At 42.7% G+C, this 62,507-nt stretch overlaps 1 protein-coding gene across 1 annotated transcript; it reads right to left on the minus strand.

Annotated features, from left to right (window-relative positions):
• Positions 1 to 13,253: 13,253 nt before the first annotated feature.
• fasn (fatty acid synthase) lies at positions 13,254 to 60,689 on the minus strand. Its single transcript, XM_080049068.1, has 42 exons — positions 60,352 to 60,689; positions 53,337 to 53,472; positions 47,677 to 47,829; positions 46,795 to 46,968; positions 45,850 to 46,050; positions 45,261 to 45,383; positions 43,965 to 44,080; positions 43,318 to 43,452; positions 42,414 to 42,882; positions 41,726 to 41,913; positions 41,015 to 41,204; positions 40,419 to 40,513; positions 39,583 to 39,717; positions 38,253 to 38,456; positions 37,386 to 37,501; positions 36,446 to 36,621; positions 35,662 to 35,853; positions 35,365 to 35,445; positions 34,618 to 34,809; positions 33,363 to 33,542; positions 31,489 to 31,689; positions 30,669 to 30,985; positions 29,959 to 30,357; positions 29,370 to 29,534; positions 28,778 to 28,893; positions 27,993 to 28,147; positions 26,964 to 27,167; positions 25,353 to 25,503; positions 24,483 to 24,661; positions 23,685 to 23,804; positions 23,164 to 23,286; positions 22,590 to 22,813; positions 21,687 to 21,888; positions 20,409 to 20,560; positions 20,077 to 20,168; positions 19,269 to 19,663; positions 17,910 to 18,101; positions 17,378 to 17,593; positions 16,815 to 17,026; positions 16,104 to 16,202; positions 15,583 to 15,834; positions 13,254 to 15,117 (listed from the first exon to the last, which is right to left on the minus strand). Exons 2-42 carry the CDS (start codon positions 53,461 to 53,463, stop codon positions 14,980 to 14,982), a joined length of 7,551 nt encoding a protein of 2,516 aa, XP_079905194.1. The 5' UTR covers positions 53,464 to 53,472; positions 60,352 to 60,689; the 3' UTR covers positions 13,254 to 14,979.
• Positions 60,690 to 62,507: the final 1,818 nt, after the last annotated feature.

Here is a 62,507-nt window from a genome sequence, read left to right on the forward strand (position 1 = left end):
TATCGGAGGAGTGGGAGCAGGCGGAGGTGCCGCTTGCAGTAGAGGCACTGTGGTGAGGGGAACCAGTAAGTCCAATTGCTGCCCCATTTGAGTAACACGGGTAGCGAGATTCTCAAAAGCCTCCATAGCGTCCCGGAGGGCTTGGCTGTGCTCAGCCACCTGAGTGCCTTGGGCGGCGAGAGCTCCACGGATCTTGCCAAATTCCGCTGGGTCCATTTTGGCCAGTTCGTTCTGTTACGGTTAAGTTCTGGACCCAAGAGCAGACAGAGGCAGTTGTGGATATAATAAAAAAAGGTTTATTTCAACGAGGTGGGGAAGCAGGTGGTGAGTGGGGAAGCCGGGGCGGAGAAGCAGGTAGGTAAGCTGGAGGTTGTGGTCCGGGTAACTGCAGGCAGAGGAAAAAACAACGTTAGGGTGGTGATCACAAAAACACGAGGACACGAGATTAGGACGAGGTAGAATACTTGTAGCCAGGCGTGTATAGTTACCACTGTAGTGCATGGTACGAACTGGCAACGACAGCAGGGAAGCCAGAGGTGATATAGTCGCGATGATTGTTGATGCAGACCAGGTGTGCCACAGAACAGAGGGAGTGGGAGTGGCAAAAGGAGGAGGAGCGCACAGCAGCCAGCTGTGATCACCACAGGTTTTTCTTTACTTTTTTGCCAAAATCATCAATATTAAAACAATAAAAGGCTTGAACTACTTCAGTTGTGTGTAATGAATCTAAAATATATGAAAGTCTAATGTTTATCAGTACATTACAGAAAATATGGAACTTTATCACAATATGCTAATTATATGAGAAGGACCTGTATAGGGCCGGTTTCACAGACAGGGCCTAGATTAAGCCAGGAGTAGGCCTTAATGTGGACTAGATAAACTGGGACGTTTAAGTCACGTTCATGGATATGGCTTAAATTTGTCTTAGTTAGTCTGAGACTATGAAGTCCTGGAGTAAGGTAAGTAAGCCTGATTGTAAACACCTGCCCATGAGCACATGCTGCTGTTCCAACGGTGATCATAAAACCTGGAGTGGAGCTGAAACACCATTGCTTGTGAGAAAAAACAATGGCAGAGGCTAAAACAATCCCGTCAATAAACTTTAATGAATTTGAAAAAAATCTCTTCAAAAAATAGTTTGAAACCATCCGGTTATTGAATCTAAAAGCCATACTGCTGGGACTGAGCAAATAATAGTTGGGCCGCAATTTGCAACAAATTCAATTAATGAAAATGTTACTAAGAGAACAATACACCAACTTCAGGTTATCTTCATTATTATCGGTATTTCACATCTTTCTCATTTATAATTTTGACATTATATTTAATGATATCTGCACTGATAGACTCTGTGGAAAAACCCGAATCTCGCCTTAAAGAAGAGCTTGCCACAACCTTTCAACAAAGGACAAAAAAGATGACGTTGCATGAAAGTTAGCCCGAGAATTCCATGAACAGAAAATGCAATATCTGAAGGAAGTATGACATGAAAATGAAAATAAAATTCTATAGGTGGAATTGGACATTATTTAAAGCTCCCATATTATACACTTTTAGGTTCTATTATACACCATATTATATGGTCTTAGTGGTCCGTAATACGTTTTTCTTTAATTGTTTGCTGAAAAAAACTTTCAGATAATTTATTATACTATGCTGATGTTTAGCTAATCTCACAATGGCCTATTTTTTAAAAAGAGCTGCAGCTCCCCTCGTAAATATACAATCTTTGAGCTGCCCCCGCCCCCTGTCCGGAAGCGAAGCCAGATACGCCTCGCCCTCTGTCTGTCAGGGCCGTGGACCAATAAGAAATAGGGGTGTGGGCTGCACAGTGGAAGCTTCTGGCTTTCCAGTTTGTGAGGTCAGAAAAGGGGAAAATTCTGACTGGAGTATATTGGGGGGAGGGGTGGGGGTTTCAGAAAGGGGGAGAGTGAGAACAGGAGAGATTGTTATTTTTTAAAATATTTTGGCAGTCTCTAGGCACACCGTGGACCCATGGATATGTTAGAACACATTTAAAAAGTGCATTTAGCATAATATGTGACCTTTAACCTTTATTTTAACAGGCACAATTGCTTGAGGTCAAATGACCTCTTTTCCGAGCAAGGCCTGGCAGAAAATGGCAGCAGTTAGAATGAATGAAATATAAGACAAACATCAGAAGAAAGCACAGACATGAGAAAACAGAGACAAATACATTCCAGAAGGCGAAGAAGAAGAACAATTCTGAGGCAATGAGAAATGTTTTACAATCATATGAAAAAGTTTGGGAACCCCTCTCAGCCAGCATTATAATTGACTCTGCTTTCACAAAAAAAATATAAAAGTGGTATGTCTTTAATTTACCAGGAACAACTAAGTACTGGGATGTTTTCCAAACAAAGATTTTTTGAAAAGCAGTATTTGGTTGTATGAAATAAAATAAAATGTGAAAAACTGGCTGTGCAAAAATATGGGTACCCTTGTGGTTTTGTTGATTTTAATGCCTGTAACAGCATGTAAAACTGATGCCTTTAAACACAAAGTTGGTTGGATTATGTTGTTAAGCCTTGAACCTCATATAAAGGTCTGTTTAATCATGAGAAAATTTATTTTAGGTGCCTAAATGCAAGTTGCACTTCTCTTTGACTCTCTGCTGAAGTGAGACAGAATGGGATCATCAAAACAGCTCCCAAAAGATCTTAAAAACAAAGATTATTCATTGTCATGGTTTAGGGGAAGGCTACAAGAAGCTTTCCCAAAGGTTTCAATTGTCAATTTCTACTGTAAGGAACGTTGTCAGGGAATGGAAGGACACAGGCACAGTTGCAGTTAAACCCAGGTCTAGCAGACCAAGAAAAGTACAAGAGCGGCATATGCGGCAGATTGTGAGAATGGTTGCACACAACCCAAAGATCACCTCCAAAGACCTGCAAGAACATCTGGCTGCAGATTGTGCATCTGTACATGGTTCTACAATTCAGTGCAATTTGCACCAAAACATCTGTATGGCCGGGTGATGAGAAGGAAGCCCTTTCTGCGCCCACGCCACAGATACAGTTGCATGGAGTATGCAAAAGCTCATTTAGACAAGCCAGCTTCATATTGGAAGAAAATGCTTTGGACTGATGAGACAAAAATTAAGTTATTTGGTCTTTATAAAAAGCAGATGTTTTGGTGCAAATTGCGCTGAATTGTTGAACGATGTACAGATACACAATCTGCAGCCAGATGTTCTTGCAGGTCTTTGGAGGTGATCTGTGGGTTGTGTGCAACCATTCTCACAATCATCCACCTATGCCGCTCCTGTTTTTTTCTTGGTCTGCCATGCCTGGGTTTAACTGCCACTATGCCTGTGTCCTTCCATTTCCTGACAACGTTCCCTACAGTCGAAATTGACAATTGAAACCTTTGGGAAAGCTTCTTGTAGCCTTCCCCTAAACCATGACAATGAACAATCTTTGATTTTCAGATCTTTTGGGAGCTGTTTTGATGATCCCATTCTGTCTCACTTCAGCAGAGAGTCAAAGAGAAGTGCAACTTGCATTTAGGCACCTAAAATACATTTTCTCATGATTAAACAGACAATTATTTGAGGTTCAAGGCTTAACAACATACTCCAACCAACTTTGTGTTTAAAGTCATCAGTTTTACATGCTGTTACATGCATTAAAATCAACAAAACCACAAGGGTACCCATATTTTTGCACAGCCAGTTTTTCACATTTTATTTTATTTCATACAACCAAATACTGCTTTTCAAAAAAAAATTGTTTGGAAAACATCCCAGTACTTAACTGTTCCTGGTAAATTAAAGACATACCACTTTTATATTTTTTTTATGAAAGCAGAGTCAATTATAATGCCGGCTGAGAGGGGTTCCCAAACTTTTTCATATGACTGTAAAATCATTCATAGTGATGAGTTCCTGCAATTTGAGTGTTTTTTTAATAGTGTTCCAGGCGGTGGGAGCAGAATACATGAAAGCCCTCTTCCCAAACTAGGGGTGTGAACGTTTACAAAAATGCCTAACCGTGTACACGACAAAAAATTTTTCGTGTACACGGTTAACCGTTACGTCATTGTCCTCGTGCCCCCGCCGTCTTGTAGGCGCGCGCGCGCGCACACACACACACACACACATACGCGTTCGTTAGCTTGTAAACACGCAATTGACATGAACTACGCTCGTTTACACACCTCTTATAATAGGTCCATGGTACACACACACACACACACACACACACACACACACACACACGTTCGCCGTCATAATCGCGCTTCATTCATTTCCTGATTAATAGCCTATCGCTTTCTACATGTCCACGTTAAATGCATGTTGAACAGGTGTTATAAAATTCGGGCTACTTACGAGCGTAGTTCACGTCAACCGGGTAACTTTAATCTTTAGGTTATCTTTCATCACTCTTCCATGGCTGTGAGTCGAGTCCCAGCACGGCGACTCCCCATGTGTGTGTGTGCTCCGATACACACACTCACTCACACACACTCGCCGAGGGACAGACAGATTCTCGGCAGACTAGCTTTTATCCTCCCCAATTAGTTTATTAGTGATGTAAAATCAATAAACGATTGATGATTTTTCCTAAACGGTTATGATTTACTAAACGGTTACACGTGTACACGTGTACACGTGCACACCCCTATCCCAAACTCAGTACGGGTTCAGGGGACAGAGGTGGAAAGAAAGTCCAGAGAGCATGAACTGTATGACATAAAGTTGGAAGAGAGAGCTATGATTCAAACAAGACACAGTACTACTAAGACAATTGTGATTACTAATCACAGTGAAGATATAAGTAGAAAATAAAAGGTGTTCATGTTGTGTTTTGTCATTTTGTTATTCATGTGTGTCAGTATTTTAAATCACAACAACCACATTTGAAAACCGAATTGTTTTAGACACTCATTGTATTGTGAGTATCTTCAATTTAAATGCATCCATCTAATAAGCTCAAGCAAAGTTGTTATTTTCAGTGCATTTTCCATATTGAAAGCGGTCTTGAAATGTAAGTTCATCAAATACATTTTTTGGATAAGACCTATCCACAAGTACTCTTCTGGCTGGCCTCTGCAGTGGGAGTTGGTCTTCATTTAGATATTCCAAATAGTCCATGCTCCCTCACAAACACCACTAAACTGAAGGACCTAGAGTAGCTCTAGTCCACAGTCTTGCAAGTGGCTTTGTTTAATCCAGAATAGCTTTAATCTAGGACTATTTTAAACTGAGTCTGTGCAAGTGGCTTTGAATTAATCCAGCTCAACAGGCATTTTAGCCTCGGACTAGGTTTAAGCCTTGTCTGTGAAACCGGCCCATAGTTTCATTAAGTTAACACTACTATAACATATATTCAAGCATTTTAATGTATTTAGACCTATTTTTCATTTAATTACGGTAGTTTTAAGATAAGCAACTCCACCCCGGACAGTCACGCCAGTGGACAAATGTCATGTTTAAAACCAAATATTTACATATTTGAATAATAATGCTCAATACTTGCAGATGTATTAGTTCTGGAAGATTAAACTGTATGTAAAAAACAGATATTTTAATTAAATATTTTAAATTTGTATTTATAATTGACACCATGAACACAAAAATGGAGCGTCACGTCAACCACCTGTGTGTATGTGTGTGTGTAACAGATCTAGTGTCAGAGCTAGGCTATTTGCAGCAAGATGTTGCAAAGTGTCCCTATCTTCTGCTGTGTTCGCAACACCTGTTGTTGTTGCTGTTTGTGTAAGGTCATTATGACCTGTGTGGCTTTTCTGCTTGACTCAAAACTCTGTACTCACTCACAAAATTATAACATATATACGTATATTGGAAATTCCTACAATCTTTTGGGAGAAGCCTGTGTCATTTCCTGGAAAACATGAACCAGCTCAAAAGCTCTTCAAATGGAAACACAGCCTGTCAGGACACCAAAGTAAAAACATAAGTCCAAATAAATGTAACTAAACAATATGCAAATATAATACATAATCATAAATTATAGTTGACCAAAAAAGTGGATCACATTACCCCAGTTCTGAGGTCTTTACACTGGCTTCCTGTCACTCAAAGAATTGATTTCAAAATACTGATGTTGGTTTATAAAGCACTAAATGGTTTAGGGCCAAAATACATTACTGATATGCTGATACGTTATGAACCGTCCAGAGCCCTTAGGTCGTCTGGGACAGGTCTACTTACAGTCCCTAGAGTTAGGACTAAACAAGGAGAAGCAGCTTTTAGTTATTATGCACCAAAAATCTGGAACAAACTTCCAGAAAACTTGAGGTCTGCTGCAACTCTCAGCTCTTTTAAATCGAGTCTGAAGACTTTTTTGTTTCCATTTTAACCTGCAATTTTTATTTTATTTGCTTCTTTTATTCGCTTTTAAATGTTTTATAATGTGTTTTATGTATTCTAATCTTGCCCCTGTAAAGCACTTTGAGTGGCCTTGTGTCTGAATTGTGCTATATAAATAAACTTGCCTTGCCTTGACAACAAAAATAAAGTCATGGTCAAAGTCAAACATTTTAAATGTGTTTTTTTTTTTTGCTGGAGTTATTATTAGTTATTGTTGCAAAGAAAATTAAACTACATGAACTATAGTACAAAAACAGACCTCTGCCTAAGTGCATTCTAGTTGCCAGTGTGTGCAGTTGTGGCCTTTATATCATGGATTTGACCTATGGTGGATGATGCGTTAAACAGTTAGGCTTGACAGAGGTACAGTATATTAGTTGGCTAATGCTCCACCATGTTTGAAGAAATGTGTGATCTTGCTGACAGATAGACAAAGGTGAAAGTGTTTCCTTTCACTCCTGCATAGATGGCAGAAGTAAAAATGTTGATAATGCAAGTCTTCTCTCTCACTATATAAGCTATTATTACGTATGAGCTGTTATTACATTATGAGTGGTATCAATAAGGCTCTTCATGTAATAAGTTATTACATTACTACATTATGCGCAAATCGCTTATTACGTTATGCGTCCATGATTTTATTACATTATGAGATGATTATTATACTATGAACTTTTATTACATTGAAATTATTACATTATGAGCCGTTATTATATTATAAACCATTATTACATTACATTACATTAGTTGCTACACTTCTCCCACTGTTATCGAAACCCTTGAATGTTAAGACAAACTGCAAACTAAACCAAATTTGGAGAAGTCCTGTGCATTGTGCAATAGCAAAATAAACATTTGGTTGCAACAGCTTTAGGCCACAAAGACCTTTGAAAAAGGTTTTTGTGACCTAAATGTTGGACTTGTCAATACAAACTTGAATGTCAAACTACCATCCAACCCTGTGACCTGATTTGAGAAGACACATCTATTTCACCCCAACAACTTATTTTGCAAAAAAGGTCATCAAATCATCCATCCAAATAATATAAAAACATTACACAATACACCCATGTAGTTTTTAAGTGGCTATCGAAAAGATGGGAGTCTGTGATTGGTGGTTATTTAGCCACGGAGGAGGTTTTTTTAAAACATCATGCCTAGTCCCATATAAATGTGGCAGCAGTTAGGGACTGTCTAGCTGGAACTGCAGTTCAACCATGGCAAATCGCTGGGTTGACACCCCTTTAGTGGCTCTAGCACTGCTATGGTGCTTAGTTGGGCAAGTGGCAACACAGAAGGGAGCTCCTCAATATCCTCAGGAGCCACAGGTGTATAATCCTCCACCACCAAAGACTCCTCAATATCATCAGACCCCACAGGTCCAGCCTCCTCCACCACCAATGACTCCTCAATATCGTCAGGAGCCACAGGTGTATCATCCTCCACCACAAAAGGTTCCTACATATCGTCAAGTGCCACAGGTTCAGCCTCCTCCACCACCAAAGACTCCTCAATATCACCAGACCCCACAGGTCCAGCCTCCTCCACCACCCAAGACTCCTCAATATCATCAGGAGCCACAGGTCCAGCCTCCTCCACCACCAAAGACTCCTCAATATCGTCAGACCCCACAGGTCCAGCCTCCTCCACCACCAAAGACTCCTCAATATCGTCAGGAGCCACAGGTGTATAATCCTCCACCACCAAAGACTCCTCAATATCATCAGGAGCCACAGGTCCAGCCTCCTCCACCACCCAAGACTCCTCAATATCGTCAGACGCCCCAGGTGTATCATCCTCCACCACAAAAGGTTCCTCAACATGACCAGACCCCACAGGTCCAGCCTCCTCCACCACCCAAGACTCCTCAATATCGTCAGGAGCCACAGGTGTATCATCCTCCACCACCAAAGGTTCCTCAATATCGTCAAGTGCCACAGGTTCAGCCTCCTCCACCACCCAAGACTCCTCAATATCGTCAGGAGCCACAGGTCCAGCCTCCTCCACCACGAAAGACTCCTCAATATCGTCAGGAGCCACAGGTGTATCATCCTCCACCACCCAAGGTTCCTCAATATCGTCAGACCCCACAGGTCCAGCCTCCTCCACCACCCAAGACTCCTCAATATCATCAGGAGCCACAGGTCCAGCCTCCTCCACCACCAAAGACTCCTCAATATCGTCAGGAGCCACAGGTCCAGCCTCCTCCACCACCCAAGGTTCCTCAATATCGTCAGACCCCACAGGTCCAGCCTCCTCCACCACCCAAGGTTCCTCAATATCGTCAGGAGCCACAGGTCCAGCCTCCTCCACCACCCAAGACTCCTCAATATCATCAGGAGCCACAGGTCCAGCCTCCTCCACCACCAAAGACTCCTCAATATCGTCAGACGCCCCAGGTGTATCATCCTCCACCACAAAAGGTTCCTCAACATGACCAGACCCCACAGGTCCAGCCTCCTCCACCACCCAAGACTCCTCAATATCGTCAGGAGCCACAGGTGTATCATCCTCCACCACCAAAGGTTCCTCAATATCGTCAAGTGCCACAGGTTCAGCCTCCTCCACCACCCAAGACTCCTCAATATCGTCAGGAGCCACAGGTGTATCATCCTCCACCACCAAAGACTCCTCAATATCGTCAGGAGCCACAGGTCCAGCCTCCTCCACCACCCAAGACTCCTCAATATCGTCAGGAGCCACAGGTGTATCATCCTCCACCACAAAAGGTTCCTCAATATCGTCAAGTGCCACAGGTCCAGCCTCCTCCACAACCCAAGGTTCCTCAATATCGTCAGACCCCACAGGTCCAGCCTCCTCCACCACCCAAGACTCCTCAATATCGTCAGGAGCCACAGGTGTATAATCCTCCACCACAAAAGGTTCCTCAATATCGTCAGGAGCCACAGGTCCAGCCTCCTCCACCACCAAAGACTCGTCTATATGGTGGGTAGCCACAGGTGTATCATCCTCCACCACAAAAGGTTCCTACATATCGTCAGACCCCACAGGTCCAGCCTCCTCCACCACCAAAGGCTCCTCAGAGGGTTCCTTGTTATCCTCAAGAAAAAAAGTTTTCTGGACAAGATCAAGTCTTTCAAGATCCCCAAGAGCAACCGCATCAACCATATAAACCTACACCGTGACAGGAACAATCCACTGCTCAACATCGTCAGACGCCCCAGGTGTTTTTTTTGAATTGATAAACAAACATCTGTTATTTCATATAAAAAATACTGGTATTGATAAAAATGAATTAATAATGGTTAAAATAACTAAAATTCCAAAAGGCTCAAGGGGTTCACAAACTTTCACACAGCACTGTATGTACCATACAGCAATTTACCACCAGCTCCAGGATGTGGAAAGAATTTAATTGGAAGAATATCATACGATTATTCGTTACTAAAATTAATTACACACATATTGATGTTACATGCTGGAGAATGTGTGGGAAAATAATGCAGGACATAAGTTTTTTGGGAATGTATCAAAATGGAGACCTACTGAAATGATGTATGGCGAGAGAGTTGAAGCTGATTTTAGGTAATGAAATACCAAAGATGTTTGATGTGCCTTATTTGGGCCAACTTTGCAAGGAAGAATGTTCAACATGAGGAGGACCAATATCTGGATAAAACTCTACATTTTCACAATTTATTTTCAAATTCTGATTTGAAAATAAATTGTGAAAATGGACTGTTTAAATAAGCATCCTGTCTGACAGTATCAATGTTCCTTGTATCTCTATGACACTACTTATATTGTTCTATTGAAAATAATTAAACCTAAAAGTTCTCAATAACACCTTACTCTCATGTGTGTGCAGGTAGGCATTTTGTTGTGCAGTGATGAAAAGATGGAGTGCAAATGCCAGTTGAATTAGATTGTGGACCTTCACTCAGTCTGTCAAAGGTCTGTTTATGAGTGTCACCTGCCTGGGGATCATGCTCCCATGGAGGTTCTGCAGCAACAAGCTAAACAAAACGTATTACAATACACACACATAAAGATGTTTTATTTTGTCACAAAGTAGCTCAAATATTAGTCAAAATATGGGTACTTAGAGAGTTTGCAGTGAAACTATAATATTGATAAGACAACATTGTGCTCAAACATGTCACTTTTGAGTGTGTTGTTCAATCACACAGTCAACTGTTGTGTTTATAAAATGAATTTTAAAGCATTTTAAAGATCTATTTACAGCGTTCCAAAATACTGAAAGATTGTCATTCAGAAATCTCCTGAGACATGATTTCAGTCTTATGAAGTTCTTCCACAAAACAAGTTACCTGCTTAAATTTTTTGGAAAATTATATTGACTTAATTTATACTCAGATTTAAAGTGGTCACTGTTTCAGTGGATGGAGACTTTAAACATTTCAAGGAGAGACAATGAGACATTTGAGAAATCTCAGGATGCCCCACAAGTCGAGGCTTTGTCTTGAGAGCAATGTCCATGCGACAACACAAGCACTGAATTGAAGCTGGTCTGTGTCAGTTGTGTCAAAAGTGACATAGCTTATTTGGTAAAAAGACATCGGCAGCAGAGACCTCATACATAGCACCCACAATAGCTTTGGCATTACCTATCAAGTCTTTTGACAACATTAATTCAAGAACTTTTATGTGCATGTGGATACTAAGGACTTAAACAATGCACAGTAAAACAAACTTCCCCTTAGGGACAAAGGGCATTTCTATCTCTCTATCCATCCGTGTTTGAACTGAATACAGTCTGTTAAAGGCAGACAACAGCTGGATTTGTTCTGCAGGGAAATCAGAGGCATGATGACTGCAATTAAGTAAAGAGCAAAGACACCTTCGGTCATTCATTCATTTCTCGGGGGTTTCTCTCACATGATACAGGCTTGATCAATAAATAAATTACTGGCAAACCACCGCCGAGCACAATAATCAAAACTTCCCCATTTAAAGCCGTGCCTCCACCCACTTTAGGTAGAATGCTGTTTTGTTTCCTCTTTCTTTTTTTATATTTGCTTCCTGAAACTTTAAAGAAACGCTTAGTTTTAGTGGTCGTTATAGTGTCCTGACAGAGGGGTTTGGCTTCGTTCTAATACTTCAATACTATTAATATGTCAGAAAAATATTTTGATGTCCCATAGGCTACAAATGCAGTATTAAAAAATACCCGGATGTCCCAATAAATCCAATTACATTTTGTAGTATACCCGTAAACTAGGCTATAGGCTATAGTATGGCTATATTATGGCAAAACTCATAGATTTCTGTTTTGGACCGGTTGCATTAAAACAAACAATCTGAAGATGTAATAGGGGAATCTGGAAAACTGTGATGTGCCATATTTCACTATTTCTGACATGTTGAATGTGTACCGCAATAAAAAAGAAGAAGAAATATCCTACAATCAACAGATTCATCGACTATAACCTATTGTAGCCTAGTCTGTCTGAGTCTCATAGCATACAACAAATTAAAATAAAATAGAGCAAAAGAGAGACAAATGGATTTCCACAGAATTGTTAACATTGACATAGTCTATTGTAGTGGGCTGAGACGGTAGTAGCCTACACACGCACGAACGTACGCACGCACAATGGGGCGACCACTTCGAAATCAATACGACGTGACTGTCACTACTACTACGCAGCCCCGTCTTTTCGCTACCGAGCTGACCGTCTTGACTTTTTTTCCCTTCACATAGCGTTGAGTAGGCTAACAGCTTAACGGTGCCCCGACAGATTTAAAATGGAGAATGTGGTGTTAAGGACACAGTGGCTTGTTACGAATAAAGTTATCTAATTCTATCATCACAACAGGCAACATTTTAGCTCAAGGCGTTCACCTTGCATTTGTTCAGTCGGCCTCCTCCTCCGATTGGTCGTGTCGGTGTTGTGTGAAGCTGAAAGAGACTTGTCCTTGTTGACTGTCCCTCAATAGCCCTATATTTACTAAGCTATAGCCTATATGTGGAGGGGAAAAAATGTTCTTCAATGCTGATTCTACAACGACTTCTCCCCCAAACTCTTGAAAATGACAATGCTGATCAACATCTCCACACAAACTAGTCTAGGCCATCCTACCACCATCCTTAGCACGGTGATCTAGCCAGGTGAAAAGAGAGCCACCTTTCGTGATACTGAAAACTCTGGCTTTAGACTCAACAGACCTCGCTCAGCTGTTAATCTTGCTTCGTAGTGTCTAGCCCAGGGGTCTCCAAACAATTGTGTATGAAAAAAAAATGGAGACACTTTGTCAGATGAATTAGAAGCTATTGGAGAAGGACACATAGATTTTCCATAATAATATTAATTTAAAATAAAATATTATGCAGGGTCCTCTGGGATGGGCTTGTTGCTAATTTTCTTTTATGGGACATATTTCTCTGTAATATAATGAGTGCATTTAAATTATTTAAAAATTAAAAGCGCCATATTACATTATATTTTTAAAATGTGCCACGGGCCAATCAATCAGTGTTTGACACCCCTGCACTAGTGGGTTAACTAAGAAATGCAAAAAAAAATAAAAAATAAATAAAAATTCAAAGGGCCATATTACATTATATTTTTAAAAACCTATAAAAAGCGGGCCGTAGTTTGGAGACCCCTGGCCCTTTGCTACCAGTGCTAAGCTATCCTGTATGAGTGACCTTTGCCCATTCCTATTTGAAAAAATGCACGCAGTCACAAAAGTCTATGTCGCATTTTCTTGAGCTGCAGAGTGAGGCAAAAAGCTAAACATTTAAAATGTTGAACTATTCCTTTAAACACATATTTCTAAATAGTCAAACCAGATGCAGTCATCTTTCAGAGTGGTATCCTAATGTTTTCCAGAGCTGTATGCATCATGTTTATTTCAGTCTTTTTAAACATGTTGGATTGTTGGAAGAAACAAACAGAAAAACAGTCATAAAGGGATTAGCAAGAGACCTTTATTAGTTGTAACAACACATAGTGAAAAAAACAATAACCATTTAATAGCGTACTAGCATACACTGCCACTTCCTTCTCCTTTTTTCCAATGCAATCAATCCCCAGATTTCCCTTTTCCAGTTCCTGTAGACTCTTCATAGACCAGGTTTTAGGTCTCAGAGGTCCGGGGGCTGGATCACAGTAAGGTCTGGACTGATGCTGGGGGTTGGGGGGTCAGGGGGGGGGGGTCATGAAACCAGCTGAGAATCATGGGAGTCAGAGACAGCTCTGCCTGGGTACAACCATTCCATCAAAGATCCCCCTCTAAGGGTCTCATAAATACTGCTCTGGGATCTGCTTGTCTAGATCACTTACATCTTCATACAACAGGCCGCAGCAGTAGTGATAGGTCGCAACAACATCAACGTACCAAATCTATTCATTTTCATCTAGTAAAATACCGTAACAGTCACTAGTTTTTCCCGCCCTCAGAAACAGTCACCTTGTGCTCACACAATTGTCCATCGTTTATTAAGGTGCAACTAAAAAATAGAACATCTTTTGTTTCTGTTCTGCTAATTCTATTCTATGTTTTATTGATGGTAGCCTACTGCAGGATTAAGATAAATAACATTAGTTATAATGTTAGAACTGTTGCTCTGCGTTGGTGGATGAGGAGTTCACTTTTAAAAAATGTGTACTGAAGCCATAGTTAGATCACATGATTTTCAATTGATTTGCACACTGACTTTGCTTCAAGCCAAAAAAACTAATATGGCCGCCGTGGGCCTTCACGTACATAATACAGTAAAAAGACACACAAGTCCTCCTTCACCATGTAAACATGCACTACAGCACAGTTATGAAGTAGCCTTTGATTTGGAATCATTTTAGCTCAACCCAGCTAGGCTAGGCTAGGCTAGGCTAGACTAGGCTAGATTATTTTCCAGTTGCACTCATATTAGACATAAAAGGTGAATATGTCTGAGACCGTATATTCCAATATGTAAATGTGTGTAGTAGGTGAGGGACGTGCGGTTTGAGGCTGTGTGTTCTTCAGCGTTCTTTAGCGTTTTAGGTTGGTGCATAATTAGAACATTAGCAGCTGGCCAACAGATCCAGTTCTCATTTGTGTCCTCCATTATAGCCTGTCATTTTTAATTTTGCCAAATATATTTTTTTAATACTGACAAGCATGTTTGTTATATGTTTCTAATAACTAATTTTCTTGAATTGTACTGTGTAAATAGTCCATGTAAATAGTGTTTTTAAAAAAAACATTAAAGACGGCAACATATGTTTTAGTTTAGAAATAACTCATAATTATGTTGTTATCGGTCAATATATAGCCGGCTGTTGATTAGAGAAAATTGCTTAAAATTCTTATGGGAATTGCAGACATGAATTATCTTACTCCTTCATTTTTCGCCGACAGTACAAACTGACAGCACATTGTCATCACCAAATAGTAAGATAACTGCTAAGAGCTGGGCAGGGAAAGTTTATCTAGTGCTTCAACTGACGGACATTGAACGTTTTCAACAAGGTGGATAAAGGTGCATTTGGGATAGAGAACATATTCATGCTGTGCCCAATAACTCACTGAATTATTCTCAGCGTAGAAAACATAGGTAAACGTACACATCCTTGAACTACTTGTAGGAAGGGAATGTATTGGATCAGTGTGGGCTGGGTTTGGGTTTGGGTTTGGGTGTGTGGGCGGGTCTAACCCTCCCTGGCTGTGACACGGGGCTCAGCCAATGAGCTGTGGATGATGCTGCTGATAGACCCCGCCCCCTCCCCCTGCAGGAAGCTACGGTGGTCGCCCTCGACGACGTGGACCAACACCTTGCCGTCGCACACCTGTAGGAGAGACAGACAGGGCGCATAGTCAGCATTTTTATTTATTTTTTTCTCTTAAGCATTAACTAACCACTAATAAGCATTAATGGTTCGATAGGCATTAACTTAACATAAACTCACCATCGATAGCATTACCAGGTCATTACAAACAGTTAATCCATGTGCCCTTATTGTTACCAAACTATCATTTCGTTAGCCTCATAGCATAATTGCCTAAATCATATTTACTCTACTCTACATCTACTCTACTCTACATCTACTTTTCGTTAGCCTAATAGCATAATTGCCTAAGTCATATGTTAAGGGTTATAGAGTAGGGTAAAGTAGATAGGGAGTAGAATAGAGTAAAAGTAGAGTAGAGTAAATATGATTTATGCAATTATTCTATGAGGCTAATAATGATTTTCAAACTGAACTTTCCCCCTTCCTCTTGCCAGTATGTGCCTGTGTGCTTGAGAGTGTTACCTCGCTGAGCTTGTAGTCTGCCCCTAGGTTCTGTTCGTACTGGCTGCTGGTTTTGGCGCGCAGCAGTGTGACGTTGCCGTGGTACTTGTGTGCGGGCACGTAGGCGTCTGCAGCCTTCAGCTTGTGGTAGAAGGTCTGGGCAGCGAAGTGCAGCAGCTCTCTGCTGATGGAGGGGTGTTTGGAGGTGATGAGCTCCACAGCCACCCTGACCCGCGCCTCCAGGTCTGACAGGGGGAGCAGGGTCTCTAGCAGCTGGGCACAGAGAGAGAGAGAGAGAGGAGGGAAGGTTTCATTACTCATGTGTTTATTAAAAGCATCCCCATTAGCTGATGCTGTAGTAGCAGTCAGCTTGATCTCACTGGGGTTCACACTAGACATACACAATACATGCACATTACATCGGAGGTCTTCAACCTTTTTCAAAACCCAGGGACACCTTGGTCGATAGAGAAACATGTCCTATAGATACTGGCTGTTATATTGCTCAAGCAACAGTAGCTTTAGCTCAAATGGCTGTTTACCTTGTTGTACATGATGCCAGTGAACTGCTGTATGAAGGCACACAGGGCTTCGGTTTCGGCCTCCGACTCTTTGCCTGGCGTCAGCTTGGCCCTGTACGACTGGAAGAGAGAAACACTGAGTTAATACACCTGCAGTTATGTTACTACTACATCATTGTATGCTCATATATTCAGTGTCTGCTTTGTAATAAAACATTACATCATATTGTTTATATGATGATGTCAGGCTATATTAAAAAAAACGTCCTAATGCCATGGTATGTAAAGTAGCCTACATAGAATATCTGATGTGTCCCTTATAATAATAAAAAAACTAACTATTTTTTGACATTTCCTTTGTTGAATGCACCTCTAAAACCTATTCTACTATTAAGTACTATAATCAACTAGATAATATTGTGTATTCACTGTCTATTTGTGCGTGAGTGAGTGAGTGAGTGAGTGAGTGAGTGAGTGAGTGAGTGAGTGAGTGTTCTCGCGTGATTGAGTGTGTGTGTGTGTGTGTGTGTGTGTGTGTGTGTGTGTGTGCGCGTGCGTGCATGAGTGAGAGTGTGTGTGTGTGCATGCGTGAGTGTTGGGTGTGCTTATGGCGTGCTTGCTTGTGTGTGTGTGTGTGTGTGGGTCCGTCTGTGTGTGTGTGTGTGTGTGTGTGTGTGTGTGTGTGTGTGTGTGCATGTGCATTCCTGCGTGTTCTGTCCTCTCTCTCTATACCTGTGTATAAGCTGCCACGTAGGAGTGTGAGCCGTCAAAGAGGAAGAGTGTCTCCACAGCCTGGCCCTGGCTCTGGAGCTGACAGCACATCTCAAAGGCCACGCACGCCCCAAAGGAGTAACCAGCAATCCTGTAGGGCCCGTCTGCCTGCACCTGCCTGAGGCAGCTCACATAGTACGCAGCCAGGGAGCTGATACTGTCCAGAGGGGCAGCTAGGGGGGAGAGAGAGACGGGTAAGATTGGCTTTGTTAAATAGAGATGGATTAGATAGACAGACAGACAGACAGACAGACAGACAGACAGACAGACAGACAGACAGACAGACAGACAGACAGATAGACAGATAGACAGATAGACAGATAGACAGATAGACAGATAGACAGATAGACAGATAGACAGATAGACAGATAGACAGATAGACAGATAGACAGATAGACAGATAGATAGATAGATAGATAGATAGATAGATAGATAGATAGATAGATAGATAGATAGATAGATAGATAGATAGATAGATAGATAGATGGATGGATGGATGGATGGATGGATGGATGGATAGATACCTTTGGTGCACTGCAGGCCATAGCAGGGCATGCTGAGCTTGCCAGTGAGTGCGTTGAAGGCGGCCGTGGAGCCCTCTATGGGATGCACCAGGAACAGGGCCCTCTCCTGGCTCTGCACCCCGTTCAGAGGCATCACCGTGGGACTGTCTGGGTCCACCAGCATCTGGCTCAGGTCTGCCTCCAACACTGAACCAACAGCTGTGGCCTGGGGGGAGTCTGAAGAGGTGGGAGCAGTCAAGACAACAACAAGTCAGATTCTGAAGGTTTTAGTGAGACACATCCTACTAAAAAACTGCATTGAAAACCAATGAAAAGTGGCTACGAGGACACTTTGAAAATACATCGATCTGTAACCTTGATGTATTGTCTTTGTTTTTACTATTTGTCTAATGTCAATGTCTAATTTTGATGTTTTTTTCGCTGCCCCTGTAAAGCACTTTGTATGGCCTTGTGTCTAAGCAGTGCTCTATAATTCAATGAACTCCCCCAAATGACATAGTTAGAAGGTGTGTATGTGGATTTGGTTCTATACCATTTGTCCCTGCTGGCTTGCCGTTGGCCAGTTCTCTCAGCTTGTTGATGGTGAGCTGGCGGATCTCCCTCATCGCCATGACGATGTCGTAGTCTCTCTCTAGAGTCTGTCTCACCTCCACGCCCATCAGACTGTCCAGGCCCAGGTCAGCCAATGAGGCGTCAGCATTCAGGGTGGACACGTCACGCACACCTGAGAGAGGGAGACAGGTGTGTCAGCTGTGTTCGAAAAGCCCTACTAACGTCCCACACCTCCTACATACTCAAAATACATATACTACATACTGTCTACTTAACGATCGATTGTGTATGCGAGGTTCGTCGGACCTCGCATACACGATCGGAGTATACAGAAGCAACAAAGAATTTAAAAAAATAATAATTCTGTGTCGTTTGAAAAGACGCAATGCATTGTGGGGCGATTGAGTATGAAAAGTATCCTATCGATCCATACACAAAATCGCCCCCGAAGTAAGTACTCATCCTGGCATTTCTCGCCTACACAAACTTGCATACACAACCACAACATACTCAAATTGACGTCAGAATGAGTATGAGTAGGACGTTAGTAGAGATTTTTGAACACAGCCTGAGTGAATGGAGCTCAAGAAATCAGTTTTATATAATAATATAATGTAATATTTGGTTTGACATTTCATGATATAAATCTATGAATGATCTAGAACCGTAACTTAAGGTTGTTTTCAAAATGCCACTGTTGTTTTCTCTTTTTTTTTGCTGATCTGTGACTCATAAACAGTTTCCTAAAATACTTTATCATTTGTAAAATAGACACTATGTTAAATGAGTACACTTCCAATAAATCTATTGACTAAAACTGCTCTTTTAGACATTGAACATGAGATCAGCCAAGTATACAGTTTATCATAAGCTCAGACCCACAACAGTACAACAGAAAAAAAGAATACGCTAAAACAATTATAACAAACAGCTCGTCGTGTAGTGCTTTTCCTCAGTTAATTCTTAATATTTTTTTATTAATCATTAATTATTAATTATTGATTATTTGTATGGGGCGGCTGTGGCGAAGTGGGTAGTGTGGACGACCCCCAACTACAGAGTCGTTGGTTCGATCCCTCGTCTCCCCGCCACATGTCCAAGTGTCCCTGAGCAAGACGCCGAACCCCAAATTGCTCCTGATAGTTAGCCTGCTATCGGTGTACGAATGTGTGCCTGAATGGGAACGTGTGAATGGGAACGGATCTCCCTTTAAAAAGAGTCTTTGGTCTCAAGGGGATTTTACCTGTATATATAAAGGTTATTTGACAGTCTGAGCTGATTCCATATAGTGAGAGAGCATGTGCTCCACTATGTTGGTTCTTTGTGCCTGTGTCCTTACCCAGTATGTGAGCCACGGCGTCCACCAGGCTCCTCTGGCTGCCCGCCTCGCTCTTCACCACCGTCCTCTCTGCCAGGACGAAGCTGGACATGACAGGGTGTGGCTGGCAGAGGAAGAGGTCCAGAACCTCCAGACAGGAGGCTATGCGCTGTGGGAGAGTGCCCCCGATCACTGTGTCATTGCTGCCCATGGTCTCCAGCACCACGCCCACGTCCCCGATGGCCCCCCACTGGACGGCCAGGCCGGGCAGGCCCTGGGCCCGCCGCCGCTCACACACACGCTCGATGGCTGAGTTGGCGTAGCCGTAGTTGCTCTGGCCGGCGTTGCCACGGCCGCAGCTGACAGAGGAGAAGGCCACGAAGTAGCTGAGGCCTGGGCAGGACTTCCTGGTCACTCTGGAGGGGGGGGGGGGGAATGAAGTGCATCAAGACACACAGAGACAAGCAACATGACAGGCCTTTATAGGTGCAGTAAGCAGTCAACCTGGACAATGCTTTGGTGTCCTAAATCACTTTTTTATCAAAATCAGGGAATTTCTCCTCAAGTTCCGCTACCTGTCTGTACTGTGCGTGTGCTGTGAAAAAAAAATCAGTGTTAATAGCCTAAGCTTTGTAAATGGGTATGTTGCTAGCTACTGGGAGCCCCCTTTGTTTACACACTGGTTTACAGAGCCTAGGCTAGTGTGTATTAAGATCAAGATTTCCTTTCAGCGCACAGATACACAGGTAGCAGATTGTGAGGAGATGCTTAGTCCACCTTTAATTAGAGTTGTGTGATGTTCTCATGAGGATGACTGAGTGTGTCTTACCTGTCCAGGTTTAAGGAACCTTCGTATTTAGGTTTGTTCACGTCAATGAAGAGCTGAGGGCTCAGGTTCTCCAACATGCCGTCTTTCAACACCTGAGAACCACACATCAAACATCAGGTTTAGATTGACCAAAGAGGATTGAAGGTGAGACACTGAACATTAATAGGGTACCATGTAAAATCATTTAGCCAGTTGATTATGTATAACAAGTTCTCCAGACTTACTATGTAAAGGTTCTTAAAAGTGCCCAAGCAATGAATGTGATAAAGACATTTTGAAATGTGAGCACAGATAATATCCCTTATACTAGGGGCTGTGTTGGTGTGTGTTACCATGGCCAGGTGGAAGACTCCTCCCACAGGCCCCAGTGAGGCGGCCTCTGCTATGAGCCTCTCTGTCCCCTCCACAGAGCTCACGTCATTGGTGGAAACCAGCACCTCCACACCCACACTCTGCCACTCACGCACACGCTTGGCCTGGTAACCTAGCACACGGGTACACAGTGAAAAATATGAACAACAGAAAAATGACAGCCGGGCCAAGAGATAAGATGACATGGTAAAGCAGTTTGTATCGTGTGATTTCACACTGTACTTTCAAGAGCTAGGTAATCTGTCTCTTACTCAAGTCAAATGAGTCTTTAGCCTTTTCTGTGGCTTATGTGTGGAGCTTCAACTATGAGTCGCTTCTTCAATATAGTGACATGAAAAATAATCTTTCGACCCTCTCATCCTTTTTCCGTTGTGTAATTTGTTTATCTCTTCTTCATACAGTATGTGTTATTAAAAAAGAGTCCTCTGCATCTCCATACAGCCCTGTCATCATATTCACTAAGCCACACCCACTCTCTCCAGTCATCCAATCACATCTAAAGGATTTGCCCTGCGTTCCAATCCCCATACTTCCCTACTATTTAGTATGCCAGAAAAAAGATTTAGGATGTCCCAATACATGTACATCAATTGTACTATGCTGAAGATATATAAATGCCCCACTAATAACTCCAATAGCATGTTAGAGCATTCGTCTTTATTCTTGACATTTTTCGACATAATGAAAAAAAACTTTTCCTTATCTGATTATTTTTTTCTCTCCTGCGGCCCTAAAACTCTTCTGTACTTTAGTATGTAGTGTAGTAAAAAGAAAAAGTATGGTTGCGTTCCGAATCGCATACTTTCTACTATATAGTATGTAGAAAAAAGATTTAGGATGTCTCGATTCTTGTGGCCAGATTTAGGATGGTTAGAAGTACCCAGATGTTCTACTTCATCCGGCCAAGATTGTTAGTGTTGAAAACTGCATCCTATTTGGGTGATTCTGACCCACAATCCAATGCGCACGTGAAGTGACGTCACATCGACGATGCCTCCATATTAAAACAAACAGGGATGCGACAGATATAAAAGCAAGAGGCAAGATCAAGGCGCAATGTTATGATGAAATAAATAAGTAAAAGTATGTCCCAATAGTATGCCTACTGCATCCTAACTAGATTATTTTTATCGTCGTATGTAGAATAGAAAAAAGTATGCGATTCGGAAAACAACCTATGTGATTTGGAACCCAGCCTTGATTTCACACTGAGCGGCAGCCATTTTGTGCCTTCTTACCGTTCCTGATGCCCGACCTGGACGTCAGCACCAGTTTGCGGGCTCCTCTCTCGGTGAGCCAGTGGGCTAGCTCCAGGCCGAAGCCGCCCAGTCCACCGGTGATGATGTAAGAGTGGGAGGCGGGGCAGAACGTACGGCGGATAGCTGGGATAGACAGAGGGGTCGCGCTTTGGACCGCTGCACCCTTCTCTTCATCACACACCTGGGAGAAATAAAGAGGATGAATAAATACTGCTGCATTGGAGTGTTTCACAGTCATAGTCACATACCGATTGGCAGAAACTGAGGCGGAAAGTACAATATTATTCACTTTTTGATTTTTTTGTGTTAGGGTTCATCTTTTTAAAGCTATAGTGCGTAACTTTTCGGCTCCACAAAACTAAAACTGTATTTGTCGGTATGCGCCAACAGCGTTTTTGTAATTACTGTTGTTGTCATTACCCAGAATTCCTCACAGGGGCAACATAAGATATTATAGTTTGAAAAGGTACAGTGTGTAATAAAGGTGTATTTTGGCATCATTTAGTTGTGAAAGTTTTAGATTGCAACGCTTTAGATTGCAGCAGATGAACTTTTCTGGTATCCCACAACCTGATATCCAATCAGAATAGAGAAGGCTACAAACGGGCACGTCTCTCTGCCCGTGCACGCACAGAGAGCGACAGAGGGGTGAATGTTTATGCGCCTACAATGGCGGAGCAGGTAAAAATCCTTCCCAATGTCTGTTTTGATGTTTTTTTTTCAATGTTATATCGCACTTATGGATCTGAGATGATGCTAGATAACTTGCTGCTTGAAGACCGCAGTGCATTAATGTGGTGACGAGCGAGGGGACTGCTAACTGCAGTAACTGACGGGTAGTTAGCTTAAAGAACCATTTGGCTTACTGAACCTTTAACTCACCTGCAGTAGGACCTTGCCGATGTGTTTGCCCTGAGCCATGTATCTAAAGGCCTCCTCCACTTGCTCCCTCTGGAACACTGTGGTCTTGAGGGGCTGGACTACACCTCCCATGATGCCTTGCTTCAGCAGCGTGGACACTTCCTCCCACTCCCGGTTCCCCTCCTCGAAGAGCGCGTCCAGCAGGATGCCGTGGAACGCCACGTTCTTCAGGAACAGAGCCATGCCTGGAGAGAGGAGAGAAGATTATGATATTGAAGCCAGATCTCACACAGTCTGCGCTCATTAGAACAACACTGGGTTTGGTGTGTATGTCTGTACTTGGAACTCATTTTATCCAGACAATTAAGTTTTTATTACACATTAAAACACTACTTAGAACCTGAGAGCAATCATTTAAGACTGTGGCTGCGTCCCAAATCACATCTATTTCTATTTTACATAATACAGCTGATCATAAAAATAATCTAGTTAGCATGAAGTATGCTACAATTGATTTCTGAACTGAATTAAAAACTGTAGACATAAATGAGTGAGCCTTGGCATGTGGCTGTGAGTGTTAGCGCTTGGTACTGACCCAGAGGGGAGTTGTTGGACAGGTCGTATTTTCCGATCTCCAGGAAGCGTCCGTGTCTGGCCAGGCAGCGGATACTGGCCTGCAGCTTCTCCTCAGCCAGGGAGTTCAGCACCACGTCCACACCTGAACACACACGCACGCACACACACACACACACACGCACACACGCACGCACGAACGAACGCACACACACACACACACACACACAAAAACACATAAGATAAATACAGTACATGTAATAAAAACTCATACAGTGGTTCTGTAATATCTTTTCTTTCTTGCAGTTATGGAAAACATGACAGTGATGTTATTTCACTTATTTCCAGAATGAGTTTATTTCTGATCCTACTTTATCCCTCATTCCACTGTGGAGTTGTCTTATCTTCTGTCTGAGTGCAGTGCATAGTACACATGTATTGTGTGTTCCATAGAGTGTTATAAGAGATGGCTTTTTTCAGTTAGGCGTCCTACAGAGGGTGTGTGTGTGTGTGTTGACACAGTGTAGAGCACAGCACACTGACCTCTCCCCTGTGTGTGGAGCAGGACGTGCTGCTCAAAGGAAGCGTCTCTGGAGTTAGCAAAGGAGTCTGCTGAGAGCGCAGGGAAGCGCTGCTGCAGGTAGGCCCGCTTCTCTGCTGAGCCTGAGGACACACACACACACACACACACACACACACACACACACACACACACACACACACACACACACACACACACACACACACACACACACACACACACACACACACACACACACACACACACACACAAAAGTTAAGTAAAAACTAAGAATACCTAGTTATAATGTTGAAAACTTTTTTTAATCTTTTAAATAAGTTACCGGGATGTGATCATTGTATTACAAGGCAATCAAAATAGTCAACAAAAAGACAATAAACGTTAGAATCACGCTTCACTTAAATGTAATTGGATCTCACAATGCTGTGATGTTCATGTGACAGACATTAGAAACTTATTGAAAAGAATAACTTGCTAACAATTATTTCTAAATAGGTACATCATAAAACAATAACTGCCCATGACCAAGCATGTTCAAGAAGACTGTTCCAGTATTGACTTAAGACATTTTAATACCAATTAAAGCCTTTAAAAAAAATCAATTAAATGCCTTTTAGGATCTGTATGAAGCCTGAAAAGTACATGTACTGTATTGAAGGGGCACTATGCAGTTTCAGGGGAGGGGGATTTGTCTACATTTGCAGAGCCTGCAGATACTTAACAAAACATATTTTATCGACATATAATTCTTAGTTTTGAATAATTCTATTAATATTAAAGTGAATAAGTGTAATACTAACCGACTGTTGTGAAGACTTTGCAGTTGATGCTGAGTGCTATGGCGATGGCCGCCTGGCCGACGCCCCCTGAACCTGAGTGGATGAGAACCGTCTCTTGGGGGCGGAGCCTGCCGCGCACCATCAGAGAGTAGTAGGCCGTGGCATAGACCACCGGCACTGAGGCAGCCTGCTCCAGGCTCCTGGAACACACAACACAGGGGTTAGGGCGACTTGGAGCATTTTAGAAATCAAAATCAAAAAAGTCATCAAGGCACCAATTCATTCAATATAAGGTTGTGTATCAGCTGCACTGTTCTCCTGTCAAATTCCATTCATTCTTTCCCTCCTCCTCATCACCCCTTTGCATTAGGTGCAAACACTCTGATGGAACCTTAGCTTTTGGTTCTGTCCCAGACTCCACAATGTCTGGTCAAGTGTGTTTCATTGTTATTCAGACGTCTATGGCCTCGTCCTCCATCCCAACCCAGAAACAGACATTCTAGGCTCGTCACAACAACTAGAGACTTTAGGTCGTACGAAAGCTTTGTCGATCCAGTATGGGATGGTGATCGCAAAAAAAATGATTCTTAAGGTTTGGAATAAGGTGATAGCCCCCTGCTTCGATATGTGGCTCATGGAGTTATTTTTTTGTTTAGCATTTATCTTTTAATTTAAACAATGTCTTAGAAACCTTTTAAGTAGAGTAGTATGCCATGTTGGTTGTTTATTTTATTTTGTCTTTTGCTTGTGCGTTCGCTTTTCCAGTTGTGTGTTTGTGTTCTTTAAAAAAATAAAAAAAAATAAATAAAAAATATTTATTTATTTTACTTTATTTATATTAAAATAAAGTATTTAATTTATTTATTTTTTAAATGTAAAGGTCTGACTGACCAGCTGGAGGGGACGTCCCACAGGAAGCGTTTGTCGGCGTCCACGCTTGTAGCCAGGCCTTTAGCGGGCAGCAGTCCCATCACACGCCGGCCTGTTGGGTCACGGCCAGAAAACTCCATACCCAGCATGCACTGCTGCAGAGCCAGGTCACCTACAGGACATAGGTTTAAAACAGGAGGAGAAGTTAGCTGACTCATGGTGGCTAAAAGTCTTGTACAATTTGACGGTTCGAAAGATTCTTTGCTGTGAAGGCATGGGCCGATCAACCGGCTTTAAGGTTTTTCAAAACGGCTTATAATTATTATTATATTATTTTCCGTCACATACCGTCCTAAGGTATTAGCCCCCCAACAGAATGTTACCATATACAAGATTATTAATGTTCAGAAAATATTCCTGCATCATAACTTTGACTCAAAGAGGAATGTGTAGAAAGTGAGCATGTCTCTAAAAACCTTGATCTGCTCACTAAAAAAGGGACTGTTTTTATTCACATTTTGTTTAGAATCATTCATTCATTAACTGTATTATGTTATCACACAAGACTATTCTAAATGTTTAAAACATATAAAGATTGTGGTCAGCCTTAAAAAAAATTATGTTTTTTAACCAGACATTTCAGAATAATACTGTGAAACAATGGTATTATTGCTTAAAGTAGCTACGAGGAACTTTTAAATATTTCTGAAACAGTCAAATTTTTCCTCTGACGATCATGACATGTAACAGCAAACAACACCATCAGTGCTAAGAATGCTATTTCTATATATTCTTTTTTAAAGCCTTTGTCATGGGTATACGCTCACTCAGGAACAACAGCTGGGGTGGTAAAAACACTACCCGCTTTCGTCCAAAGGGAGGCGCTAGAATGAACACAAACTGAAAGTTCCTCAGAGCAGCTTTAAGGTTATACTGTCAGAACATCATGCCTAATGCTGTATGTATGTCTTCACACACACACACACACACACACACACACACACACACACACACACACACACACACACACACACACACACACACACACACACACACACACACACACACACACACACACACACACACACACACACACACACACACACACACGGGCTTTATCACACACACACACACACACACACACACACACACACACACCAGATGGGCTTTATCAGACCCGCTCCACTGACATGCTTATGCTCTATGTCCCACAAGCCCGGTCTGAGCTGGGAAAGACAGCTTTTAGCTTCAGTGCCCCCGACTCCTGCAACAACTTACAGCAACAAATTAAACTAAATACCTTCATATCCTTTAACCAATTTAAACAAACTATCTTAAATCTGCCAAACTCTACCTGTAACTGTTTTAATTAGGCTATATTGTACTTTCACCCATTTAATTTTAATTGCTGTCACTCTTCACCACTATGTAAATGTTTCAATAGTTTTTTTCTCTTCACCTGTTGTTGTGTATTTGATGTTTTTGCATTGAATATTGTGTATGTATTGTTGTTTTTCCTTTGAATTTGTTTTGAACTCGAACGTCATTGTAAATGAGGGTCACCCCTCAATTGGTCTCTCGAGGATAAATAAAAGTTAAATGAAAATGAAAAAATGGTTTTATTCTCTCTACCTGGAATAGCGTCTGGGGGCAGCTTGCCAGTGGCCAGCATGATGTCTCTGAAGTTGAGGGAGCTGTAGTAGACTCGACACAGCTGGACGTCGGGGCTGCTGCTGACAAAGTGTCTGAGGGGAGAGGAGATCCAGCGCAGAGAGGACAGGTCTCCGCGAGTCAGCACGTTGACGTAGGCATGCTCTGTGGACTCCTCATTCACATCTGACACACACCAACACACAGAGACAAGGATTCAGTGGCAGTGTCAACCAATTGGCAAAATCAAACTGTATAAGTCTAATAGGGATGTTTCGGTGGAGTCAGGGATTCTGGAGAATGCTTGTGGTCAAAATCAGTGAATATGTCCTCCTATGCTCTGTAAACTGGTATGAAAACTGACCCTGCGTTCCAATCCCCATACTTCCATACTATTTAGTATCCCAAAATATGTATGTCAAATTCAGTATGCCAAAAAATACCCAAATTCCCAACTACATCCAATTAAATTTTGCAGTAGCCTACTAAGCCTGCTTTAGTATGTAGTACAGTAAAGAGAAAAAGTATGGGGTTTGGAACACAGGGAAAGGGTCCACCTTAGCTAGCAACATGCTTGTTAACAGAGCATAGACTGTGTATTAACACTGGATTAAAAAAAAAAAAAAGGTTGTCAAATGTTTCTCATGGAAAGCCACTGTTGTACTGTCTTACACACCACCTATAATCAGAACTAACTCTTGGATGCGATGGACAACATAAATCGGAGCAGCCTTTCCGCGACCATATAGCAGCGCTGAAGTGACCTTGAATGACACCTTTTTGACTTTTAAATTTTTTTTGCCTAACATTTACCTTTAATTTAAACCATGTCTTTGAGACCTTTTAAGTAGAGTATACGCCATGTTAGTTGTTTGTTTAATAATGTATTTTGTTTGTGTCTTCGCTTTTTCAGTTGTGTGTTTATGTACTTCAATAGAAAATCAAAAGTATTTGAAAAAAACATAATTGGGAGCACCATCTAGGCCAAGCAATATGTAGATCTGTTCTCACCGTGTGTTATGAGCTGGTGCCTGAAGACGCCCCACTGTCCGTCTCTGAAGACATTCATGACCATGTCCCTCTCCAGGACAGCCTGCATGGCCTTCTGGGTAGAGTCCAGGCTGGGGGTCGCAGAAGACTCCTTTAGGTTGGACACAAACGCACAGCTGGACACAGGGAGGGAATAAGATGGGAGGAAAAACGTTAAATAGGGAACACAAAAACAAGTGAGACTATACCATAATAATATTCTTCATAATAGCACATCTTCAATTTATTCACCTTTTCTATGCTGTTTGCTTTTGCCTGACTTTTTGCACTAGAATCTAGAATTTATTTAATGTAATATATTACTTATCTTATTAAGAAATTGACAATAAAGTTGACTTGAATTGACCAACATTCAAGAATCTCACTAAATGAATGTGGTAAAAAAAACTTAAAAAACTGACTTAAAGGTCACATATTATTATGCTCATTTTCAGGTTAAAAAGTGAAATTGTAATTTGGGTTTCTACTAAAAACTGTTGTCATGGTGTCCTAAAAAGCTTCATATTGTATCACAGCACCATTGCTGAACCTCCTCTATTCGGCCTCTGTCTGAAATGCTCTGTTTTAGAGCATGTCTCTTTATTAAGCCCAGTCTGCTCTGATTGGCTCTGAATCTTCCAGTAAGTGCTGGGTTGTGATTTTTTTCTTCCTTACAGTATATTGTGTTGAAGCAGACATTCTGATGACATGACATCACTAATACAGGAGTATACAGTAGTATACTGAATGTTGTGTGTATGTCCTACCGTATTCTGTGGCCGCCCTCTTCCTGCCGTAGACAGTTGACCATTCCCACAATGCCGCAGTGAGCCTGAGAGGCCGTCAGCCACACCGGAGAGTCTGAGGAGGCCGCCATGGTCGCCTGCAGCACACACACACAGAGACACACACACACAGACACACACAGACACACACACACACACACACACACACACACACACACACACACACACACACACACACACACACACACACACACACACACACACACACACACACACACACACACACACACACACACACACACACACACACACACACACACACACACAGACACACACACACAGTTAGTACACAGCCTGGGCTAGTTGTTATGTTACTAACATTGTTCCCACAGTTAGGAACAATGTAGAATGCTTAGAGAGGATAAAGTATTCATGCACAAGCACACATTGCGATTGCTTAGTAGATTAATTGTGCATCACTAAAAATCTAGTTTTTTCTTCTTGCTGGTGTTGTCAAGGCGAGCCTTAGCCATAGAGCGCTGTGGGAAAGCCTGCCAGGGTTAGCTGTTGGACATTTTTCAAAGCTAGACACATATTGCCATATTGAGCCCACCTTAAGCGTGTCCACCCACTTGTAGTCCGTCCCGTCCACAGGCAGGAAGATGGGCTGTTTGTCCGCAGAGCGCCGGCGACACAGAAAGATGGCCGTGCCGTAGAATGACTTCCTAACAGCCACCAGACTGAGAGAGGCTGAGGAGAACGCCTGCTCCCACTCACACTAGGGAAGAGGAGGGAGAGAATGGGGTTGACTTTTAATGACCTGGGGAGGTTTCCTTATAGGTTTCTGACCATATTTTCCCTTTACATGTGAAAGAATGTGTGCAAATGAATCAAATCAAACGTCAGCATAACGTCAATGTGATTCTGAGAGGCCACATCATTGGAATGTCTTTAAGGAGAGACACTGAAGGCAAACACATTTACATTTATTAGTTGTGTGTCCTAAAAAAAATTTTTTTTTAAATGGGCTATACAGTATTTAAGTTATCAACTGGCAAAGTATAATGATGATATCTAGAAGTTAAAAATGTTTCCCTATTCACCTGCAGTGTCTCGCCTTATGATGCACAAAGAAAATTGCGAGAATGGATAACAAAAGTATCAAATGTCACTGATTCAAACCATGGTGTATATCCACTGACCTGTGTGAGCAGCCCCTGGCTGGTGCTCTGTGCGGTGCTGGAGAGGAAGGCCACCGTCTCCCCCAGAGTGTCTCCCTTCAGCAGGGTGTGGAGGAGGACAAAGCCCCCTGGTCTGGCTCCAGAGGACAGGTTCTCCAGCAGTGTTCCTGGGTCTATGCTGAGCGGGCCCCAGGCGTGGTTACACAGCACCAGGTCTGAGCCTGCTGCCAGGCCTCCAGGGGCAGGGCCCTTCAGGGGGTCCCACTGAGCAGAGCTCACAGACAGCTGCTCCAGGCTGGGCTGGTGGGGGGCCAGCAGGTCCAGGCTGGCTGCTGTGGCTGTGTATTCCACACGCAGCATGGGCTGGATGCTGAGGAGGGCCACCACGCGGGAGAACAGCTGACCATCACTGGACAGAGCCTGGCAGTGTGTGTGGAGAGGGCAAGGAGAGTGGAGACTGGTTAGTATGCATCATTCTGCATCTGAAGATAATCTTTCTTTTATTTTTACATTTCTATTGGATTTTCTTCTTCTTCTTTTTTTTAAGTGGTTCTGAGGAACTTTCAGTTTGTGTTAACTCTAGCACCCCCTTTGGACAAAAGCGATAGTGTTTTTATGATATCAGCTGTTGTTCCTGTATGAGCGTACCTGGACAATGGCATTAAGAAAACGATATAAAACAGCATTCTTTGCACTGATGCTGTCCATGAGACCCCAGCCTTCAGTCTTACCTCCAGGACTTTGATCTTGCCTGGCGTGCTGTTCTCTACGCTGGTGTCCACACAGTGTCTGAGAGCTGGCTGGTCTAACAGGCCCTGCAGCAGGCCGTCCTGCAGCAGACACTCCCTCTCCTTCTCCACAGTCTGCTCCAGCTCAGACTGGAGGTTTCCATTGAGCTCCAGACCACAGAGCAGGGTCAGCAGCCTCTCAAGCCCAGGCTCAGAGGGCTCCTGGCTGGGTACGGGCTTGGCCGACTGCCCCTGGAGCCCTGGGATGGACAGCTTGACACCGTGAGAGGCCAACTTCTTCTGCAGTGTGTGGATCAACCCTGGAGGAAGAGAGGCAGACTGATAGTTAGATGCAGACAATAGAAAAAAAGAACACACAAACATTATGTTGATTCTGAAGGTTAAAGGTGAGACACTGAAGGGGAATAGAGTAACGTTGCCAGACTTACATTAAACTATTTTTAATTTTTTTTATTTACAGAAACATTAGGAATAAATGTGCAAAGTGGGCAATGGTAGCCTATTTATGTCAATTTGTATCCCTTTAAAAACCAAAAAATCTAGAATTCCACATATTAATAGTCCAACGGTTATCTCAGAAGAGATTTTGGATAAAGCCTTTTTTCATTTTATAAATCAAAAAAAAACCTATGTACAGGTAACAAACTGTTCATAAATCAGAGAATGAACAACATATGTAAATAGGAAATCCTAACCTTCAGAACAGTGCTATGAATGAGTATTTTAGCTTCAAATATGATCCTAAATGTATCACTTCATCACTTTAGCTGACCTGGCAACTCCAGGGGTGTATGTGTTGTACCTTTGCAGACCCTGAGCCTTTCTGCCAGCTTGCCATTGGCTGCGGGCCCCTGGTTGTCCACATAGGGCACAAAGACAAAGTGCTCCAGGGTGGGGGGGCTCTGCTGCTGGCGGCGGGGGGCCACGGTGGCATGCAGCCCGCTGATCTGAACTCCACCTGCTACTATGTTATCAAGGCAACGGTTGACATGGACATCCACAGCTACAGGAAGAGAGAGAGAGAGGAAAATAGCCTGGTCACATACAACATAACGTACAATGTGAATACTTTAAATCTGGCAGCATCTGAAGCCCTCCTGCATCCACACTATTGACTATTCATATTTTAATTTAGTATTACCATGTAAACATCTGGTCAATGATTGACTCCTTTATGATTTTATCTACTTATGACTAGGGATGGGACGATCCACTTTTTTTAGTTCCGATCCGATTCCGATACCTGGGGTTTGGATATCGGCCGATACCGATACTGACCGATACGATATCGTAATTGTTATACATTTTTTTGTTGGTGGTGATGTTATGTATAAGGCTAGGAAGGCTTAAGCAATTCTAATTTAAAAGAGCAATAAATATACACAAATGCATATAGGTTTATCTTAAAGGCAGAATTATAGAGTCACACAAAAAAAATCCTTCTCAATGATCACTTCTGCCCCACTAGAATATGTGGTGGTCTGTTTGTCAGATCAGTCTTCCTCTCTCTGGCTGTATTTTACATTGGCTGTATTTGTCACAAGCCTCTCCACTTCCTTGACTTGGATTAGCTTTGTTTAGCTCACTGGCTAACAAACTGATATGTACTGTATGTCAAATTTTAAAGTGATGTCCTCTTTCCCTCCACCGAACGTCGGCGCATGTTCGCTCTTACATAGTAAAAAAAAAAAAAAAAAAAAAATTGTAAAAAAAAAAAAAAAAAAAACGGATTTTAATATCGGAGCTGTCAGTCAGATATCCGATACGCAGATTTCGGCCATATCGGACCCGATACCGATACTGGATCGGATCGGCCCCATCCCTACTTATGACATCTATTGCAGTATGTCCGTCCTGGGAGAGGGATCCCTTACTCTGTCAACTCTCCCTGAGGTTTCTAAATGTTTTAATCCCAATAAAGGGTTTTTTACTGGGAGTTTTTTCTCAGCCGAGCTAAGGGTCTAAGGGCAGGGTGTCATACTGGAATATAAAGCCCACTGAGGCAAATGTCTATTTGTGATATTGGGCTGTACAAATGAAACTGATTTGATTTGATTTGAAATACACAAAAGAGACAAAACCATTGAAACATTCAGTCAGTGATGTAGAATGGCAGCAATGAAAAACCACGTGGCTGAAAGTACAACACATATATTTTATAATATAGCCTATTTTATAACAGTTGCAGATTGAGAACTGATCAGTGATCAGGGCTGCTGGTTATGCTGCACTTTTTAAAGTCACTCACCCACTTTTTTTTAAATCACTTTTCAGCTATTTTCATTTTATTCTTACTTAATGTGAGTGTACATGTGCTGTGTTCCACTTGTGTTTGAATAGCTTTGTGAAGCACTTTGTAACTGTGTTTGAAAAGTGCTCTACAGATAAAGTGTACTATTATTATTATCAATAGTCAAGTCAAACTTTATTGTCAATTCTGATATCTATGCAAGACATGGATACAAATCAAAATGGCGTTTATCTCCGACCCACGGTGCAATAGGAACAATAAAATAATGTAGAGGAGAATAAGATGAAGATAAACAATATTTACATATATATTTTAATACTAAATAGTGCAAAGGTACACAGTAAAACTGTATATATACAATATAATATAAAAGTAATGAAATTGAAATGTATATAGACTAAATCAATGTGAACTAGAGCTCCTACCTTGCATTCCGTTCTTGTACTCTTTGACCCTGTCCAGATGGACAGCTGGGTCCACACACACAGAGCGGATCCTGGTGGGTAGCCTCAGGCTGCGGCCGGACAGGCCCAACACCAGCATCTGGAGCATGCTGTCCAGGAAGCTCACCCAGTTCCCTGTCCACTGCAGCGCACCACTGTCTCCTGTATACAACACAATCAAAGGGTTATTCATACTGCACCTTTCAGACACAACAAAGGGTAGTATACAAAGTGATTTACACCCATCCACGAACAGAGCAATATATGTTTACTTAAAGCTGAAGTAAGCGATGTATTTATGTTAATATAAGTGTTAAATCCCTCTGTATTCATACAGTGATCACTTACAGTGAGAACTTATATAGTGTATTAAAAAGCCGATCTCTCAGTCACCCGCTCTGCATGTAATCGGCAAATAAACTTTTCTGGGATCCCACTACTGATAACCAATCAGAAGAGAGAATGCTACAAACCGGCACCCGTCTCACTGCCGGTGCACGTGCAGAGCGACAGATGGGTGAATGTGTATGAGTCTACAATGTCGGAGCAGGTAAAAATCCTTCCCAATGTCTGTTTTGATGGTTTTTATCATGTTATCACACTTATGGATCTGAGATGATGCTCGACAACTCGCTGCTTGAAGACCGCAGTGCATTAATGTGGTGACGAGCAAGGGGATTGCTAACTGCAGGAAGTGAGCTAAACTGACCATTCTGCTTACTGAACCTTTAATAAATAAAAACCCTTAAAAGGTGGAGTCAGTGATTTCTGGAGGATGCTTGTTGTCAAAAAAATCAGTGATTTAAATCTAAAAAACACAATGCCTAGGCTCTGTAAACTGGTACTGTATGTAAACAAAGGGTACCCACCATCGCTCGCAACATGTCCGTTTACAGAGCTTAGGAAGTGTATTAACACTGCCTTTTATTTCCAGCTGACACACAGTATGGATATGGACAGGGAGTGGATCATGAGAAGATATTGACTGATTTTGACATAAAGTGTTCTTCAGAATCACTGTCTATACTGAAAATACTTAATAACATTAAATCTACAAAACAGGATTTGATAAGATCAGAACTGAAAAGCTATCTTAGAAAAAACCTTAAACCTGGAAACGACCACATGACAGCAGCCAAGTCTTCTATGTGTAATCTTTGTATTATAATAAAGAATTGGAACACACACACACACACACACACACACACACAGAGAGAGAGAGAGAGAGAGACGTCACCTGCATTGTTGGACTCTAAGATGCCTTGGAAGGTCTTGCCATAGTCATAGCCCCTCAGTCGCAGTTCTTTGTAGATATCCGGGGCAGTCAGCTTCATTTTGGGCTGGCTGTCCTGGGGGGCGACGGCAGCCTGTCCACTGATCTGACTGTGGAATGCATCCAGAGCCGCATCTTGCAGAATGCTCACCTTACCTAAGGAATCACACACACAGAACAACAGCAGCAGGCAGAGATGACAGTGAGATTCAGTGGAGAAAGAAGCAAAATTGGAATATTCTTGTATAAAGTTATTTTCTCTGGTATAACTAGCTCATGTGGTTGTTCCACTGTATGAATCTAGACTTCCCAACAGGCATACAAACACTTCTATCTCCTACAACACTACATGCTTGAGGACAAACACAATATTGTAAGAAACCAGATGTTGTTTCTTGTGACGGTTCTAAAATGTGACACAGACCAGAAGTAGAGTTGAAATAGATGAATGTTGTCAGGGTTATCTAGAGTGACTGGCACCAGGGTGGCCAGTTTGTTTTCATTGATATCGAATTAAATTAAATTAAATTCATCTTTATTGTCCCCAGAAGGCAATTAAACGGTGTAGCTTTAAATTATAGAGACATAAAAAAATAGATAACTAAGTAAGTAGAGTCAGCTGACTATGACACACTATTAATGGCATCAATTGCCTAGTCTGTTTAGTTTAGTTTATACACACACACACACACACACACACACACAACCTACCACTGACAGCCAGGGTTCCATTCTCTGAAACCTCGAACCTGTTGGTGGCGGGCATGAGACGCACCTCCAGCTGTACAGAGCCTGAGAGACAGACAGAGAAACAGACAGACAGGGAGAGAGACAGACAGACAGAGAGGGAGACAGGGAGAGAGACAGAGAGACAGACAGACAGACAGACAGGGAGGGAGACAGGGAGAGAAGACAGACAAAGAGGTCCAGTCAGATGAATGTCCAACAGAGGAAGTCAAGCAGCTCATCAGACCGCCACAATAAAAGCCTCTCTCAGCCTATACTCACCGCTCTTAGACAGGATGGTAGCGCTGTGAATGGTGACGTCTTCAAAGGTTACCGGGGTGCTCTCCATGACAACCCCCAGACTCCTCACCAAGGTGCGCCAGGCCAGCCACAGGTAGCCAGTGGCTGGGTAGAGGACACGCCCATCTATGCAGTGGCCAATCAGGTAGTAGTCTGGTGACTCTGGGTTTGTGTCTGTGGGGTTTGGGCAGAGAAGAGTATGACACAGAGCTCGTCATGTGGTCAAGTCAAATCATTTTCATCCCAAAGACTTAGTAAATGTTTCGATTTTTTTGTCTTTCATACTATTATAGAAACAAGGTCCTAAATGTACATTTAGGTGTTTATTAGACTGAGCCTTTTCTGTTTGCATCTGTATGTTTTCTCATACACAACCACCTTCAACGGCAGTTATGTCCACATCAGTTTTTGTCAATACTCTGAACCATAAATCTCTATTTCTACCCTACATTTGATGAACTTTCCATATTCCATTCAATTCTGAAGGTAATAACAGAGGGCTTTGTTCATGTGTTGTAAATTGTCTGATTTATGATATATAGTGGTCTTAAAGACATGCTGAAGACCTGAACATAGATTTTTATGGATTTAGACAAAAGAAAAAAAAATTGCTCTATCCAAAATCTGTTCTGTAAACACTTTGGACTCCTTCTAGGAATTTTGTCAAAATGAAATAAAGATTTTAATTCACGGTGATATGTATAAGTTACATTCCTTTCCTCTACTTCTCTATTCCTAATCTAACTCACATGTGTATTTCTCTTACCGATGTTATAGACAGTGGCAGAGCCGGAGCCTCCTGAGCCACAGGAGAAGTCCTCCAGCTTGGGCACGTCCCAGGTCTGAGCGTGGTCCCACTGCACCAGAGGGGAGATGAGAGGGGTACCCACCGGCACCGGGTACCTCACCGCCGGGCACAGCCTGTTAGCATCCACGCTAATGCTAAAGAGGAACAGTGAAAATGTGTCTAATGTTAGCAACCTGAAATGTCTTCATAGAGTGTTTAGGGAAGAGAAGTGGACAGCAGGCTTCACCATTAAGCCAACCAGAACAACAGTCACTCAATACAGTAAAGTACCAAACGTCACTAAAGTCTCGTTTCCACTGAACGACTCGGTTCGGTACGCATTTATTAATCTTTTACACTGTCAGAAGTTGTATAGGGTACCAAAATAAGCGTACCGTGCCCCACCTATTTATGTCACCCTTTCGCTGGGGCGTACCAAGCCGGCACAAAGGGTCCCAAAGGGGTGGAGCTACACTGCAGTCTGTTGATTGGTCAATAGAATAGCCATTTCTGTGCGAGAGAAACACCGTTGTGTATAGTCACCTCGGGCAAGAGTCAACAGTCTTGTATTAAGAGAAAATTAGGGTGCACCTCTCAACTCTGGTGACATTTTTCCTTCTTTATTGACTTAATCAGTGGGCTACACTGTGTCCCGCTGCTATGATGTCACCATAGCCACGTAGCTGCTATGAACTCACCATAGTTACTTATCTTTAGCGGCAAGCACTTTAACAACTCTTACCCATAGACAGTATATACTCTGACAGTCCGGCATAAGCCCCGCCTACCAAGTAAGGGTTACTGTAGGCAGCAGTGGAAACGCAGGCCAGATCTAGTGTTACTGTTACCGTGCCAAACCGAACTGTGCTGCTCAGTGGAAACGAGGCATGAGAGCAGACAGAGCGAGGCGTTCACTGACCCGTTCATGTAGATTTTGCCGATGTTGGAGAGGAAGAACTCCAGGTTGTTGGCGTGGCCTCTCTTCATCAGGGGGAGGGAGGAGCACGTCTGCTTCAGGCTACGCTTCAAGATGGCCTGGGCACAAGAACAAGGGGGTTTAAGAACCGTACCCAAACTATTTGAAATAACCTTTTAACTTTTCTTTTTTTGACATTACTATGACTGTTTTGCGAGTAGATGGGTGTTGGAAATGTTGTATGCCGCTGTGCTCAAAATGTTTGGCTGGGTGTGGCTGCTGTATGTCTTTAACTGTGCTAGGAGTGTTTGGATGATCTGGGTGTGTGCCGTTTGTCCTTTTAAAATGTATTGTTGACCTTCTTTTCAGCCTCCACCCTCCTCCTCTCAAGAGATGTTTTTATTTTACCATGCCATCATTGTAAATAAGAATGTGTTCTTAATGACCTGGCTGGTTAAAGCCCTACTTCACCGGTGGGAATATGAAGGTGTATTGAACTCTGAGATCCTATGTAGTATACATGTTCAAACATTTTAGAAATCGGTTCATCCTAGCCTGAGAAAAGGCAGAAACAGTGTTTTATGTTCTCACTGTCTAACCCTACATTTTATGTAGGGTTAGGACTGAGGGAAGAAAACCCTCATTCATTACATTAAAATAGAAATGTTATAATGATAGAACGCCGGTTCCGTATGGGTGAAGTATTCCTTTGAGTAAAGGACAGATACAATTAATGGTACCGCTATCTAGGAACATTCTGTGCAGCCAGAATGTGCTCCTGTGGTGGGGGACACACTCCTCTTCCTGGGTATAAAGTTCTGGTTCTGGTTCTGGTCATGATTATAGCTATGGTTGTGGTTAGGACCCTACCTGCAGCAGACCGTGAGGGGCTATCTCCAGCACCACAGCGTTGTCCGGCACTAGACTGAGACCCTCCTGGAAGAGCACGGGGCTGACCAGGTTGTTGACGTGGTAGTCTGCTGAGCTGAACAGAGCCAGAGGAGACTCCCACTCTGCCTGAGGAATACTGGTGCTCACCCAGCGAGCAGAGCGCCGCCGCGGCTCCACGATCACCTGCACACAACCGGACAACTTTAGATACTGAGATAGAATTCATATATGGGGGGGGGGGGCGCTCCGGTGGCGTAGTGGATAGAGCGCGTACCATATTGGCTCAGAACTTGTTGCAGTGGTCGCGGGTTCAGATCCAACCCGGGGACCCTTACTGCAGGTCATCCCCTCTCTCTCGCTCTGTCTCCCCATTTCAACTCTGTACTGTCTAATAAAGCTTGAAAATGCCAAAAAAAAATCTATAACTACATTCAGATCAGACTCTACTTGATATAAGATGATCTAATGAATTTATCTCTTCCCACAAGATTACGTTGAGCTACTCAGATGTCAACTGTTAATAGTCTATCTGCTTTACAACTGTAGTAAACAAACTAAATGTATTTGCTGTTCTAACTTGCCTTGTGCAAATGAATAATAAGGAGCCTTTGCTGTTTACTTACTTATTTAAATACAAACGAATATCCTTTTCTAAGCTCTAACAATATGTATTCTGTTTTAGTCAACATACCCACAGGCCCTTTAGAACATGTGTGGAGAAGTGACTATAGGCTCCATCCATGGCTCCATCCTATGTGTGCACAGGCTGGGGGATGTTACGGTACCAGACAAATGTGTGTAGAGATACACAAGATAATCTTAACTGCAGTTTTTTTCTAGTTGTTTTTTCACCTGCCAAATATTCCTTACCAATGCCATCTCTACTGCTTTTCATTTAAAAACTATTTAAGAAAACAGAAAATGATGTAAGCATTTCGCTCAGTTGCACCGGATAATGAACCATCATTTTCTTACAAATTACAATTTTAATAATTATTTAAAAAAAATGTTTTTAAATATAATTATCGTTAGCCTCATAGCATCATTGCCTAAGTCATATTTTAAGGGATATAGAGTAGACGTAGAGTAGAGTAGACGTAGATTAGAGTAGATGTAGAGTAAAAGTAGAGCAGAGTAAATAAATATGATTTAGGCAATTATGCTATGAGGCTAACGTTATGCTAATAATCTGGTGGGACAGTGACGGAGCAAAAAAAAAAAAACAGCCAGATAAAAACCTTAATTATGTGCTGGATTGGCAGGATGCTAAACAGTAAAGGTGTGTGAGTGTATGAGCAGGGCAGTGTACCTTCTTGAGAGCAGCCAGCAGTGTGGGGGCGATGGAGGCCATGTAGTAAGAGTGGAACGCCACGCCAGCGCTACGCACCTCCTTAGCAAACACGCCCTGCGCCTTTAACTCTGCCACATACTTAGAGATCGCTGCCTGATGACGCACACACACACACGCACACACACACACACACACACACACACACACACACACACACACACACACACACACACACACACACACACACACACACACACACACACACACACACACACACACACACACACACACACACACACACACACACACACACACACACACACACACACACACACACACACACACACACACACACACACACACACACACACACACACACACACACACACACACACACACACACACAGAGTCAGTCAAGACACTTCACATTGCAACTGAGAAACACAAAGAATGGTATGTAACCATGCACACATGAGTTAATATAGTCGCTAGTATGCTTGTACAAACGTCTGTCATAAAAGTTACAATGTCAATGTAAAAGTAAGGGTATTGTGAGTGTGCAGTTTAGATTATAGCCGATGCAACATTTAGCAACAGCGCTTCCCTAGCCCCAGTATTAAAGCTAAAGCCCTGGCCCTTTAAGAGCTGATCATGGAAAGTCTTATGTACATTACAAATTTCCCTAACTTTGCAATTTCAAAAAGGTACAGGTTACAAATCCCATCACAAAAAGCAGAGTTGCAAAATCAACAGCATGTGAGCAAATGACAAGTAAAGTGTGTCTGTGTCAGACAGTGTGAAATGCAGGCTCTCTGTGTGTAATATAAAAGACAAGGTGGTGATGTGTGTCTGACCTCAGGGCCGGAGATGGTGACGGTGTCCTCTGCATTGTGGCAGGCTGGGACGATCCCCTGGGGACACTGAGCTAGACACTCTGCCCACGTCAGCCCTGCAACACACACAAGGAAAGGTTTAAAGGCCCACTTCACTGGTGGAAATATGAAGGTGTATTGAACTCTGAGATCCTATGTAGTTTAAATGTGCAAACATTTTAGAAATCGGTTCATCCTAGCCTGAGAAAAGGCAAAAAGAGTGTTTTATGGTCTCACTGTCTAACCCCTACATTTTCCCATGTGTGACATCACACATGGTACAATGTAGGGTTAGGATTAACAGGACAGCTGGGCCAAGGGAAGACTGAGGAAAGACTGAGGGAAGAATAACCTCATTCATTATAATATAATAGCGATTTTATAACGATAGAACGCCAGTTCCGTATGGGTGAAGTATTCCTAGAAGAGTTTTAAAAGCTCTCATCATTTTGCACATATCTGAGGTTTACTTGTCCTGTTAGGTTTTCATTCCAAACGTGTGCATATGTTAGGATTCCCCTCTCCCTGTGTGGTGAAAGCAGATATTGAACCATGGTATTGAACCAAGTATCTCTTACCCACTGCAGCCATGCCTCCTGGGGGCAGGTTGGCCTCTTTGATGCATTTCCCTCTCCAGTAAGCTGCCTGGATGGCCTCGCTGTGTGTTAGCGAGCCGTCAGCATAGCCACATGCTAGCTCCCCCACAGAGTGACCCACAATGCCATCGGGCTTCAGACCCAGCTCAGTCAGCAGGTCGATCTGAGCAATCTGCCACACGCACACGCACAAACACACAAACACACAAACACACACACACACACACACACACACACACAAACACACAAACACAGGATTAAATGTTACACACAAGCTCCTTCAAAGAAACCTGTGAGGACATTTAGCTCTAACTACTATGACTGAGCAAAGGAAAAGAATATAATTAATATGGATACAAATGTTGGGTTGCAAAACCCAGACACGCTAACTTTAAGCAACACAACAAGACACATCATAATCACTGATCATCCATGCTAAGACAATTATTGCTTTTTCTAACTGTATCTTTTCTTGCTTTTTCTTTTTCACAATAAGATTATGAAGAATAATGATATGGTAAGACACATCTAAGAAATTAATTGATAAATGTTTTATTTTATTAAAATATAATAACAGAAAAATAAATTTTGATACAATATTGCTAACTTTTTAACTCATTATCTCAACCTTATATCTTCTGCCCTACCAAATGAATTGATTAAACCCATTTGAACCCGCGCTCTCCACTCTACCTGTATGGCAGCCAGCCCTACGAAGGCGTGCACAGTGTCTTCAAAGGTAGCTTCATCTGCGTCCATCAGTAGAGCGGACACCACCAGGCCCGTGTCCTTCAGCGCTGAGTCTGAGCGCAGGATAGAAGCTCTGAACTGGGGCAGCTGCATCAGGCTGCGGCCCATACCGCCCCACTGGGTGCCCATACCTGCCAATACAACAGACAGTCATCCACTGTAATCCAGCCACACAACACACATTCAAACATTGCTTATGCTTTTTGATGGGGGGGTTGAAATCCACCGATAGTTTAGTTTTAGTTTCAAGTGTCTCTGAATTGAACATGCTAAAATACCAATATTGACAAATTACAGTCCAAGAAAGCTCCTTTTCCCTCTAGTCAGTTCTTCAGAATGTTAAAGGAGTAGTTCAAAACATCTTTTATTTTCCACTGGTTGCCTCACTCCCAGGTTCGAGTCGAAGCAACAGAAACCATTCATTTAACTGTGTGTGCATTTTTGAAGAGGACATTGGCAAAGGTCGCTCATCGCTAGTTAGCTTAGCTCTTATGATCTTAAACATTCCATAAAGTGTGAAACTGTGAACTGTTTTCATACTTTATACTTTCTTTCTGCACAGTCATATATGAGTCCAACTGAAAAACTATAGTATGTCCATGTCATGTACTGTAGGTGTTTGATTCCTCACCTGAGCAGACGTACCACAGCGGCCTGCCACTGGCCTGCACCTGCTGCACCTCAGTGAGCTCGGGCTGAGAGCCGATCAGAGTGTATCCTCTGAAGGGCATGCTGCTGGAGGGAGCCCCGGACACCTCATTCAGCAGAGACACAAAGCTGTCATCAGCACTGTGCTCCCTGCCCTTCTGCAGCATGGTGTGTACTGCCGCCTCAGTGCGACCACAGGCCTGGAGCATTCTGGGGTAAGTCCTGGGGGCTGTGCTGGGGGCGTCCGCTGCTTTCTGCCCGGGCGGGCGGAGGATGACGTGGACGTTGGACCCTCCGAAGCCGAAGGAGTTGATGCCCACGATGCCTCCTCTGACGGGGGTGGGCCGGTCCACCACCTGCAGCCGGCCGTCGCTCAGCGCGGGGATGTCGGGGTTGGGACTGTTGAAGTGCAGGTTGGGAGCCCACACTCCTCTCTCCAGAGAGAGCAACACCTGAGGGGGAGAGGGAGAATCAACTAACGAAATACAATCAGAAGGATCAGATGAAGTGAAGAATTACAGTTTTGCTGAACTAACTAAAAATAGCAAATGTTCAAGTAATTTTTCTCTTTTATGGCTTTGGTGTCAAATATGCCTAGCTTCCTTCCTTTTCGAAAACGGCAGTAAAAGATCACTCTATCACCCCCTTACAAAGAAATGAGGACATCAGTTTAATAAACTAAGTGCTACATTGTGAATGTGCCAGTTTGACCTTGTTATGGAGCTTCTCTTTGAGCCAGATCCAGCCTCTTAAAAGTATTAAACTTACAGTCAGCGCATTAAAAAGTGCAAGACGTGCAAAGGTAGTGAGAGTCAGTCAACCTTTGTGTTCTAAAACAGAACAACTTAAAAGGGAAAAAAAAACAATGTTGTGTCTGTCACTCTCACCTTAGCCAGGGCAGCCATACCAGAGGCGGGTTCCGGATGGCCCATGTTGGACTTGGTGGAGCCAATGAGAAGAGGCTCCCGCTTGGACTCACAGAACACACCCACAATGCCGTTCAGTTCCTGGGGGTCGCCCACCTGAATACAGCAGAGATGCCACAGAGGAAGGACACTCTCGGTTAGTGACATAAGAGGTGTGTGTGTGTGTGTGTGTGTGTGTGTGTAAATGGTAAATGGACTTGACTTATATAGCGCTTTTTAGCCGATTTTCTCAGCCCCAAAGCGCTTTACATTTCTTACCACATTCATACACACACTCATACACCGATGGCAGTAGCTGCCATGCAAGGCGCCCTCTGAACCATCGGGAGAAATGTGGGGTTCAGTGTCTTGCCCAGGGCCACTTCGACATGTGGCGGGTAGGCGGGGGATGTGTGTGTGTGTGTGTGTGTGTGTGTGTGTGTGTGTGTGTGTGTGTGTGCGTGCGTGCATGTGTGTATGTGTATGTGTGTGAATTCAACTTAATTATTTTCAGGTTTAAAATGTGCATCATTATGTCTGCCTTATAAACTATCTGTCTTGTAATGCAAAGAGCAGAAGTGAACAAGTCAAAAGCGTGTGTGTGTGGATGGAGCGTTGTGTTGACTGACCTTGGTTCCAGTGCCGTGGGCCTCGATGTACTCCACCTGCTCTGGGGAGATGTTAACCTCCTGGTACAGAGAGCTGACCAGCCTCTGCTGCATGGCACCTGAAGGGAAGGTCACACCTGGGGGGGCAAAGAGGAGGGGTCAGGAACTCAAGAATCGGGACATCATAAATCATTGTTTTTCTACCATACTGAATAGTAGATAGTATGGGGATTGGAACGCAGCCATAGTAAACTAATGGAGTAGCTCATAAGCAACGGGCAGATGGGAGGTTGTTAGCTGTGGTATTGAACAGCAAAGACTGAACCAACCAATTGACATTTGAACTATTTTTTTAGAAATACAATGAATATCAATTTAAGTTGAAGCATTAAATCATTTTGTATTGTCATTGTATTTTAATGTCACAAATGTATAGGGGCGTCCATTACTGAATTGTCTGAGTGTGTATTGTATTGTAGATTTTATTTATTTATTTATTTTTATTCTTCCGGACAATTACACACAATACACAATTTTCTCTTTGCATATTCATACATATTACTTTGTGTTATCGTCCGAAGGGTGGCAGGAGAAGCCAAAGGCTTATCAGGTCCCGCCCCCACTGCCAACAGTTTTTTTTTTTAAGAAGATGCATTCCAATACACAGATAATTTTAGATCTCCTTATTCATTGCCAGTGTACAACAGACATGCTTTCCATTTTCCTCTCTGCCTGTGACAATACAGATAGTGATATGGCCTTGTCCATTTCTTCTCTAGTAGTCTAAACACATCTGCAAAAGTATTCAAAACAGTCAGTCTGTCTGCTGACCTCGGCTGCCGGCCCATAACATGCAGTGTATTTACAAATTCAGTGAATGAGTTTTTTTTTTAGTTTTTTTTTTTTAAGTAAATCAATGTTTGTATCCCCACAGATAAATATCTTCTTTTGATTTGCCTTTGAAAGTAATTCTCCCATGTATTCTATAAAGTCTTCCATTTTTGAATCGGGTGTTCTGTACACACAGCTGATAATTAACATTTATCTTAATTTGACACGGACATGACAATATCATTGGACGAACCAGATGCATTGTTTTCAGTGTATTAGCATAAATGCTAGTTTTTTAAAAACAACAAAGAAACTAAACAAAGACAGAAACAAGATCAAATACTGATGAGGGAAAAACTGATAATTAAAAGAATCAAAATGCAGTATACAATGGAGTACAGAGCAGCAATATAATGATAGTCCAATATATATATACACATAGAGTAAAGCAAAGGCAGCATGATTAGACAATAATGTGGAGCTCACCCTGCTCTTTGTATCCGTCTGTGTTGTTCCCAGCATTGAGCACCGTGGCGTAGATTCTCTTAGCAGCCGAGCGCTTGGTCAGCAGCACTGCCACCGCCGCCTCAGAGCGACAGTATCCATTACCTGTTCAGAGGGATGAAGTCATATTTTTTATTAGGGGCGAGAGAGGACAGGAAACAAGGGAGAGAGAGAGAGAGAGCTGCAACGATGGCAACCAGACAGATCACACTAGGGGCTAATGCCAGTAATTGATGGGTGCCTTAAAGGAAGAGTTAGCAACAACTGAAGAAAGCATGTTGTCGAAATGACTTTTTGATAAATCAGTGAATATCTCCTCATGATCCCCTGCATGTTCGTACCGTGTGTGTGTGCTAACAGAAAGATCCAGTGCCTAGGCTCTGTAAACGGGCATGTTGTCAGCTATGGTGGGCTCTGGGTGGGCCCTTTGTTTACATACCAGTTTACAGTGACTGTGTATTAACACCAGATTGTATTTTCAGTGTACACACAGTACGGACAGGTAGTGGATCATGAGGAGATAGTCACTGATAAAGGGGGGTGGGAAGGGGGCACTGTAAGGTTCTCTTACCTGAGGAGTCAAAGGACTTGCAGGTGCCCTCTGGACTGAGCATGCCCAGCTTCATGAACTGTACGGAGGTGTTGGGCTTGAGCAGCAGGTTGACTCCCCCCACCAGGGCAGCCTCACAGTGGCCCTGCTGGATGGCGTGGAAGGCGTTCTCCAGAGCCAGCAGGCTGGAGGAGCAGGCTGTGTCTATGGCTGTGCTGGGGCCTGGAGCACAGGGGACAGACAGGGGGGTTTACTGAGGGGAAACAACAGCTAAAAGGGAAATATACACAGAGGATTCCCCAGGTAGGACGTGGGCACATTCAGCATGTGGAACGCTTCAATTTGATCAATTACAATCACTTGAAATGAGAAACCCCTCTCTGTGTAGGCTTTACAATTGTCAAAACTCATGGGTTCAAAATGTGAACATGCAGATCTGCTTGACACAGTGATAGAAAACCATGCTGTTATAAAATGAATAATATAATGTATAATACATTTTTGTGTTAGCAATGTTAGCAATCCATTTCTCATTTACATTGGTTCTATGCTAAATGTGGTGACGACTGGAAATGAAGACAGATGGATCCTATTAGACCAAGTCAGGAGTTAATCAGAGATAAGTTTGGAGTGACTTGCACTAGACTGGAACCCTGAGCTGAATCATACATGGCCACATGGGGGAGACATTGAGTGGAGATGTGCACTGATGCGGAAGACAGTTCACCACAGCATTCTCTCACACTATACCAATATATGTGTGTGAGTGAGTGTGTGTGTATGTGTGTGTGTGTGTGTGTGTGTGTGTGTGTGTGTGTGTGTGTGTGTGTGTGTGTGTGTTTGCGTTAGTGTTAGTGTGTGTGTTAGTGTGTGTGTGTGTGTGTGTGTGTGTGTGTGTGTGTTTGCGTTAGTGTTAGTGTGTGTGTTTGTGTGTTTGTGTGTGTGTGTGTGTGTGTGTGTGCGTACCGTTGAAGTCAAAGAAGTATGATAGCCTGTTAGCTAGCATGGCGCGCTGGCAGCCGGTCATGCTGTATCCCAGCAGCTCCTCTGGGTCTCTGCTGAAGGCCTCACTGGCCTCAGAGCCACTCACCCCGATGTACACGCCCGTCTTACTGCCACGCAGTGTGGCTGGGTTCAGGCCTGCATAGCAACATGACATCCTTTACAAACCGTTCACTCAATATTTTATTTTTTGATTAAACCACAGTTTAAAGGCCAACTATTATGCAAAATGGACTTTTTCATGTTAATTCAACATTAATATGGGTCTACGGTGTGTCTATAGCCTCCCAAGCTATAAGTAAAAACAACCCTTTTTCTCTACCTCAACCTTTTTCTGAAATCCAACGTTCAAAAACCCCATTCAGATGTATTTCCCTGTTTATGACATCACATCACTCCCCTTTATTACCAACCTCACTGAGCATTTCCTCCACCTGTGATAGGCCATACCACAAGATCCCCCTGAATCTAACAGGCAGTTAGATCCAGGGCCAATCAGAGCCGACTGGGCTTTTTTTGAAAGGCGGCTCTTAAAGAGACAGGCTCTTAAAAATCGGAGCGTTTTAAGACAAAGGCTGAAAAAGAGGAGATTCAGCAATGGCACTGTGAGACATACTAAGTGTTTCTTTAGATACTACACCATGAAAACGGTTTCTAGTAAAAAAACTTAATTATAATTTTCCACCTGAAAATGAGCAGAATATGTGACCTTTAAACAAGATGGCAACAACACTTTTCAGTCACACTTTCTCTATTCCTTTCCCCACCATATCTCTCATCTTTCACCCTTGTTCCTGCTCTGTAACAGTGTGCAGTGCTGAAGGCCTTTTGCCCTTCTTTCCTCACCTCCGTCTACGATGGCTTCATAGGCGATCTCCAGCATGAGGCGCAGCTGGGGGTCCATGGTGTTGGCCTGTTTGGGATGCACCCCGAAGAAGGCCGCATCGAACTGGCTGATGTCTTTTAGTTTACCGTTCCTCTTTGGAAGACCGTACAGACCTGGGGAAAGGGATAATACAAAATAAAGGATTAGAAACGTGGAAAACTTGAGACTCCTGAGAAGACCATGGCAGAAATGTATAGTCTAAATAATTTGATGAAAAACAGCCGGGCTCTCCTGTTTGAGCTCACATACTGTATGTTTAGCATGTGTGTGTGTGTGTGTGTGTGTGTGTGTGTGTGTGTGTGTGTGTGTGTGTGTGTGTGTGTGTGTGTGTGTGTGTGTGTGTGTGTGTGTGTGTGTGTGTGTGTGTGTGTGTTTTTCAAAAGGATTCATCACACAGGAATACATTATATTCATTTGGAGACATGTAAGGCTTCCTCTATTGGCTAATCATTGGCTTGAACCATGAGATATCTTAATACACTGATTCAGATGTGGTGGATAACACAGCAGGGAGGAGCAGTATCAACAAGCAGCAGTGACAGTGAGGTGGTTGGATAGACTTATAGCTTACTAGTCAATCAACTGAGTCAGTGCACATATGAATGAAATTACATTCCACACTGGGTCACAAACACTGCCCTAACTAACTAAAACACGGTCTACTGTACACAATAGGTATAAACAATGACCTGTTAAAATCATGATAACAATGTACATTTGAATATTGCACTAAAAAGGAGTTTAACAGCAGCATATACATATTGATAATGGACATGTAGGCTAGGGCAGCGGACAGCTTTCTTTAGGTTTTTAAAAAATGATCAAGGTGAGTAACAGCTATTACATGGGACAGGTCTACTTGCTGGTGATGGAACACTACTTGTGTGACAAGCCTGCACTACTGACTCTGATGATAGCTGCTCATTTACTGCACTTATAACATGTCCATGTAATGTAGTGGCTCATGCTAGACACAGGAGCTTAGCACTTTGTTCATATGCCTGTCAACCTCACTGGTTAGTTAGTGTTAGGAGAAATGATAGGAAAGATGGATAGATAGGGGATAATGATATAGAAAGCTATATTTAAGTAAGAAATTCTTCATTAAAAAAAGAAATGTTCAACTGAGTAAAGGATCACCACACTCAACCCTTATCTAACTGGTGTGTTCAGGCAAGCTCAGACATTTTTCCAACCTGAGGTTCATAGAGCTGAACAATTCATTGATTTCAAATTGAAATTGTGATTTGTAAAAAATGTGCAAATCATATTGAGCAAATTTGACAAAGGCTTTGATTTAGGCTCTATCTACATCATGCAGCGTTTTTTCCAACCCAGGGTTTAGACTGTGGTGTCAATAGTTTAACACATGTTCTGCATGCCATCCTACTCTATGTGACAGACAAGCTCACTGAACAGAAACGGCCCACGGCGACAAGTAGGACACGCCTACCGACAACAACAAAAAACCTCAGGTACATTTATGGAGCGCCAAAGACAGCTGGAGGCAATGTGAGACACTTTTGAGACGACATATTGTCAACAACAGAAGGTATTGTGCAAGGAACACTGGTCATATAATACACTATATCAGCACCGTAAACAGCAGTACTGTTTCACTGTTTCTACAAAGTGGACTATTCCTCCGTATGAACAGGGCTCACCAAGGCATGTTGAACACAGTCATGAAGACCTGCTATCTGTCAACACTGTGACACAGTATGGAGCTGGGAACCTTTAAGTTCCTAGAAAAGGAGTTCCTGGAAGCTTGAGTTCCCTGGAAGCTTTGGTGGAAAGGGGGCTTCTGTACTAAGAACTCCCTGAACCTCTCTTTACTGCTTCTCTTGCTATTCTGCTGCTGTGTGTCCCTGCCCGGCGTGTGGCCTCAGGGAGCTGGCCCAGGACAAGCCTTTCAGCACATGAATGTGAAGCTGTGGTCACCAGGCAACTAGGGGATGGGTCTTTGGTTCACACAGAGGAAAGACTGTGAGCAATGGACTGGAAGGAGTGAGTGAGTGGGACAGCACAGGCCAGGGAGGACGGATATACTGGAGGGGTTTTTAGATGGGGCAGATATATTAAAGCCTCTGTAAACCTAGAACTAAACGTGTAAAGTAAAAGTATAAGTAAAAGTCAATAAATGAAATCAAAGTAGTTTCAATAAGCTTTTACAAAAATCTGATTACAAATAAATGTTCATAAATATCATAAAACATATTTAAAAAAAAAATGTTTTACTGTCTACACTCTAGAGACCGTTTGACAGGACTGTGTGGGTGTGGCCATATCAAGCGATCACCATGGCAACACATCATTGTTTTTATAGAACGTTATGGGCAGAGGACTGTCGTGATTGGTGGTTCAAAAGTGCTTATTGTGTAATAAGAACCAGAGCATAGCCCGCCTCATCTAAACCCCGAATTTCTGTTAAATTGATCAAAACAAAAATCTAATTTAATATATGGATTTATAAATATGCCTAACTTTTATCAAATGCTCACTATGATGCAACTATACATTTCTAAAATGATCCAGTAAGAAGGATTGTCTGGGTTTGGGTTTACAAGGGGTTTGGGTGTGTGCAAGAAAAATGTGAGTATAATGTAGAATACCGAGGGTTGTGGATTAAATACTTTTTCTTGCTAAATCTGTACCAAGAAAATGAGTAAGGTTGAGCCCTGAATTAGCACAGCCCCCTCATTCATTCATTTGAATGGGACCAGTCCAGAGCCAGACAGGGGTGTGTGGGAATAAAACCAAAGGGCCTTTTAGCAAATAAAACTGAAGCTGGCAGCGTCATCTAGCACGGCAAGCACACACATTCCTGCTGGATTATTATGTGACTTGAACAATTACATGTAGCTGTTTATGCACTGTGCCTGGGACTGTTATATTAGATTAATAGTCAACAGTTCAACATGTTCTCTATAGCCTCCTTTCAACTGAGCCATGTGGTTCAGTTCAGTACGGCTCAGCACTCATCTATTTGCATTCACACTATCAAAATGTGTGGAAAGGGTACCAACATCAGCAAAACTTTCTAACACTTTAAGTTAATGTAATGTTTTCATACAGCAGTCCTCTGAGCCTATCAGTAACTGAAGGACACAGTCATGTTCAAATCATAATGCATATCAGAGAGGTCATAACGTGTGTACAACTTGACCTGCTGTCACAACCATCAATGTGACAAAGTGAAAACACTCATTTCAAGATGATAAAAGGAGTTGTATCTCATTCAAGAGACTGATAATAGGTCATCACAACTTCCCCTATGTTTTATCTCAAACAGTTACTGACTGTCCCAACCCTAAGCCAGAGGAACTACTCATAAGTACTTGGCGGATGGATGCACAGTTTTTGTTTTAGAGCGTGTAAGTCCAGGCATTGTTAGCAACCGTGTTCAGCGGCACAGTGTGAAATCATTGGCAGGAATGTGTGTCACGTCACCCGCATGGGCGTGCATGTGCCTAGTGTGTGTGTGTGTGTGTGTGTGTGTGTGTGTGTGTGTGTGTGTGTGTGTGTGTGTGTGTGTGTGTGTGTGTGTGTGTGTGTGCGTGTGTGTGTGTACGAGACAAACAAAATGGTGGTGACCCCCTCCAGAGAGCTACTGGAGGTCAGCCTTCACTGGGTGCCTCTCACACCCTGACACCACACTGAGTATGGCACTACTCCTCTTTCTCCAAAGAGAAAAGCATAGAGGTGTATTTCAGCAATACGTGGTGTTCAACATAACGGATTGATTTAGCTGTTTGGTATCTTATCAGATTTGCGCAAACACTTAACCCTTTTGATGTCAAGTCAGTGAATATCTCTTCAGCGTCCACTCCCTATCCATACAGTGTTTGCACTGTAAAAACAAAAGTCAGGTGTTAATACACAGCCCCAGGCTCTGTAAACGGGTATGTCAACAAAGGGAGTTGGACTGAGCCTATCAACACTTCTCTAACATATCAGCTATAGGCATTGTTTGTGACATTGGTAGCAACAATGCTATTGGACAGATAGTAAGGCCTGCAGCGAAAGCTTCTAGTATGAAGTCAATATGACGCACCCAGTGTGTGAACTGTACCATGGCTCTCAGGAGAGCTCACTTTTTTCGGGGGTGGGGGTATTTACAGAGAAATGTCAACAGTGAGTTCCAGAGAAAAAATGTTGATGTGCATCTGAAAAACTAGGCGTGCCTGCTGTATTATCTGTACAACACGGGTGGGGGGTCAGGGGGTCAGCTCACCAAAACATTTAAGCTTTAAAGACAAAGTGTTTCTCGCCTTCTGGGGACTTTAAAAACAGCAAAATAAGTTGTTCACATCATGGCACACTTTCACGTTGTTAACTGTTTCAAGGAAGGAAAGGATGCCTTGCTGCCTTCTTCTTTGCTAACATTTAAAGACCTACTTCACCGGTTGGAATATGAAGGTGTATTGAACTCGGAGATCCTATTTAGTATAAATGTGCAAAAAATAAATACATCGGATCATCTTAGCCTGAGAAAAGGCAGAAAGAGTGTTTTATGGTCTCACTGTCTAACCCTACAGTTTCCTTCTTGTGACATCACAGTAAGGGTTAGGATTAACAGGACAGCTGGGCCAAGGGAAGACTAAGGGAAGACTGAGGGAAGAAAAACCTCATTCGTTATATTATAATAGTTATTTTATAATGATAGAACGCTGGTTCCGTATGGGTGAAGTATTCCTTTAAGTAAAAAAAAAATACTAGTAGATACTAGATATAGAGAAATACAAATGCACGTCAAACATAGCATATTGTCCATATTTTAGCGACCCCCCCAAAAAATTAAAAAATTATCTTTCTGGGGGAGCTCATGCGCAGTAGACGCTGGATGTATGTCCCGGGCCTTAGAGACCACTGCTGCTGCTAATGTGAAGCACATCTGGGTGAGGAGGTATTGAAGGAGCAGGGGGATTTGTTTGGGTGCTCAGTTTAAATACCAACAAGCTTACTGTATATCTGGAATGACTGACTGCACCTTTAATGGATTTATAATGTAAAGACTGTTAGCCACGTTAGCTTACACCAGTTCACTTACAACCTCACCCACCATATTATTTCCTGTCTTGTCTTGATCTTTGCCACACCAGGTGAGTCATGTTGTCCAGGTAACATCCCGTTTGACTGCACGCGAGGAGTGAGTCATAAGTGGCACATGACACATACCTACCACTCAATCAACTATGGGAAGGAACTTTAAACTATTTGGAGGGAAAATGCAGGTTGCTGCAGTAAAGGGCTTTCCCAATACTCTACAATCTGAATTCACCAATCCGCCAGAACCTGAATAAGAACAACAACGCGTCAACTTAACCAGAAAAAGGCAGGGGACTTTTGTTGCAACAAGCCTTTCCCAACATCTCCTTATCCCTTTGTTTCATTTCATCTACATTCTAATGCTGGAATTACATGAAAAATCCCCATTCAAAAACACACTGAAAATCCATAATCCAACCGCGCTGTAGCTGCTGTTATGTTGTTGTGTTCCTCCTCACTTGACTCTTCCTACCACTTGGCATAGTTGAGTCCCAATCTATTTTCATTTGAATGGCCCTATCAATCAAAGCCATTTCTGAATCAGAACAACCAATCAAATGCGGCCTCTCACCTGGCGTCCACCGCCGGTCGTCCTCTGTCACCATGTCCACACCGTTGATGAGGTTTTCCCAGAATTCCTCCAGGTTTTGGGACTCGGGCAATCGGCCCGATATTCCCGCTATGACTATCTCATCCATGCTGAGTGACTGGGAATGAAAGGAGAGAGATGGACAACAGTTAGAACAGTGGTTTGATATACAATACAGTGAAGGTACATTCTACACAAGCAATGTCTAGATAAGCTTTAGGCAGGCCTCTATGTCTGCGATGACTTTTCCATTGAAGGAAAGACAACACTATTCTTTTGTAACGGTTTAGTTTAAAGGTGAAGTCAGTGATTCTGGAGAATGCTTGTTGCAGTGTTGCATGCAAAACATCTTATCAACACAAGAGTTTTCTTTCAGCGCACATACATGTAGAGGAGAACGGGGTTATATGTCACAGGGGTTGGTTGTCACATTTGTTATATATACTTTGATGGTCAATTACTTATACATTATACATTTCAAGCCAACACCCTAATCTTCAATGTAATGTAGGAATGACTATTGAAAGATGTTTTAGTGATGAGCAATTCACACTAGAGTAAAACGTGTGCCTACTAACCCCGTTCTCCCATACAGTTGGCAGATTGTGAGGAGATATTCACTGGTTTTGACAAAAGGTTTACAGTTGGGTCATTTGCATAGATCTATATTGGGATTTGTGTGACACGGCATTACTGACAGTCACATCTCATTAGTGCAACACTGACTGATGCACTGTGCCAAGAATATAGGCAAAATAAGTATACATGGAAGAACCAAGTCAATGCCTTGACATTCTTAATCACAACAAAATAAAGAATGTTACATTTAAAAGTAAGCTTGAATAATGAATAATATTGATTTACACTAAACCTGTTTCTGTACTGAAGCGTGTGTAATCATGTGTGTGTCCGTTGACTGGCAGATTTGGGAATGTGGAGTGGCTCTGAGCATGCATGAAAGAGCACTCAGACAATGTAGTCTGCTGATGGACTACTCTGTGTACATGAGTGAGCACATCCAATGTGTGTGTGTGTACTGTGTGTGTGTGTGTGTGTGTGTGTGTGTGTGTGTGTGTGTGTGTGTGTGTGTGTGTGTGTGTGTGTGTGTGTGTGTGTGTGTGTGTGTGTGTGTGTGTGTGTGTGTGTGTGTCTTGGTCTTTGTTCCTTGTTTCTAGGCCAGGCCTTTCAGTGTCATCAGGAGCAGACCTGTCAGATAAAGCCCCCCCCCCCCCACTCCTCAGAGTCCCAGTCTGAATGTAGAGCAGCTGTCATCACCCTTAGAACATACTGTACACTCTACACACACACAGACACACACACACACTGTCTGAAAGGCAAACTCTCTTTCCATTAGGGTGAGAACCTGCTGGCAAAGAGAAACTGTTTCTGAAGCACTGGTCAATCTTGATGATTTTTGTCTATTTTGCTTCCACAACATATCTTCTTTAATGATACTGTTACTCAGTAAACACTTTAAAAAGCTATTCAAGACTATAGATTATTCTTTGAGAGTTCAAATTAAATGGATGCTGGCCTCAAAGATTCTAAAATCTCTGGGAGAACAAATTGATATTCATTTGGAGATGAACCCATCCCAAACCTCGATCACAACTGGGTGGGAAGCCTTAAAGCATACCGTATACAAGGGGTCAAAATATAAGTTCCCTGGCCAACCTCCATTCCCCCTCTCAGTGTCTGGCCTGCAGTCCTACTAATGGAGTATTGTTTTCATGCAAACAGGGAAAAGATTATTTTCTTGTAACAATGCTTCCACATGTCTGATGCCATGGTATTGCCAATAGCTAGAGACTGGTAGAAGGCAAACAGAGGCACCCACTGCCCTTTGGAGGAGGGCATGGGGGGAAAAGTGACTGGGGCAGGAGCACCAGCTGCTAGTGTTGTCACGTTACACAGCCAGCTAACAGTTGCATCACAGCAGCACCAAGGTGACACCCACATCATTACTTTTGGTTGTATATATTCTGACACTACCTACATTAAGAAACAATACCATGCATTAAAACCAGACAAGATTGTCCCCCATTCTATTGCATCATCTGCCCATGTAAAGTGTATGCTGTTAGTCTGCTGCACATGTCAACCAACACTTTACTGCCCTTTAAACATGATGTCCACGTGTGTCTGCTCCAGCACAAACATATTTCTCTGTTTTTTAAAAAAGAATCAGAAGGTGCAATAAATCTTATCTTATTATCCAGAAGTGTAGGGATTTAGATTCATCAACCAATTGTTTTATCTATAAAATAACAATAAAAGTTAAAAATAATAATAATTATTATTAATATTAAAAGAAAGACAAAAACAACACAAACACATTGAGTTTACAACAGAAAAGACAACAGATATTCATTGAAGGCACCTCCGTATGAGAACTCACTAAACAGGTGGAGTCAGCCAGTCTGGAGAACGCTTGTTGTCAAAATTCACTTTGTCAAAATCAGCCAATATTCCTCCTCATCCACTACCTGTGTGTGAGCTGAGCCTGGGTTATGTTAATACACAGCCTGTAACTGTCACCATTAAAAAGATTCTGCAATTTAATAAGTAGTTTCATGTTATAAGACAAGCCTTAAGGAAATTCATTTTTGTTTATATTAATAATTTAATAATTGTGTTTGTTATTTAAGTTAAAAACTTTATTTAAATAGTTAGTCAAATGACGTCACTCGTAAGGAGGATTGTTCTCTTGTGCGAGAAGATTACTCTTTGTCAGATAGAGATGCGACATGAGAGAGGTGAACATCTTGTGATATGCATCGCCGAGAAGAATCTTGTTTCAAAGTCCCTGTAATTAGCATGCAGCCAACGAGGTATGTTTTTTGTTATTTCCCTGTATTTATTTTGCTTATTTGACTCTTTATGTGCGGTGTAATTTATGATTTTATGTAAAGCTAATGCTGTGATTTCTGTTGTACTGTGTTTGCTCATCTATAGTTTTCACGGTGAAGTTGGAGTAAAAGTCTGCAATAAACCCCGTCAAAGGAAACCACTGGTGTCTGCCGAATGCTTTTAGAGGGATTTACACAGCCTATGCTCTGTAAACTGGTATGTAAACAGAATGTATGTAAGTAAAGGGGGCCCACCGTAGCATGCAACATGCCTGTTTACAGAGCCTAGGCTGTGAAGTAACACCAGATTTCTTTTCAGCGCGCGCACACACACACTATGGACAGGTAGCGGATCGTGAGGCGATATTCACTACTTTTGACAGAAAGGGTGATTTTGATGACAAACATTCTCCAGAATTGCTAACTCTACTTTTAAAATAGAAATTGATCATCAGAATTGTCGCAATTATTTTCCATTGGTTGAAGGACTGTGTGGGGAGGCTCCGGTCTGTATTTGTGGGCCAATGTTTGCTCTAATAATAATGTAAATGACTGTGATGTAACTGTATTGGCTGTCTCTTCTTAGAATGGCATAACCCATATTATACATAATGAATACAATAACCATACCATACATTTCCTCCTAATAAAAATACTTTAAACTGCAGTCTGGAAAAGTTGGGACTCAGCGGTAATACAGGCTTTATTATAACAAGAGACACAGTACGCCTAATTCACACGATGAATTAACAGACAGGTAGAAATATTTTCTATAACAATAAAAATGCTGTCATGATCCTGCTTGGGCCTCAAGCCCTTGTGTTGTTTTTTCCCCTTTACCCTTGTCTGTGTTCTGGTGTAATTGCAGGGTTGGAGTCAGGTGTGCTGGAGTCAGTTACCAGCATTCACAGCTGCCATCAATCAACAATCAACTGCTCTTCATATACCCGGCCCTACCTTCCAGACACTGGCAGATTGTAAACTCTGTTACCCAGTCAGTAACTCTCCAGCCACCTAGACCTATTGTAGTTCCGCCTGCATTTAGCTAGTTGCTAAATTCTGTTCTTTTTTGCCACAGTCTCCCAGCCTGACTCCAGCCACCAGCTCCAGGCAGCTCTCCCTCCCTGGACCCCTCTGCCTGCCTGCTCTTGCCTGCCTCTGCTCGTCTCCCCGGATTCTCCCCTTGGCACTTCCTCCTGGACCCCCATGCCTGTCAGTCCCTCCAGAGCCCGGCCCAAAACCCCAGATTCCTTCTAAATAAACCCTCTTAAACTGGTACTGTCTCTGCGCCTGTATCCTCCCTGTCCAGCCGTTACAAATGCCTCTTCAAACTATTTAAATTGCTATGGTCTATACAACTCAAGTAGCCCACCATGGAAGTTAAATAGCTGATACGGAGCTTTAATACTTAAACTTTACACCACACAGTTTGTTTTAGGCACCTAGCTAAACATGTAGGCAAAACAAGTCAGGTAAAGGACCGTGTGCAGTGTGTGTGTGTGTGTGTATGTCCTAGCCCTCTATGTGGCTCAGTAGCTGAGTGGATTTATAAGGTTCACTGGCCTTGGGGATTAGACCTAATGTAAAACCTTCAGTGCAGTGTCTACTGTAGCCTTAAGTGACCCACATCACACACTAACACCCTGTGCACATGACGACTGAAGCAGGCATAGACAGGCACACTATCCACTATGTAGCTTAAAGCTGGCATGCTAGTGCTGTACGGTTAGTCAGCACTTTGTAAAAAAAAATATCCCTGCGTTCCAATACCTCCCTGCTATTAAGTATGGTAGACTAGATAAAAGATTAAGGATGTCCCAATTCTTGTGGTCGGATACCCGGATGCCTACTACATCCGGTTGAGATTTTTTTAGTGTTAAAATCAGCATGCTGTTTGGGACAATTCTGAGCCACAATCCAGTGCACACCGGTAGCGACGGAGCCTCCGTATGAAAACAACCAGGATGAGAGAAGAGGCAAGATCAAGGTGCACTCTAATGATGAAATAAATAAGTGAAAGTATGTCCCAATGTAATGCCTACAGCATGCTAACTAGATTCTTTTTACGATCAGCTGTAGTATGTAGAATAGAAAAAATAAAGACTATGCAATTTGGAATGCAGCCTATTATATGTATTTCTCCTTGCTGCCCTGAACATCATTCCAAACTCTATTCAACAACAAATGACTGTCCCCTTATTACCTTTCTCCCAGGCCTACCATTCTGGATTGACTGCTTAGCTCATCTAGGCAGTATGTCACACACACACACACACACACACACACACACACACACACACACACACACACACACACACACACACACACACACACACACACACACACACACACACACACACACACACACACACACACACACACACACACACACACACACACACACACACACACACACACACACACACACACACACACACGACCTGTCTTGTCACACACGCACGCAGGCAGGCAGGCAGGCCAAGTGGAAGAACCCAAAAGGTGCTAACGCAATGTGACAGCAAGAGGCCATCATTTCTTTGCTATGCATTGTGTGTTGGAGCCCACAACAACACACTCCCTCACTCTGAGGGCAGAGAGGACAAACTAGTTCCTAGATTGCACCACACCACTTCAGCACCTTTTACCAGTCCAGGACAAACAAGAAGCCTTCCTGGAAGTAATGCTCAGACAGACAGAAGAACGTCTCATGTACACGTTCAACTCACTCACTCAGAATGTATGAGAATATCTATTGTATTGATTAGAGTGCATTGGGTTGAAGCAGATCACATTATATACACAGTATATTTCTTAGTTAAAATGTGTAGTTAGTCAGCGATTCTGGAGAACGCTTGTTTTCAAAATCACCTTTTTGTCAAAATCAGTGAATATCTCCTCACGATGCTACCTGTCTGTACTGGTGGTGGTGGTGGGGGGGGGGGGGGGGTCCAGTGTTAATACACAGCCTAAGGTCTGTGAACAGGTAAAGAAAAGGAAAGGTAAACAAAGGGGCCCACCATAGCTATAGCAGCATGACCTTCTACAGAGCCTGGACTGTGAATTAACACTGGATTTTTCATGTGGGGATATTCACTTGACCCACCTTTAATGGTGTTTTCTTTGTTTAATTACTGACCGATTCTGTTTGGTTTGTATGAAACTGTACCATGAGCCTCACACACACATGCCAAGCTGGCAGTGAGGCTGCAAAGGAAAAGATGGTGGACTGCCTGACTGCCTGCCTGCCCCCTAACACACTGCCTCACCCACTCACCTCTACAAAACACACACACCTAATTCCTCAAGCACATGTTACAGTCAGCATGTAGGCTATTCCAACCATGCTTCTTGACCAGTTCTAGTCACCAAATCAATGAGAAACTTTTGTGATGTCATTTGGTGTGTCTCATCCAGCAGCCTTGCCCTACAGTAACACACAAAGGGAGTCATCACATGAGGAATGACTGTGCTCCATTCTTCCTCCACTAAGCTTGGGCACATATCTCACTCCTCTCATACAAATACCTCAAGCTAAAAGCACAGCAGGTGCAGCATGTCACATTCCAGTCATAATGATGGATGGTAGAATAATGACAGCTATAGGGCATGTTGTTGTTCACGCCAGAGTCTACTCAATGTAGCTTTAACCATGCTAGGAGAGGGTGAGAGTGGCATCGTTGTATGTTGTGGTTTAACACTGGGGGGGCTGTCTTTGTCTGACAGTATTTTGACAGGTGGGAACACAGCTGCTGTAGAAGTGATCATGAGTTGGCTACACAACACGTGCTGAACTGCCCTGATGACCTATAGGCACAGCCTGCCCTATAGATGCATTTGAAGCGCTCCTTTATCACTGTCAAGCGCTCTTATCCCTTAATACGATACATACGCCTAGGCTACTCGTTTAAGAATAATCCAAATCATTACAATGTAGCATTTAAAACAAAAACAAGTTCGTACTTGAATTGTAGCCTATCAACCAAAAGAAAAGAAAAAAAGAGTGGTCCATCATGATGGATGGAAGCTAAGTGACACATTACACCATGCAGCGTATCATGTAGCCTAGTGCAGCCTGCGCTCGCTCTGTCTCCAGACTTCGATTGCAAAGAAGATACGTTTACTGACAGTGTTAGTATCGGATCACGCACCTGTGTTTCCCCCGGACCCTCGTTGACGTGCCTGAAACAAAATATCCCAAAATCCGAACCGCTTGTTGTGTCAACCGTCAGCGCGTGTGTATGGTCCCTTTTAGCCGGCTCCTTTCACTCGGACTTAACAGTCACTTCCCTGGCCCTGTTAGAAATGCTAACATTAGCCTCAGTGCTGCCTTTTTCTATCTTCTTCTTTTTTCTCCCTTGTCTCTTCTTGTGGAGAATTTAAATGTCTCGCCACGCCACATGGGCTGATAGCTTGGCTCGGCCCCGCGGTCCAATGAGAAAAGAGGCAGGGCTCCAGCACCCAGCCACTGATGGAGTTATCCGGATGAACGCCCACCGTAGGCAGGCACGGAAAGAGAGGAGAGGAGAGAGGGAGAGGGAGGGAGGGAGAGAGTGAGAGAGAGAGAGAGAGAGAGAGAGAGAGTGTGTGTGTGTGAGAGAGAGAGGGAGGGAGAGAGTGAGAGAGAGTGAGAGAGAGAGAGAGAGAGGGAGGGAGGGAGAGAGAGAGAGAATGAAGAAAAACCGAAATGTTTAGAAGGGTTATTGGAGTTCAAGTGGATTCACTTTCTCGGACGATCAGCAGCAGCATCATCCTCTCTCTCTCTCTCTCTCTCTCTCTCTCTCTCTCTCTCACACACACACACACACACAACCGATATGACGGTGAGTTTTTTGTAAACTCAAAGATAAGATTAGATTAGAAAGTGTGTCTGGGCCGGACGCGCTCTCTGTTGACATAGGACAGTGTGGGACAGATCAATGTGTTTACACTGGCACATGTCTATGGGATCACAGTAAGGCTAACACAGTTCACTCAACCGAACGTGTAGGCTAGAGAGTTATTTCAGCTCACTGGGGCCACTGGAGGTTAAATCATCAGCTGGACAATTTCATAGTGAGACATCTGGTGATGATGTGCAGTTTAATATTTTGACGAGATATTTCTGTCTGGACCACAGTGGTGGACTGACAGACAGACAGACTGACAGACAGACAGACTGACAGACAGACAGACAGACAGACTGACAGACAGACAGACAGACAGACAGACAGACAGACAGACAGACAGACAGACAGACAGACAGACAGAACATCATTCACACCCCAATAGCCCAAAAAACAAGATACAACTTAATTAGGCTAATTAGCCCATTACCTATTATTGTTACTTTAGTTTTGATTAGTAGGCTACTTTAGCCTTGTTCATTTTTATGTATTATGATATGCATGCCTCAACAGTATTATGATATATCATGTCCAATAAAGCTAAAAAATGAAAATAGATTTCAATTTGAATTATAAGTTTCAATTTGTAATATTTAATATAGCCTACTATTTCCCATCATATGTAGCAGGCCTATGTTTCTTGCAACAAAAACACAATGTCTGAACTGTGTGAACTCAGTGTGCTAGTGTTCTTTGTTGTCAAAAGCGACATGAACTTGAACGTACCATTGACTGTAGGGAAACCGGCATCGGCACACGTGGGCCCCCCCATCCTTGTACATTCTGGTATTGACATGTACATCGGCCAATCACGGTGCGGGGGCGCTGGGCTTCCTCCTATCACAGCGGGCCAGAGGCTGCTGTCTGGGGATAGGGTGATTAAAAGGCGGGGCTCACGTGATGACGTAACCAGGAAAGCTCGTCTGACTCCTTCATGGAGGTTACTGGAGTTCAACGCTTTGAGAGATGGCATGATGTTTTAAAGGAGGGTTTCCCCCTACCTGTAGCGACACAGTCAAACACACAGTGAGCCGTGGACATATCAATGGACAAACACACACACACACACACACACACACACACACACACACACACACACACACACACACACACACACACACACACACACACACACACACACACACGGGCTCTTTTGCTGAAATGACGTCATCTCTGTATTTAATGGACTGACTCCAGAGTCACACTATTGCACTTTTAAACTCAACATATTAATATCAATTGGTCATTTTAAATATCTACTATCCAATCATATCACATCAACAGCTTTTAAATTAGGCTACTTCATTTTTTAAAATTGTGTTATGGACTGTTTTTACTGACTTGTTTGAGTTGTTTGTTGATTCTCTATCTATTGTATCTATATATTAGTTATATCTGACTATCTATCTATCTATCTATCT

The sequence above is a fragment of the Ammodytes marinus genome (genome assembly GCF_949987685.1).
Source record: "Ammodytes marinus genome assembly, chromosome: 20".
NCBI lineage: Eukaryota > Metazoa > Chordata > Actinopteri > Uranoscopiformes > Ammodytidae > Ammodytes > Ammodytes marinus.

Bases quoted from the DNA above. Each gene is read 5' to 3' on its own strand.
- fasn (XM_080049068.1), bottom strand. From the start codon at position 53,463: ATGGATGAGATAGTCATAGCGGGAATATCGGGCCGATTGCCCGAGTCC. The intron at 42,883-43,317 runs GTGAGAGTGACA...TCTCCCCCTCAG, and splicing joins GTATGGCTGCCCTGGCTAAG to GTGTTGCTCTCTCTGGAGAG. The intron at 40,514-41,014 runs GTAAGAGATACT...TGTGTGTTGCAG, and splicing joins AGGAGGCATGGCTGCAGTGG to GGCTGACGTGGGCAGAGTGT.